At 48.8% G+C, this 71,876-nt stretch overlaps 2 protein-coding genes across 2 annotated transcripts in view; both read left to right on the top strand.

Annotated features, from left to right (window-relative positions):
* LOC149334391 (uncharacterized) overlaps positions 1-4,441 on the top strand; it is a 5,677-nt gene extending 1,236 nt beyond the window's left edge. Inside the window, exon 2 of the mRNA XM_089557912.1 lies at positions 4,151-4,441. Coding sequence (XP_089414038.1) covers positions 4,151-4,441 — 291 coding nt within the window. The remainder of the gene's footprint in view (positions 1-4,150) is intronic.
* Positions 4,442-26,110: 21,669 nt separating this feature from the next.
* Positions 26,111-49,569, top strand: LOC149334390 (endothelin-converting enzyme 1-like). The gene is made up of 4 exons (XM_089555121.1): positions 26,111-27,154; positions 29,688-30,119; positions 33,389-33,574; positions 49,381-49,569. The coding sequence occupies exons 1-4, from the start codon at positions 26,216-26,218 to the stop codon at positions 49,567-49,569; spliced, it is 1,746 nt and encodes a 581-aa protein (XP_089411247.1). The 5' UTR covers positions 26,111-26,215.
* Positions 49,570-71,876: the final 22,307 nt, after the last annotated feature.

Here is a 71,876-nt window from a genome sequence, read left to right as displayed (position 1 = left end):
GGACACAGCGCTTTCTGGTCGCTACAAGGCTCCGGCCGGACGCAACTCAAGGGCAGTCGCGGCCGCGTATCGATGGGCGCGAAACGTAAAAATATGCCGGATTTCTGTGCGATGTGAGTGTACGTAAAGTTCTCTGGATTGAGGTTAAAATTAATAGGAAAGTGCACGGACCTCTTTACTGCCTCGGCCCTAGTCGAAACGCAAAAAAAAATGTTTAAAAAATGTGGGCTCAAAATATTTGACCAGTATGACAATCATGCGAAGTGCACTCAGGCAGTCAAGTGGTTTGTCCTCCCCGTAGCGTCTCTCAGATCCCTTAAGCAGCAGCCAACTCCTCCGCCATCCCAAAACCCATGCTACGTTTGTTTGGTGAAGTTTGACATGGAGGGGAAGTGCACATGCCGCTTTTTCTTCGACATAGCGACAAACAATATCGAGCTAACGATACCGCACTGGCTCTAAAGAAAGTCTTGTTGTGCGACTGGGAACTGATGGTGAACTCACAAAAGGTCGATTCTCGGTTTGATGGTGGTGCGGACATCTGTGGCCTGGTGCCTTACAATATTTTGCGATTAGCAGGCCGGAATGGTCCTGGTATTGTAATAGGTACTGTCCACTCACATTGCCAGTCTGACGAATTCAGTTAGGAACACTACTAGACGACATGACCGAGTTATGCAAGGTCCTCTTACAAAGCTAAGCAACGAAATACTCTTAAACTGACGACGATCTTGAGCACGAGCAACTTAGGGGAGACTGGCAAGTGAATTTTCAGGGGCCATTTTTTTCCGCAAAAAAAAAAACGGTGAACGCCCAACCTGCTAGACTGAGGAACGTTTGCAAACACGTAGAACTCATTTGCGAAAAGGTATCCCGAATACTAGATGGGCTCCTTTTTATGAGTGTGGATCTTGTACGATGTAGGAACTAATGGCGTAAGCAAGTTTTTTTGGAAAGAAACGTGTGGAACTACAAACGCCTACGACTCCCCGCAGCTCTCCCTTAATTAAAGGTCGAGTAAAGGGTAGTGTACATTTGAGTTTTTCTTAAGCATTTCCGTTGCGGAAAACAAACGTACGTCTCAACGAAGAGGGCTTTAGTCAGGTGTAGTAAAACGCACGGAACACTCTGGCGTAATAGACCAACAACAGCAGCAGGAGCCGTACCTTTGGGCTGCGAAGGGAGCGCCTCATTTCACGATATATTGTTTTCTACATTGATACACACGCTGGAGGCACAGTAAATAAAGCTTAAATACTATGCAGTTTATCTAAACAAAGTAAATGCTTAGATTTTACTGCCTTTTAAATCACATCTTACCGTCATGTGTTCAAGTAGCGGAATTCATTGAAAATAATTGTTCATACAAAATTTATCGCATGGAATTTTCAATGCCAAATTAAAATGAGTTCTGTTATCGTTATGTTAACCCATACTCGAGAGCGCCACGGGCTACCCTAGCTGTGTATATAATGACGCAGCTAATCTATTAAAAACGTCTTCTTCGTTCGGCTACTGGCGTCGTGCTTGCTTGGCTGGCTGCTGCTCTGCGTGTGCCAGCCGGCGATACAACAGATGGCGACGAGGGTGGGACAGAAGTGGACGCGAATAAGCTACAAGATGAACCTGCTTCAGCCACCGGAATTCCTGCCAGTGCCGGGAAGGCCAGCCATTCCATGGAAGCCGTGGCGAAGGATGTTTGAAAATTATTTGCTGGCCTCAGGGAACAACGCCCACCCTGCTGATCGTAGGAAAGCGCTCTTGGAGCACTTCTTGGGCGTGGAAGGTCAGCGCATTTTCTACGCATTGCCAGAAGAACAGTCGTCAGCTTCAGCAGGAAAACAGCAAGACACAGATGCGGCTGATAAGACGACGAAACAGGATGAATTTGACATCGCCATGGTAAAGCTCGAAGAATATTTTGTTGCCACGACTAATGCCATCTTTCAGCGACAAAGGTTCCGCCGCGTGCTCGGCTACTCGATTTCAACTCCACAATAGAATTTCAGAAGGGCAGTGAAAACGTTGTGGCGGATGCGCTGTCATGAATGCCCCAATCTGCACTCGGGGGGCACATGGAACCGGAAGGGCCTGATGACGCAGTGTGGGTTGTTTCTTCGTGCATAAGCCATGAAGAGTTCGTGGCTGAAACTTCGCAGGATCGAATGCTGCAGGACGTCACGCAGGGGACTACCTCGTCATGGCCTCCAAGTAAGGATCCACCATCAGGGGCACAACCCTTTCAGCGTATCCGAGGCGAGCTGTCTGTCGCTGGAGGGATTCTTCTTCGTTGCGAGCAGTTTGTTGTGCCTGCATCGCTAACTGGGCGCCTCCTGTCAGCAGCTCATGAGTCGCACCCAGGTATTTCACGGACTACACAACGGCTACGTAAGAAGTACTGGTGGCCAGGAATGGACAGACAGGTGGAACATCTGATTCAGTCTCGCGCTTTCTGCCAATCCGTGGACAAATCGGCGCGACTAGTAGTGCCCCCGTTACAGCCGGTAGAGTTCCCTTCATGTCCATGGCAGAAATTGGGCATTGATATAGTTGGCCCATTTGCGTATGCACCCGCAGATAACCGGTTTGCCATCACACTAATTGACTACTTTAGCAAATGGCCCGAAGTGTGTTTCACGGCTAGCGTCACGTCTTCAAACGTTGCATCATTTCTACGCAGTGTATTCAGCAGGGAAGGCTACCCCGAAGAACTTGTGTCCGATCATGGGCCTCAGTTCACATCAACCGAGTTTGAAGAATTCCTGCAAGAGAGAGGTATAAAGCATACTTTTTCCGCTGTCTACCATCCACAAGCGAATGGACAGATCGAAGGGTTTAACCGCGTGCTTAAGGATTACGTCCAGGTGTGTTTGCAGGAAAAGCGGCCCTTAAAGGATGCCATCACGGAGTACCTTGGAGTATACCGGTGCACCCCACACGCGACGACAGGAGAAAAACCTGCCCTGCTTTTGCATGGGCGTCACCCAAGAACTAAGCTGGATGTAGTCGGAGCTCCAGGTGCCCAGTTCTTCAAGAGGCCAGACATTGAGTTGCAAGCGTTGCGTCACAGAGTGGCCGAACATCAGCAGGCAAGCAAACAATGCACGGATAGGCGACGAGCTGCCAAGCACGCGGCGCTTCAGCCAGGCAAACAAGTACAGGTCAAGTTGCCAGGGCACATTTCCAAAGGTGCTGTTAGGTATTCCTAGCCCTTGACGGTTGTTAAGCAGTGGCACCAAGACACCTACGAACTGGAAGATGGCCGCAGGTGGAACCGAGAGCGTTTAGTGCCGTACCCTAGGGAGCATCTGCCCGCTGCCGTCGCCAGTTTTCAGTTTGGCGCTACCCGGTACTTCCTTGGGCCTCATTCTACAACAACACCGTCAACAGAAAGCTGCGCAGCTCAAGCATCACCAGCGAGAACGGAACCACCCGTAACTTTGCGACGATCAACGCGAGAGCGAAGGCAACCCTCGTGGTTCGCGCACTATGAAATGTGATTGTTGACAATGTGAAGTAGTCAAGTGAGCCGCCACCTTGGCTCATTTTTTAGAAGGGGGGATGTTATAGTTATGTTAACCCATACTGGAGGGCGCCACGGGCTACCCTAGCTGTGTATATAATGACGCAACTAATCTATTAAGAAGGTCTTCTTCGTTCGGCTACTGGCGTCGTGCTTGCTTGGCTGGCTGCTGCTCTGCGTGTGCCAGCCGGCGATACAAGTTCTTCTTTAAATGGTAGTGGCATGCACAGAAACCTGAAAGGTACGTTCCCATTTGGATCCTAACCGCTTGAAATTTTTCGGCAACGCTCGATCCCTTTAAGATTCGCCTGAGTTGTGGTCGTAATTTGAGCGCACAGGTGGAGACAACGTGGAGTAGCACATCGCACGAACGAACTGGTCGAGTGGCAAGGTGCTGTGCTAGGAGAGGGCAATGATTACTATTAAAAAGCCGGTCACGGTAGCCGGAGGCAAGCGGTAATTCGAAGTGCATGCCAGTGGGCACTGTATGGTAATGGCAGAGTAGATCTGTTGAAGATGAGGACGCGCTCTCTTTCAGCTCGCAAGACATTGCTTAGGCAAACAGACTTTCAACGTCACAATGTGTGGATTATGGCCTCTAATATAGCATTACTTCTGCCCGAACAGGGCTCCTTCGAATTCTGTCCCTTGCAGGCAGAGGACGCAAAGGATGCCGAGCACCAGGCATGTCCACCGGAAGCACCGGATGCAGTTCCTGAGGTGATCGTGGAGTTTTCTGAAAAGAAAGCGGCCTCATCTGCACCGCATTCATGCCTAAGGGTTTCGGCTGCTGGAAGCCCCAAGAGCGCCCGGGACACCATAACGGCGGTTAACGATCCACTGCTGACTGCTCGCGCGGATGTCGTCTCTACCACGGTGAACTGCTGGTTGCTTTCTAACATGGTTATCGCGCAATAGCTCATGACATGAGTACGAAACGAAAATGTGTTTTAATAGTATTGTGTTGTGGGGCAGTTAGTTACTTTTTACGAAACCGGTTAACACAGCTCAATGGAACGAGGACAAGATAGAAGAAACACGAAACGACAGACGGGCGCTGACTACTACCAACTCTTTATTGCGTCATAAAAACCAGTACATTTTATACCATTTTCCTGGGCCACTTGATACACTGTCAGTCACTGGACATTGCGAAGGAGCGTCTCACACATTTGACTGTTGTTACACGAAAATCAATTCTTGTAAACCGCATGCACTATTATGCAAAGCATTACTTAACGATAAAAGGACCAAAGAAAAGAGGTGTGCATGAACCAGCTACATGCCTGGAGCTGTAGATCTTAAGGCATGTAGCTGTTTCATGCACTCCTTTTATCTGTTGTCCGTTTATTGTTTAATAAGGCTTTGCATGTTAACGCACGCACTTTTCAAGAGTTCATTTCCGCCATCTAACGACTGCCATGCGTGCGAGGCGTTCTTGGGCAATGACCACTGGCTGACAGTGTATCATGTGGTCCAGGAAAATGGCACAAATTCTGCTGGCTGTTTATGATGCAACATAGAGTTGGTAGTCAGTGCCCTTCCTCTGTTTCGTGTTACTTCTATCTTGTCCTCGTTCCATTGGGATGTGTTAATCTGTTTCGCAGAAAGTAAAATATGTTTTTGGGGAAATTAATGGATATTCTTACTTAAGGGAAATAAATAGCGCACAAGAGAAGACGGGTCAAGCGAGGAGACACAGATTCATATTCGGCTCGAAGAAGAGGCAAACCACGTAGAATGGACGTTTTGCAAAGATATAGATGACACGCTGCGGTGGCATACTTGCTGCCAAAAAGAAAAGGAAAGCGTACGCATTGATGGCAGCATATATAAACGTGAAACTGATTCTCGCACATGTCAACAGCGCATAGCAGACTGCAGGTGAAGTTCCAGTTCGTGCAAGTTGGTGCAAAGTGCTGCTACGTTAAGTATATTTAAGCTGTCTGAAAAAGGTTATATGAAGGGCTGCAGGACGCATGCTTCCCGTCTGCAGCTGCAAAATAGGTTAGAGTTTCGACTTCGTAATTATCGTTTTCACATGCATGCTTTTCACATACGTTGTGTTAGTTTCAAGAGAGAGAGAGAAAAACTTTATCATGGCAAGTGTGTTTAGACCCCCCTTGGGTCCCTGGACCACCGCACGGTCCCACTCTACGTCGTAACGTTCATGCGGTGTTTGTCCATGACGTCGGCACCCCGAAGCACCGCAGCAAGCTGCGATGGCGGGTCCGGAGACGAGAGCACGACCTCCCAGTCCTCCCAACTTGATAACGCGGGCTGTCCCTGCGGGGGAAGATCAGCAGGGCAGCCGAAAAGGATGTGGGAGAGTGTGGCGTGAGGGTCGCCGCACAGGGTGCATGCAGGGGAGGTGCCACAGTAGAGAGATAGGAGCTGAGGGGATGAGAGAGAGCGGGTCTGGAGGCGTCTCCAGAGGATCTGTTGGGAATGGGTAAGGGAGGGGTGTGGAGGAGGGTAAGTCCGACGGTCCAAGCGGGGCATTTGCGTGAGCTCTGCAAAGGTGTGCGCCCGCTCTCTCGAGAAACCTGGACCGAGGCCGTCCTGAGCCCGGCAAATCAAACCTCGGGCCAATTTATCGGCAGCCTCGTTTCCTGGATTCCCAGAGTGAGCCGGCACCCACTGGAGCTCTACCCTGCGTGGTAAGTTTTTGGAGGGGGTGTTCAACAACTTCCAAGCAGGGGCGTGAATCCTGCCTCTCGCGAAGTTGAACAGAGCCGTTTTGGAGTCGCTAAAGATGTAGTTTGCATTGGAATGTACAAGGGCTAGGGCGATGGCGGTTTCCTCTGCCTCCTCAGACGTACAGCCCGAGGGAAGGCGGTGTGTGAGGGGCTGTGCTAGGACTGGATTGTAACCAACTGCTACAGCTTCATGAGTTGTGCACGCGGCGTCTACCCAAATGGCGTCCTGGGCTTGTCCGTAATACTTGTGTAGGGCCTTAGCGCGAGCCATGCGGCGAGGGATGTGGTACTGGGGATGAATGTTCCGGGGAAGGGGTTTCACAACGAGGGGGGTATGAATGTGTCGAGGAATGGCTATAAGGGATGTCTGATTAGCGGGAATGTTGATGCGAAGGGAAGCGAGGATATGCCTGCCAGTTGCGCTCGCGGCAAGTCTTAGATACTGTGTCTGAAGGTGCGCGTCTACTAGTTCCTGAATGGTGTTATGCATGCCTAATTCAAGGAGCTTGGCTGTGCTAGTGCTGCGGGGTAGGTTTAAGGCTGCCTTGGTTGCTAGACGAATCATGGCGTTCACTCGCTCTGTTTCTATGCGGTTCAGCTTAAGATATGGGGTGGCGTATAAAATGCGGCTAAGTGTAAAAGCATGCACTACTTTCATGCTATCCGCTTCGTCTAAACCTTTGTGCAGGGAGGATACGCGGCGTAGAAGTTGCAACACGGATTGCGTGGAGGCCTTGAGTGTTTTAAGGGTATGATCATTGCGTCCGGAATCCTGCAAGTAAAGGCCAAGGATACGGAGGGTGGGGGTGACGGGGATAGGGGTTCCTTGTAAAGTGATTTGAATGGGCGAATTAGCTGCAGATTTCGGTCTTATGAGGAGAAGCGCGGATTTAGAGGGGGAGCATTCGAGCCCAATAGATGACGCATGAGCGGAGATGGTGTCAGCTGCTAATTGAAGAGTTTCCTCAATTTCTCCATCAGATCCGTGAGTGGTCCATGCCGTAATATCATCAGCGTACAAGGTATGCCTTAGGTGTGGGATGAGAGCGAGTTTATGAGCTAGGGGGATGAGAGCAATATTAAATAGAAGGGGGGAGAGGACCGCGCCTTGGGGTGTTCCAAGCTCGCCGAGTGTATAAGGTGGTGTGCTCAGCTCAGCTATGTGCAGGGAGGCAGTGCGGCCCGAGAGAAAGGCGCGAACGTAGTTGTAGGTATTTGAGCCTACCTGTAGTGCCTGTAGTTCTCGCAAAATGGCATCGTGTCGAATCCTGTCAAATGCCTTTGTGAGGTCAACCGCCAGAATAGCTTTAGTGAGGTGGGGGATTGTGTCATCAAGCACGTCATGTGTAATTTGTAGTAGGGCATCCTGTGCTGATAGATTCGCACGAAAGCCCACCATGCTGTGCGGAAAAAGGTGGTTGTCTTCCATGTACGTGGTTAGTCGGGCAAGAATTATGTGTTCGAATGCCTTGCCGAGACAAGATGTCAGAGAAATTGGTCGGATATTCTCTATGTTGATGGGTTTGTGGGGTTTAGGAATAAATATGATTTTTCCATGCTTCCAGGTGGCAGGGAGTGTACCTGACTTCCAGCACTCGTTAAAGTGGGTGACTAGATGAGATATGGAGGCATCGTCAAGGTTTCGGATGGCAGCATTGGTAATTTGATCTTCCCCGGGTGCAGTATTGCGTAATTTCAAAAGGGCTGCCCGAAATTCCGCCTCTGTAATAGGGGCGTCAAGCTGGGGTTGAGGTGGACCCGTGTACTCGGGGTGCTTGCAAGGGTCACCTGGGGTGGTATATGTTGATTTCACCTGCGCGAGGAATGCGTTCGTGTCCTGCCTGTGGTTATGAGTAAGGCGGCGAATGCTAAGGCGTGTCTGGGTTTTAGATTTCGTGGGGTCTAGCATGTGGCGTAAGAGGTGCCAGGCACGGGTTGTGGAGAGATTGCCGCGGAGATTGTCACAAATCTGATTCCAGTTAGCTTTGCAAAGAGTGGTACTGTGGTGTTCTATTTGGGTCTGAAGCTGTGCCAGTTTGAGTTTTAGTTTCCTATTGTGTTTTTGAGTTTTCCATCTGTGTGTTATGCGTTCTTGAGCTTGAAGGAGGTGCGCGAGCTTACTGTCAATTACGGGGGTGTCTGGGGTAGTGTCTAGCGTTTGGGTATGTTGGCGAATGTCCTCCTGTAACTGAGTAGTCCAGGTGTCTAGGTCGAAGGGTACCTGTGTTGACTGTACATGTTCCTGGCGAAATTTTCGTAGCTGGTCCCAATTAGTTTGTCTAACGGTAAATTTGCGCTGAGGGCGGCGATAGCTTAGTGTTATGCGAATCTTTGATTTCAGCCTGCCTACGCGGGTTGGTAACAGTGTTACTACAGATACCAGTCCAGATCTCACGCTTGGAAGAAATATGGCCCACCTGCAGTGGGAAAGAACCCAAACCACACTAGGCAGCGACCACCACCTAATTCGTGTTAGTTTCAAAGGCTCATAACGAGCTCACAAAGTGGTTGTTTTGGCGCGCTGGTTAGACATTCCATAAAACTTAAAGAGCACAAACTGACGAGGACGAAGAACGAAGCCGAGACATACAAGGCCTGTTCGTGTCCCTGGAGTCCCTGGTGACCAGGGGCTCAAATCAGGTTACGTGGTGTTGGATCTTCGCATCGGCAGCTATAATGCAGTATGCGCCAGGCAAGCGGGGGAGCCCAGCCCAGCTCATGGTTCCGACAGGCCCATCGCAAATCGGTTATGATGTGTTTCGACTTAGGATTAGTGAGAGCCAGAGCAATGGCAATGTCCTCTACGTGTGTTGCGCTGTAGGATTCGAAAGTCAGCCTGTTAATGGTGTTTGTGTTGTGCACGACTGGAGTTTGTACCTCCCCCTGTGGTATGGGCCGGCAACGTCCACGTAATGCACGTGTTGTTGGTTATCATAGTATCGCGCCAACGCTTACGCGCGCGGCTTGCGACGACCGCTGTGGTCTTCTCCGGACATGTTGCGGGGAAGGGGTCAGACCCGGTTGGCGCGTCTGGCACTCTCTCTTTTTCCTCAATGTGGTAGTCGTGTTTGATGTGTAGTTGGTCCAAGAGGCGACGACCGGACGGGGTCTGTGCAAGTCGCGTGTATTGGTTGACTAAGTGGACTTCTCGATGGTCCCGGAATGTGTTCACCACGCCCAAGGCCACAATCCTGTGGTTGAACTTGGCGACCGGGAGATCAAGAGCCAGCTTGATGATTTTCGGGTGGATGACTTCTAGTTGGTCATCATTGTGTTCGCGCAGTTACAAGTAGGGGGCTGAGTAGAGTATTCTACTTGTTACGCCGTCAAGCCGCAGTGGATCCTTGCTTCGTAATCCGCCCCGCTTGTTGGAGACCCGGCGGACCATGCGGTCCACCTGGTTTCCCACAGTGCGTAGTTTGGCTAGGGTGGTGTCAACCCTGCGTTGGTGGTGATTGAATAGGCCAAAGACGCGGATCTCCTTGGCCTCTCGGATAGGTCCCGAGGGGAGACTGATGCAAAACTGAGTTGTGTCCCGTGGGGAGGGACGTACAGCCTTTGTCAATACATGGGTGCATAAATTCTGATTGAGCTGAGTCCGCAGTAGGCCGCGTTGTCGTTGACTAGGGTCGTCGCTGCTTGCAGGCAAGATTACATGTGGCCCACGTTACCTTGCGTGGCCCAGGTTGCAATGTCATCCGCGTAAAGAGCGTGATGTATCCCGGGCAAAGAAGACTCTTTGGGGGGAAGATCAAGCATTGTCAAATTGAATAGCAGGGGAGACAGGACCGCACCTAGAGGTGTTCCCCTCCAGCCGATGGTGTATGGCCCGTTTTCGTCATCTTGTATGCGTATATAGGCTTGACGGTCTTTAAGAAATTGTCTTGTGTAATGGAATGTTCTGTGGCCCCAGTTGGTGTTACTGAGGTGGTCCAGAATTACTTCGCGCTTGACGTTGTCCAATGCGCCGTTAAGATCTAAGGCCAGGACCACCTTGCCGTTGTGGAGACATTCGACAAGATCTAAGATGTCGTGGTGGAGCTGCAGAAGTATATCACGTGATGACTTATATCACGTACTTATATCACGTAGAAGTATATCACGTGATCACGTGAGGGCGAAAACCAAACATGGCGTCAGCGAAAAAGTGCTGTATTTCGAGAAAATCGGAGAGTCTGTCGCGCACCATCGTCTCCATTAGCTTGCCGTCGTGAGGGAGATGAGGCGAAGGTTTTCCACATAAATATTTTTGTCGGCCTTCGGGATGAAGGTCTGACCGCAACACGTGCCGCCTGTTCCGCGCTCTCCTCGATCCAATACGAACACGCACAGAAACCCAACGCCACTTACATAGGGCCTTGCACAACTTTTCAGAAACAACAACACAGCTAGCGCACATGTTCAGGGATCGATACCTGTGCACCACTATCGATCCCCGGCCGGCGGCGTACTCTTATACAGGCGAAGAGAGCACGGAGCTGGAAACCCCGTTCCATCTCCAAGACCTCCAGGCGGCCTTAAGCAAGATGAAGCGGGGCACTGCAGCTGGACGCGACAAGGTTACGGTCAAGCTCTTGGTCAACCTTCCCGACGCAGCCTACGCCGCGCTTCTCAAACACATCAATAGCATTTGGGACGGAGAGACTCCTCTCCCTATCGATTGGAAATCGGCTGCTACGGCTGGGTTGCAGGTTAAAGACATGTAACTACTCTGGGGCGCTTGAACATGAAAACCTCCGCATTGCGGACTAGTTTGAATAAACGCACACCTAGTAATTCATGCTGTAACATGGGAAGTACACTCATTAGGACCCACGGATAAAACGAACGCATTCCGCACAACCATGAGGTTCGTTATAAGTGCGCTCGACTTTGCATCTAATTCATAAACCGCGTTTCACGTTATATCCGGGACACTCAGCACAACGGCAGCTATTGAGGACTATGCACACGTTCGTCTACTCTCAGTGTGAATACGCGAGACGCATGGGACACTGCATTGACGCGACCGCGCATCGAGGGGAGTTGTCTGACGATGCGCATCACATTGAGGTCCGTCCTTGTCAATTCCACTTTGCTGTGATAAATGCCTGTGTCATAGCACGTCAAAAGAGTTAGCTGCGGGGATAGTTGGTTGTCAGACATAAAAGGATCTATAATAGCAATATTAATTAAGCACCCAAGAAAATCGATACGGCCAAACAGGCCCATCTAAGCTAATGGTGGCTTGTGTGATGTGGCCCGACAACGAAACAAAAGCATAGAATAATCAGGGCTAAACAGCGAAAAGCAACATAAAAGTACATACGCATGTATTAAAACATGTGTAATAGACTCTTTAATTAAAATCAGACCGAGAGTTCACAGCAAAATATTAATCTGGCAAGTCACTAAATATCTTGGGGACATACACATAGTGGCTTGCTGCTCCGTATCGAGTGGATACGCGCGGTACAACAAAACGCATTTCTGTGCGCAGCGGCCGCGGAGAGGAGTGTGCATGCTTAAATTATCCGTCCAGAAATGATGCAGCCCAGCTGTAGAAATGAATAAACATGGAAAGAACGAAAAACCGAGATCATGAAAAATGTGTGTTTGATGGTATCACGCGATTATGTGTGTGATGATATCACACGATTATACCACACACTTTTTGATGCACTTGATAAGAGGCTATCTAATCTGGCCGGACAACGTTGAGAGCAGAGAGCGAAAACCATTAGCGAAATGTACTATCATTTTAGTGTAAAACGGCACCAAGCTTTTAATGTTAAAGAATGAACATGTAACAGATATTATTTTGGCGCAGACATGCGACCCGCCATTATGCCACGGCAAGTCAGTATCGAGATGAATGCCAAGATATTTAATTGACTTTGCATTTTCGAGAGGAGTGCACTTACAGGACATGCAATCTTGAGTACGAAAACGCACTGGAATGACCATGGTTCCAATCTTCAGGGGATTTTTAAATCATATAATTTTTGTCTTCTTTTTATTGACGATAAGATTATTTTAAAAACAAAACAGACCATGGCTTCATGCACAGATTGCGGGAGATACTCAACTGCCGCTTTGTAATTAACATGTGTTGTCAGGAGGACGATATCATCCGCATAATGATACATTTTATGTTCTCGGATTATAGAAAGGAAATCGTTCACAAATAGGTAAAAGAGAAGTCGGGATAAAATTTACCTTGAGGGACACCGGCCCCAAGGGCTAATTTGCTGCTACAGTATTTGGTACCTGTAACTACCATTTGTGAGCTGTCGGTGATCGTTTTTAAGTAAATATAGAAGGCGCCCCTAAATCCAGTAAGATATAATTTGCGAACTATGAATGGACACAAAAAATGGTTTGAAAGTGAACGTCGCAAAGACAACAGTCGTTGTCTTTAGTGCTAACAATAAGCCAGTAAACCTAACGAAGGAAATATGTTAGAACTCGATGCGCTCAGAAACCTTACCAAGGTTTAAATCATTCGGTGTTTTATTCAATACAAAAATGTCTTGGGACGACCTTATTAATTAAATTGTAAAGAATATTTCGGAATGTGGGTCTCGTTTATCGATGTCGCAAAGTGCTTCCTGGCAATCCGTTGCTTATGGTGTATGACTCAATTTTTCTCTCCCTCCTCGACTAGTGCGGTTTAGTCTCGGCACAACATTAAAAAAAAATTCCGCTCCTACAGAAGAACTTTCTCAGGATTACTGCAACCATACCAAGGACCTATCACACAGAGCACCTCTCTGTGAAATAAGAAATTCTGCCGCAAACAAAAATATGACTCTCTTACGTCGTCCGACTGAACGTGAACATACTAATACAACGTATTTGCTCCATGAATTACCTCGCATAAAAAGCTCACGTATGTATACAATGCGAGACGTATTGGCTAATAGGACATTAAAATATATATATCTAATTAGGATTATGAAACACTAGAAAGCAAATTACCACCATTGCTTAATAACCGCTGTGCAAATAATATTTGTTGTATCGCCAGCTCGCACACGCCGCCAGCCAAGCGAGCACGATGCCGGTAGCCGAACGAAGAAGATCCTTTAATAGATTAGTCGCGGCAATATGTACACAGCCAGGGCCACCCGTGGCGCCCTCCAAGATAGGTCAATATAACAACAACAATATTGCAAATCATCACGTATCGTGAACTAAAGCAGTATTTTCTTTCTCTTGACTAACTTTGGCTCTTACCTTATTTTTTTGTTTAATCTTCACTGAGAACTGTGCAAAACTAAGTAATGCGCTTCCTTCCCATTTTTCCTTCCCATGCGTTTCGTTCCCATGCGTTTCCACAATTTTTCCTAACACCGTATAATTGTCTATCGTACCCGTATGCACTGTATTATCTCTTGTTGTGAGCCACTCTATGCCACTTAACGTTGAGGCCGGGTGCCCGTGGCGTAGTAGAAAACATTGGGCAACAAAGCGTCCCGGTTTGTCTTCTTTCTTGCGTCTTATGCACTTCGGCGCTAGAATCCTTTTATTATAACACGCGTGTCTAAGTGTTGGCATTAAGAGTGAACGACTCAGTACACGCCTTCACACTCTGAACGTTCTTCACATTAAGGAAAAGACACGATGGAGAGACCAGCGTTGCAGCCGTCACCGTTTTTATTTCTACGTCATCACACCCACCAACTCTAATTGGTCATGGTGGAGCTGCCTCGATCATGTTCGGCGAGGCCAGGCTGCACAAAGGACAATACACAAATAACTGCCAAATGACTGGCCGAACAACAGCCCCATTTCCTTATCACTTCTACATTGTACATTTCTGCAAATATAAGGGCTATAAAGTGTATTTGAAGCAAGTAGCATGGACGTTGAAATAGTGACAAGACGTCAAAACAGCCACCGACGTCAAAATGACACCAAGAACGAACAAGCACAAGGGACAAAGAGTGTTAGGGAGGTGTCAGTGCTTTCGCATTCCTCCGGTGTGGGTGGCCTCAGTGATCTCCAAGTTTTTGACTATAGAAATGTGTAATCTATTGTTTTTCGGTTCCTAAATCAAATCTACACCCCGCATTTAATTGCCCCTATTGTGACTATATTTCAGGAATTGGTGTAGTAGTGGACAACGTTAATGGAACTAAACTAAGTTGCCAAACTCTCCGCCTTCTCCATGGGGCTGAAGCGGCCCGCAAATTTTGGCGCGAGGGGGCGCTGCCGTCGAAACAGGCTCCCGCTGGCCGCCGCTAGCAGACGCCGCAGGCCCGGCCGCCCAGCGTCGTAGCATATGCAGCCTTCGGGAATGCTCAGTAACTGGCGTCCCAAATATCGCACTTACCGATGTTTATCGTAAAGACACCAGTCAGTTCTGAACCCTGTGCGGCGAGTATGCCACAAATCTTTCCTGCAGCAACTCGAGTGATAGATCATCGCTGCCTGGTCAATGCCACCGTTGGCCGAAATTGCGGGCGGTCATGATTTTCGAAAGGAGCGCGGTTATAAGAGTTTCTTCACCAAAGTAGCATATTAGACATCTACTTTAAAGGTGGAGATCAGATCATCGCAAGGCTCATCGTAAGTTCACTTACCAGCTAGCTTATCTAAACGCGAATGTCTGCCTGCTACTGTGCGCGCATGTCGTAGAGTGCTTTCGCGACGCGATTGCTGCTGTGATCGTTGTCTTTGGGCTACGTGCGCTTGCATGCAGAATTTCAGGTGCTGTATCTGCCATGCCGACGTGCTGTGCGCCGGGCTGCACGAGCGGTTACAGAAACAACAAGACTGCGAGGCATTTTTTCGCGGCTCCTCGACGCGGTTCTCCGTGCGGCATGCGATCGAGCCATTCCCCGTATTGACAGAAAACTCTCCGACAAATCACGTTTGTGCGACCTTCATTTTCACGAAGAAGACATACTGAAGACGTACACCCATGTTATAAATGGGGAAGAAGCAAAAATCGAGAGGAGTAAGTGGAGCCTCGTCGAGGTATGCGTGCGCAAAATGTGTTGGGAATAAACTGTAAAAATATCTCTGTATTTGTGTACAGCTGTAGTGCACTGCGTGAAGGATCGAAAAATATTGTTGGAACGGTAGCGCACGCTAGGAACAATACACGGAGAGCGGTAAACTCAAAATACTGAAATTTCTTGTCTGGAGTTGGCGTCAGGCACCGTCGCTGTTGCAGGGAAAGAGAAACTGACGACTGAGGTACGTACCCGAGGAAGTTCACTACCTTCGCAGCTCGGGTTGTGAGCAGCGCGCGGAGTCATTCACGAAGTGGACGCTGTTCGTAAAATCTGCTTATTTCGGAAAACTGCACCACAGAAATCGTAGGCACTTGTGGTCTGCTTTCGAGTGCCATAAATGCGGTGCTTTGCGCTCTAAAGCTATTGCTAATTTATGTTTAAAACACACAGCACCAATGCCTGCCAGACATTCGCGTTTAGATACGCTGGTAAGTGAACTTATGATGAGCCTTGCGATGATCTGATCTCCACCTTTAGAGTAGATGTCTAATATGCTACTTTGGTGAATAAACTGTTATAACCACGCTGCTTTCAAAATGGAAATGAAGATCGCACACACGTGATTTGTCGGAGAGTTTTCTGTCAACACGGGCGGGGAATGGCTCGATCCCATGCCGCACGGAGATCCGCGTCACGAGGAGCCGCGAAAAAATGCCTCGCAGTCTGTTGTTTCTGTAACCGCTCGTGCAGCCCGGCGCACAGAACGTCGGCATAGCAGATACAGCACCAGAAAATCTGCATGTAAGCGCACGTAGCACAAAGACAACGACCACAGCAGCAATCGCGTCGCGAAAGCACTCTACGACATGCGCGCAGTACAGCAACTGATCGGACCGGCTGAAGCCTGGTACGACTGCAGCGCCACTCAGAGCAGCCAGTGGTGGCGGCGCCGCGAAACCGCTCTCGGTTTGGCAACTGAGTTTAGTTCCATGAACGTTGGCAGTGGATGCCTGCATTTTTGACCGACAATCTTGTTTTTTGCTTTCACGCGCTCCAATAAAAACTATATCAGTTTATGTGTGACAACTCTCAAATATGCCCGATTGGCCGCATAAGTAAATAGATCACCGCTGAGGGCAGCGGAGTGGATTCGGGACCGCACCGCGGCGCTGTTATCTCCTGCCGCTTGCTTGCAGCTAGAGTGCCCCGTGCTACGACAAACTTCGACCCCGATCTCGCGCGGACGCTTGTCCCGTCTGATAGATTTCTAAGTGGCCGATCGAGCACATCGCGCTGTGGAGAAGTAATCGGATGGCCGCGCCCATGAATCTGAAATCGTCTGAAGGAATGAGGTGCCGATTTGTTTTTAGTTGCCCTTTTATATTACCCACATGTCGCATTTCATTGCCTATCGCCTGCATCTAGCACTGCCGGATTTTAGGCAGCGTGGCCCAAGGCAACGGCCACCTTGACGCGCGCTTTCTCACGCCTAAGCGACAAGTAACAGACACGGCAAGCTTTGCTGCCGGTGCTGTTTCTCCAACGCTACTGCGTTTTAGGCACTATGTGAACATTGAGCTTATATTCTCTTCAGCCGGCCCTCTGAAACCTGCTTTTAATTGGATGCTCCGATAACTTGTCTCTGATACAGCAACGTCACGAAGAAATTGTTAGCAAGGCGAGTCAGAAAACTTCTTGTCGTTCAATAAATCTTACTGCCGCCGCCGTGGCTCAGTGGTTATGGTGCTCGGCTGCTGACCCGAAAGACGCGGGTTCGATCCCGGCCGCGGCGGCTGAATTTCTTTGGAGGAGAAATTCGAGGCCCGTGTACTGTGCGATGTCAGTGCACGTTAAAGAACCCCAGGTGGTCGAAATTTCCGGAGCCCTCTACTACAGCGTCTCTCATAGCCTTAGTCGCTTTGGGACGTTGAACCCCATAAACCAAACCAAACCAACCAATAAATCTTACTGACGAAAGCCGATAAAAAATAGGAAGTGACATTTAGGCTCCGCCTTAATTGTATGACGCAATAGTGGAATGGGTTCATTCTCATATGTGCAGAACGTCATTCTCTACTTTACATTCATCCATCCCCCTTCAGGCGCAGTGGTGCAGCGGTTAAGCCATGCGCCACTGCCCTGCGATGGCAGACGCGGCCTTGTGCGGCCCAGGTTGTCCTTTTCGAGCGACCAAAGATTAATTTAACAGCCACCTGCCAAGGTGGGCAGTTTGCTCCCTATCAGCTGGGCGTTGTGACGACGCTGCATGGTACATGATCTAGAAGGCCCACCTGCCTCATAGGTTGCTCTCTCGGGACCACCTCCCAGAGCCATGCCCATTATTTTTTTTCCCAACACCGATGCCGACAAACCGACGTCGACACCGCCGACACAAGGCCCGTCGGTAGAACGATAACAGCCGTATTATTAACCGTATTAACCGCATCAGCTATATTTTCTGAATGCCTGCAAGGTTGTCGACGCTCTTGGTTTCAGTTGCTAGTGCAGCAGCATCACGCGCAGGTTTCAAGAGACAGGTCTACCGAAATGCGTTGTGCTCAAGGTCGCACCTCACAACAAACTAGTGGGCAGCGCTACTCCACTTCTCCCGAACGCCCAGGCATATCTCTGAGTACACCCACAGCATTCTCAGCAGTGGGTGCTGCTCGGTAAACGTATAGGGATCCATCATTGGGGACGGCCTCGCCCCACTCGTGCGGATCGAGGGATCATTCACTGGTCCGAGGAGGTGAAAAATCATCAATTAGGCAGTTTATTCTCTACGCTCTGGACGGGCCGTTGGCAGAAGGCTGCTACATCATCCAGCACGACCGTAGCCTTGTGCACAAAGCACGCGCTGTGAGCAACCTCCTGGAACACTACGCCATGCGTCAGCTGCAGTGGCCAACGAACAAACCTGACCTGAACGCCGTCAAGAACATCTGAGGAATCTGGAAGAAGGAGCTCTTCTCACGGCACGTTTGCGGTGACATAGCGGACAAAGTGCGGCATGCCGCCAAGGTGGAGTGGGTAATCTCGTAAAGAAATTTTTTAAAGTTACAACGTATCGTAGCATCCAGTTAAAACAGTTTTCAAAGGACTGCCTGAAGAGAATATTAAACCTACTGCGGAGACAATGCCGAATGACGATCTCTTAAGAGCAGATGCACCTGCAGCAAAGCTGGCTGTATTTATTACGTGTCCCACCAGCGTCAAAATGCGCTCGTCAAAGCAGTCGCGGCCTTTGGCCACGCTGCCCAAAAATCCGGCAGTGGTGGACGGAATTGATAGGGAGTAAACTTTAGCGTGAGGGTAATATAATAGAAAAAGAAAAGGTTAGGTCACTGCGGCATCCAGCATTGGTAGGATGCGAAAGCATTGGCGCCTCCACTGCAATCATTCCCTCTGTTTGCCCCTCTTTAATACTATTTGCCCCTCAGTCCTCATAATTAGCATTGCGTTAGCTATTTCATTACCATTATTTGCTATCAATTAGTCATCTTCATTGAATACAGTTATCAACTGCCAACACTTTGTTAATTTTTCTTAATCACCGTAACTAATCGCTGCAATAAGTTTGTTTTTATTTTTTTCATAATTGATCTCCCTAATTAAACACATTCACTCTGATTACCCCCATTTTTACTTCAATCGCTCATTTTGAGCTTTAAAAATTTGGCGCTATTACTGCTTTCCGTTCCGCCTACTATTCCTCTTCCAGTCTAATCGACCATCCGACTTTTTCTTCTGTTTAATTAACTCATTAATCTATGCCAATCAGACAGTGTTCTTCGATTAATTAGCACTCATCAAACACTTTTCAATCAATTTTAACTTTTATTTTCTTTCTTTGACTATTTTTCTACTATTTTGCCATCCACAGTAGTTTTCCCGTCCTCTCACTATATCGGCGTCCATTCTGTTTCGAAGGTTTTCGTACATATTTAGCATTAATTCACTAATGCTCTTGACGTCAAGTTTTTGCACATAATTCTGACATCATCATCTATCGATGAGAACTATTTGTTTGATCTTACCTCTTCTGAGAACGCCAAAACTGCTGCCGACACGTTTTGAAGACAAGAGACCGCCCACATGGATAAGTAATGCTTTCCCAATAATAAAACAGCGTCTCGTTCCTGCACACAGCAGCGGTTTGATGGACTGCGGTTTTCCAATTGCTCTGCCACAGCGCGATGTCCACGACCCCTGCCGATGCGCGCTCTCATCTGTCGCGACCGCCAGCAGCAGAGCAGCCTAACGCCGCACTAGAAATTTATCAAGCGTGAAAAGCGCCCGCGCTACAGGTAGGGCCAAGCTTGTCATTCAGTGCACTCTGGCCAAAAGCGACGGCACGAGATAACAGCGTCGCGGTGCATCCCAGAAGCCACTCCGGTGCCCTGAGCGGTGGTCAGTTTCACTTTTGCAACCGACATTCACTTGGGCCTTCGTGTCTTGCATTCAACTTGATTTCCTTGTTCGGAGACGCTGTCCGTGCCAAGCCTAATCCCCGGGTCCAAACTGGACAGCTCACTCTGAAATCGAACAAAAATGGAAGTGTCCAGGAAATGGTGGGTTATATGGTCTGCCACTCATCTGGGCTCCGATTCCGCTGACCTGGCTGACATCATGTATTCTTATGGCTGCCACAGGTCACCGCCCAGACTTCAGCCACCCGTTCCCAGCGCGGGCGGTCACTGGAGATGAAGTGTTGTGGCATTGTGGTGTTTGGCTGCGCTCTGGCCTGCTTCTACCTCCTCCTGCAGTCGAAGCCGGGTCGAATGACGAATCTACTGTGTATGACGGACAGCTGCGCCCGGCACAGGTGAATAACAGGCCCGTTGCACTTTAATAATGAGTCCTCAAAAATGTTCTTGGCAGCGCGGTGCCATAGTTACAGCGCTAGAAGAGGCATCTCCGTTCAGTGTTCTCAATCCCCTTTTTTACTTGGGGGAGCGGAAGAGGGAGTGACGCCTAAAGTTTCAGCGAGACGTGTACCTTCTCAGAGACCCCAAAGCCTGCCGGTGTCGTTTTCATGGCTGATCAAAATACTGAGAACAAAGCAAGAAAGGAAACGGCGAGGAGTCTGGATTGTGCGCTCAAAGAAAGAGCCCTAAGGTTGGCTTGGGATTAAGACAAAACAAAAAGATCAGCGAAATAAAACACAGTAAGGAGTGGCGACAGTCTCCCAGTGACCCAAAGAAAGTTGCTGTTGTCCCGTATGTCCATAAGTTGTCCAATGTTTAAAGAAGTTGGGGGGGCAAATACGGCGTGAAGGTTGTTTTTTCGGCGCCAAATAAGTTAAGTGGCATCCGCACACCACAAAAAAAAAATTGTTTGGTTTGGTTTATTGTGGTTTAACGTCCCAAAGCAACTGAGGCTATGATGGACGCCGTAGTGCAGGGCTCGGGAAATTTCGACAACAAAAAAGATCTGACATTAGCCTGCACGGTAAAACGGGTGGATTTCAGGTCAGGTCAAGAATCTACTAGAGTTCATTTCATGCAGTGTTGCAAGTGTTTATAAGCTTCCGCTTTATTGCGGTGCCGCTCGGACGATGCCAGATCGCCAGATGCCATCGGCCAGACCAGACGATGCGTTAATAGAAGGCTTCAGGAACACTCGAATTCCTGCAATAACAACTCGCCAAAGTCATCTATTAACCTCGTAGTAGAACGTTGCTCTTGCGATTGCACCCTGGTTTTTTCTGCCGGAGCCATTCTTTTTAGACATAAATACCAACTGGCTAGAGTCATAATGGAACCCTATCACTTGCATAATTCTGGAAACACTTCAGTCAATCGGCCTTCTGTAGTGTTGTCACAGAATGAACTTGATTTCCTGAAGGGTGCCCATCTTGATTGTTAGCGTGATTAAGGACGCGTCCAGTGTTATCTTCCTCCGGCCAAAGTGTTTCTAGTTTTTCTTTTTGTTGTTGGACACCCGCGCATTTGTTCACGCCTTGTATGCCGGTCCAGGTTGTTTGTTTTTCCGAAAATGTATATTTACTTCCCTTCCAGTAATAAATTTTCAGTTGAAGCCAGCGCTTATTTTGTCTATTATCCCCTTGCTACCGCATATCCGGTCTTAAGCAGGGTTAAGTGCAATCCTGTAATTTTCCCGCTCCCACTTCGCAATTGCAGCTGGGGCTTCTCGTGAAATTACTTTTGTGCAATCGCCACAATAAGCAATGCGTTAAAACAAAGCGTTGTTGAGTACACTGATGCAAGCTTTTTTCAATCGAAACGCGCTTCTTAAATTTGACATCCAGGCAAATGACTAGGATGAACTTAAGTTCCAACTTCTGGACTACAGTCTGGGTCAGCTCAACGCGCACTCCCGCATATACTCCCACATTGTTCAACCTGTCGCATTGGTGGGCGCACTAAATTTGCAAACAGAAATAAAAAACGGAAATAAAATTCTGGTAGCAATGTGATGTATGTCACGCAGAAAACCTCCGTGAAATTAAGGTGTTCTGCGCAGCGTGTAACATATCGCTGGTGCCCAACTCCATGTGAAACGCGCAGCTGCACATACTAGAATATGTCCCACACCGCCCAAATGAGCTTAAACGCAACATATACTGACGCGGTATGGAATGGTCTCTTTGTATTTTTCAATGTTTAACAACAACCCGAACATCAGCAGCATCACTGAAGTCATACCTTAAATACAGTGCTTTATCGAACCACATTTTTTGGCTGGAAGTAGCATCTCGCTTTTCTGTGCTAATTCATGGAACTTCCTGACTATTACTAAAGGCTCTCTGTTTTCTTCAGGCCCAATTTAAAAGCAAAAACTTCCTTAGCCGCAATTATGTCTGGCGTCTCGACCGAGTCTACGATGAGCAGGTTAAATACTGTATTAAATTTTTTGAGACAGAGGGAGGGAGGTGGAGAGAAATCGTTTAATGAAAAAAAGAGAATTTAGCCTGTAAATTGGTAACCACGTTTTTGAGGAAAGGAAATGGCACAGTATCCCTCTCTCATATCTCGGCGGACACATGAACCGCGCCGTAAGGGAAGGGAGGAAGGTAGGAGAGGAAGAAGAAAGAAAGAGGCGCCGTAGTGGAGGTCTCTGGAATAATTTCGACCACCTGGGGATCTTTAATATGCCCTCACATGTCACAGAACACGGGTGCCTCTTGCGTTTCGCCTCCATCGAAACGGGGCCGTCGCTGTCGGGTTGGAACCCGGGTACTCCAACTCGGCAGAAGGGCGCCTTACCACTGAGCCACCGCGGCAGGTTAGAATTTAGCCGGCGTTTAAAAATCTCTAGCATAGTAATATGCGTAGAATAGGGAGTTTGGCAGATAAAGAGTGAAGGAGAGTGGTGCGAAACGGGCGAAATAAAAACAATAAAAGGCTAATGGTGCCAAAAGGTTGCAGCTTGGAGCCGCGTTAGCGGCAGGAGTTATATTGGTTCATGTTTCCAAGGAAGTTGGTCTAAGGCATTCCTGAACACGAAGTTACATGCTTGGCTTGATCGTGATCCCTCAAAGTGAAGAGCGCGAAAGGCAAGTTGTGAGCCGAGGAGGGCGCTGGTGTTCCCTTTAGTTCTGACACATTTGAGTGTTTGCTTGTATACAGTAAAAGAAACTAGAAAAGGTGCAATTGTGCTGGGGTGAGGGTTCAAAAATGATGATGATACGACAACTACAGTTTGGGCTGCTCATCGGCGCAAAGATCATTGGATGCCGACCGTCGCATTTATCGTCAAGTCTGCAGGTGGTGCTTTTCGGCGATCGGCAAAAGTACGCGTGCGGCGATGAATGAGGCGCGTGCCACTAATAGGCGCTCGCATCGGAAAATACCTGAAACTTCGTCTATCGCCTAGTTCATCGCGGCGCGCCTAGTTTTGCTGCTGGCCGTGAAGATGCGGCTGCATCGCGAACCAGCAGCACGCACTCGTTGGTGCAAAGTGAAACTTTGGGCTGACCTCCTCGCACTTCGCGCTGCAAGACAAGAAATTGGGCTGTTCGAAACCCGCCGCGGTGGCTCAGTATGTAAGGCGCTCGTCTACCGGTGGGGGTGGTGGAAAACATTTATTTACACATGCACTACTGGAGGTATTGCATGAGCTGACCCAGAGGGGGCCAGCCCTTACAAGTACTAGGTGGAGGTCCCTAGTTCGGGACCCCAGTGGCGTCTGCCGCCGCCCGGGCTCACGCGACCAAGGCCCGTTGGGCCTGCAGGTCAGAGCAGCCGAGCAGGGTCGCCTCCCAGTCCTCCCGGGTTGGGTTGGGGTGAGGGGGGATAGCAGGGTTGGAGGGGCAGGCCCACACTATGTGGTAAATGTCCGAAGACTTCTCCGCACAGTGCGGACAGCTGCCCGAGAAAGAAGGGTCGAAGTGTTTGAGAGCTGCCGGGCACAGCAAAGTATTGGTGTACAGGCGAAGCAAAAGCCGCTCCTCCGCCTTTGAGAGACCTTTATACGGGCGGGGATAAAGACCATGGCCACATTGATAATGTAAAACAATGTCTTTAAAGGAGTAAGCGGAAGTGAATTCGAGTTCCTGATCGTCGGGGTCGGAGGGGAATGTCCGGTGAGGGAGCGCGCGGGCGGCGGCGTCAGGTGCCTCATTTCCCTCAAGGCCCATGTGAGCAGGAGCCCAAACGATACGCCGGTGCGCGGGGTCCCCGGTGTAGACGCTGTTTTGGAGAATGTGGTAGGCTAGATATGGTACCCTGCCCTGCTCGACGTTCCGACATGCCCCTCGCGAGTCGGAAATAATTGTTTTTGTATTGGAATCAGATGCAGCCAACGCAATGGCGACCTCCTCCGCGTGTGTTATGTCACGGGCTCGGAAAGTAAGGCCGTTCACTGTTTTGGATTGGTGGACGACTGCGGCCGTGTACCATCCCCCATGGTGGGGGCCGGAGGCATCCACGTAGAATACGCCGGGTTTCGATCCATAGTGGCGGGCCAGGGCTTCCGCCCGCGCCAGGCGCCGGCCATTATGGTCTTCACGGTTCATGTTCGCGGGAAGAGGGCGCAGGTGGAGGGCGCATCTCCACTGGGATGGAATACTTACGCGCTCTTCCATAAGAGTGGTGTGTTGGATGTGCAGTCGGGCAAGCAGGCGGCGACCCGACGATGTCTTTGAGAGACGTGTGTATTGGTTGGTCAAGTGGGCTTCCCGGAGCTCCCGAAATGTGTTCACCATGCCCAGCCCCAGGAGCCGCTTGTTGGAGGTGTTCACGGGGAGGCCCAGAGCCCGCTTAATAATTTTGCGGAGGATGACTTCGAGTGAATCCTCGTCTTGCTTCCGCAGGTGGAGGTATGGAGTCGAATATAGAATTCGACTGGTTACAAATGCATGCGCCAGCCGCAAGGCGTTCTTACATCGTAACCCCCCACGCTTGTTAGAAACCCGGCGGACCAAGCGGCCCACCTGGTCCCCCACCTGACGTAGTTTGGCCAATGTTGTTTCTGACCGTCTGTTTTGATGTATGAAGAGCCCCAGTACCCGGACTTCGATATTTTCAGGAATTGGACCTGTCTCAAGAGACAATGAAATTTTGGCTGTGCACTTTGGTGAGGGGCGTATGTGCACAAATTCAGACTTTTGGGTGGAGCATTGGAGGCCGCAGCGGCGAGCATAACGGTCCACTATGGTCGCCGCCTCCTGCAGGTTGGCCTCAATGTCTGCAAGGGAACCCTGTGTAGCCCACAGGGTGATGTCATCGGCGTACAGCGCATGCTGCACACCGGCGACAGCGCCCAGCTGGGCCGGTAGACGCATCATAGCCAAATTGAACAACAGGGGAGACAGCACCGCGCCTGGGGGTATACCCCTGGTTAATAAATGAAATGGGCCATGTTCTTTATCCTGGATTCGAATGTAAGATTGTCTGTCGGTTAAAAATTGCCGAATGTATTGAAAGGCGTTTTTGCCGCAGTTAGTTTGAGAGAGGTGGGTGAGAATGATCTCGTGGGTAACGTTGTCGAATGCACCCTTCAAATCCAAGCCGAGTACGACCTTGTCATTGTGAGGGCATTCGACGGGGTCGAGGACATCCCGATTTAGTTGTAGCAGGACATCCTGTGCAGATCTTTGTGGCCGAAACCCGAACATGGTGTCTACGAAACGGTGTTTGGATTCCATGAACTCGGACAACCTGTCACGTACCATCGTCTCCATGAGTTTGCCCACACAGGAAGTCAGAGAGATGGGGCGGAGGTTGTCCGTGCTGATGACCTTGCCGGCTTTAGGAATGAAGGTGACCAGGGCGGTCTTCCAGTCGATGGGGAGTGGCACTTCCCCAAGCCAGATTGAGTTAATGTAATTCAATAAAGACAGGTATGCCAGGTCGGGGAGGTTGGCTAACAATTTGACTGTAATTTTGTCCCGACCCGGAGCGGTGCCAGGTTTCATTTTTGCCAGGGCCGCTACCGAGCCGTAGTACCCGGGTTCTAACCCGACTGCGGCGGCCGCGTTTCGATGTAGACAAAATGCAAAAGGCGTCGATGTGCTGTGCAACGTCCCAAGTGGTCTAAATTATTCCGGAGGCTTCCACTACGCACTGTCTTTTTTCTTTCGCTCACATATTTCTCGCTTCCCTTACGCCGCGGTTCAAGTGTCCACCATGAAATTGGAGACAGATACTGCGCTATTTCCTTTCCTCAAAAACCAATTCACTAATTTTATCTGTCCAGCAACATCGCTGAAAGCAAAGAAAAACAAAAACATGGTTTTGCTACTCCCTTGCATCTCTTGCACACCTGAATTGCAAAGCCCAAAATTATCGAAGGTGTATACAAGCTGTATTCAATTTTCCATCGTGCATATTAGCCTGCCTTTTCTCGTACTTCTATTATAATTTCAAATAGGGGAAGTAATACTTACGATCAGAAAGTACATAGCTAGATATACCGCGACATGATGAACGTATGGCTGTGGTTGGATGTACTGGTTTCTTGGCAGGATTGCCATCGACAGCCAGCTAAACAGAAGCGTGCACCCGTGCGACGACTTCGCTGCCCACGTCTGCAGCCGCTGGGAGCCGCGTAAGGAGTTCTCCAATCTGTCCCGCTCCGCGTTGATGGACATGGTCATGGCGTGGCAGGCCTACGTGTCCGACACCCTACGCGGCGAAATTTTACACCTTACCGTGGGAAGAAAAGCGGCCTCTATGTTCAACAGCTGCATGAAGCAGACGGGCTCGCAAGTCGACGTCATCAAGGAGTTCATGAAGGAGCATGGCCTCGCTTGGCCGGAGGACCCCGTAGGAGGCCCAGGCCCACTGGAAGTGCTCTTCGACCTCGCTTTCAACTGGAACGTCAACCTGTGGTTCTCGCTAAAACTTCTCTCCAGAACTGGGGACGAGCACCAAAAAAGACGCCTTTTCCTTGCTCCCAATGACCACCTAGAGTTCTGGAGGGCTGTCTTCTGGCAGATAAACAAGACACAATACGAAACTATCTACAGTAACTTCATCAAGGTTTTCTCTAAAAACAAGAACGAATTGCCCCCTCTGAAAATCGCTGAGGACTATGATACGTTTAAAAACGTTTTTGGAGTCCTCATCGCGTCACGCACCGGCAAAGGCCGCGTTCCTGTAATGTTCCCGTTGAGCGATCTAGATAACCACACTGAAGCTCCAATGGCAAAAAACCTGAAATCTGCCATCGAAAAAACGCTAGGAATAGAGCCCCCCTTCACGATGAACGACCTCCTTCTGGTTAGTGACCTGGATCTGCTGAAGAGGATCCTCAGGATCTGTGGCAACGTTAAAGATCACGTTGTGCGCCGTCAGCTGTCGTGGCTGTTCCTCCAGGCCTATGCTTCGGTGGCCAACCCGGCGGACGTCCTCCGTATCCTCCACGGCAGCGAACACCGAGCACAAGAAGAGAGGCTGCGTTTCTGCTCTGGTCAAGTGGAAGCTAGCTACAAGCTCCTGGTTTCAGCCATGGCCGCGGTCGCTCAATTCTCAGAAGAGGAACGCGAACTCGTCGACAGCCATCTGGCCACAGTCCAACAGGTAGGCCTTAATTTCTCCTTATCGTCTCTTCTTGTCCCCGAAAAACATGCCCTGTTCACGAGCTAACTGTAGGTTTACCTCCTCTGGAATTGTGCAAAGAGATGCTCGCGCTGGGAAGGGCTAAATAAGGGCGCCAGAAATAGGCCATTTTGGTGCAGACTACTGAAGTTGAAACCTCAGCATTAATCAGATGCGTTTTGTAAGTTTACGCGCACAGGTGTTTTTGCGTCTGCGTTATAGTCAACATATATTTTGCGCTGTCGGGCGCGAAAATAGGACACTTCTCGAAGTGAACATCATAGCTACTCGGAGTACATTTATTCTGCGTATTTCTCATAGAAATGAGGGAGGGGGAGCAATCACAGCACCAAACGAAAAGCTACGATTAGGACTACGAACTGTCCTTAATCATGAGTACCTCTGGTGGCTAATCATTCGCGAGAGGGTAAAGTGAGGGAATCCTGAGGAGAAGCGACATGCATGGGTGAATCATTGCCTGTGGGTGCTACCCCATCATTATTCGATTAATGTCCAACTCCCAGTCTCTGTCCTCGTATGATAAACGCTGATTGTCGGACTGAAAACTTCATTGAAAGAAAGGCAATTATCGGAGTCTTGGGTGGCCTGCCTATTGCGGCAACCGACTAGCCTGCGCCGCAGCGGGGGCCCTGCGAACTAGTCCTCGCTGTGGCTGGGGTGCTCACTGTGGTGGACGTGGAAATTGGTGGACGTGTGCCCCACGTCCCCTTTGCTTATCTAAAGCAAAAGGTAGGTAACGCTGATCACAGGGTTGCAGGGTCGGAAGCGATAACTCGGCAGCGGGTCGGAAGAATTGCGGAAAGGCGCAGGCGTGCGTAGCGCATCGTTTATCTGTAGGTCACGATGTACGGCGGCGGCTGTGGTGCGGGTGGTAGCTGCTTCGCTCCCTAAATAACGGGATGGAAGACATCAGTTAGAGCAGCAGCGCTTGCTGGCGGAGCTTCTAAGCGGAATTTTTGCGAGTCTTAGCCTAGAATGAACTGCACAAGCCCTAGAAGCCCCTCGTCGTCCCATCTGGCTGGCGCTGAAGCTGAGTAATGAGTGGCTACTGCATTTCCTTGAATGGCCGTACTGTCCACCCCGTTCCAGCAAAGAACGTATCGTAGTCGGGGTTTCTTCGCCTTAGTTGGCGGTGCTTACTGGAGGGTCGTGTGCGAGTCTTTTAATGAACCATTCCTTCACATCATGCATGATGTGGCGCACCCTCTTTGTCTCGTTCATGGCAGGTTCTGCCCTACTGAATAGTCTTGTCATGTCCATGTTGGCGCTCGTTTTCGTCTGTTATCACCAGGAGTGAAAGTGAATTCATTGTTTCCTTCTCCCTTTTTCCCTTGGCCGTGTTGAATATGGGTAACCACTCAGTGCAGAAAGCATACCAGTTGGTACGAGAAGCATCATGATTTTTGGTCCATGTCTTGGTCTTGTGCGGCGAGGCAAAATAAACTTTCCGCGGTTCGTGGTCCCCAGCGTTCAAACCGATAACAGGGTCAAAATTGTCCAACCAATATTCGACATCCGCAAACCTAACGCAGTGTAAAGATGACGGTGACCGATGTGTGAAGAGTCTAAACAGCGGGACACTTCTGAAGTGCTGACACGCTCGACTGGCACTGGTGGGCGTCATGGCCCGTACCGGCCTTGTCAAATGTTCAAAGCAAGGTTTAAGGCCTCGCAGGCCTCGCGGGGCGGCGGCTCGCTTTGCGGACAGGTATTTTGTGCGTGCTTAAGGAATCAATGTCAATGTAGTCTTCAGTACATGAGATGATACGGGGCGCTTCTGTCAAATATGTCACCGAAAAATTTAACACTTAGAATGAGAGATGTTTACTATGACGAGGATCGTAGCTCAGCAGCTCACACCAATGAAGAAGACGGCACTAGATAACGTGCCAAGCGTTACGAAGCAGCCCAAAACTGGCTGCGAAAAAAACTCAGCAGTAAAGAAATATGCCTCTTTTTTTTAATAGGCTAAAGCCTGCCGTTGGGAGACATTTATCAGGCGGTGGAAAGCCCGGATAACTCGGCAAGGTGTTTTTTACCGAACCAGTGCAAAAATACTGCTCGCTGAACCCTTAAAAACAACTAGAGGCACAATATTCATTACTGCAAGACACAGACTCAAAACAACCGATAGCTGCAGAACATTAAAATTACACTTTTGGCAGCTGTCAATTCACATGGCCTGGTGAGCGGTCATGTGGAAATCGAGTGGTCAAAGACCACTCTGGCGTCGGATATTCCCACACCTTACCCGTCGCTCAACAGCAGCAAAATATTCATCACTGGTGATGACGGCGAATGGATAATGTGCTCAGGACATTGTCAACTTGACCTCAACCCTCTGTTCTGTACCAACAGGTTGTTTTCGACGCGCGCTAGGAATTCAAAATGGATCCGACGCCCACGGCAGTGTTGCTGCCGTGAATAATTTCCTGTTCCCTGATTCCATTTTGATCTGTACCAAAGAGGGCATGCGCGCCCGCCCTTTACGCAGACGGCCGTCGAGAAGGCATCCGCTGTGCTGTGGCTGGACAAAATAACCCGGCAAATCGCGGCCGAGAAGCTCAGGGGCGTTCGCACCGTGCTGTGGCCAGCGAAGAAGTTCCTCACGGCGCAGGGTCTCGAAGAGGCGTACGTGAACTTCACCGAGAACGCCTCTTCTTTCGCCGACTTGTGGATCGAGACACGACGAAGCCTGCGCTCCCTCGTCGGTACTGACGCCGGACTGCAAGAGCTGCAAATCGGGGACGGCATCACTCAGCCGTACGCCCAGTACGTGCACGTGCTGAACCGGCTCAGCCTGTCCGTAGGAGCTCTGGTCCCGCCGGTCTACTACAAGTCCGGCACAAAGGCCATGCTGTACGGAGGGTTGGGCTATTTCTACGCCAAGGAGCTGGTTGGAGCAGTGGACACCGAAGGCGTAAAGGTACGCTACGCCCGATGCTGCGACAAAAATACCGTTATCATATCGCGGCCATGAAGAGCTGGAACAAGGCAGGTCAGAGAAAAATTAAATATTTTCAGGGCACCACAAAAAAATGTTAGGTGGAGTCCGCCAAAAGAAGCCTGTAAGATGCCATCAGAAGACAAAACCGTTTCCTTAATTGTGTACATAGCTATTGAAAGAACCTCCAAGAAAACCAAGTTCAAAACATATGCTTTGGCAGCTTCTCGATTAAGAGTTTTAACCCGGAACGTGTCACAGTTTCCAGCTTGCGTTTATGATGCATCATATTTCTTTAAATTTCTACTTCCCCTTTCTGTCACTGCAGCGTTCCCGGTTATCTTAAATGCTTCGAATGGCGCGTGCCGATTTGCCTGAAACATACTATAAATTATGTGGTTTTAATGCCCCGATCCGACACATGGGCTATGAGGGACGCAGTACTGAGGGACGCAGTAGCAAATTAGAATGGATATGGTTCTTTAATGCACGCTGACACCACAGAGCAGATGGCCGGTTTTATATTTCGCCTGGATCCAAACATAGTAGTCGCCGTTGGGATTCGATTACGTGACTATGCGATCAGGAGCTTGGGATCATCAGCTTGGGATGAGAGATTGTATGAAAGCGAGAAAGGCCCAAATATAGAAAACAAATAATCGGCTACCGTTTCCAACTTCTAGGCGGGTACATCATACCCGACTTGCGAGGAGTGCAAGGAGGAGGATGTAGACATGGACGACGCGAAGCAGTTTTATCGCACCAAAAACCTTGATATGCTGCCGGTCTCCTTGGAGCCAGTTCACTCCGGAGAACATGGAAAATTATTGTACACTTATAACATACAGTTTCTTTAAATAGGACAAATGCGATCTTTGTTTTTTGGAACTTTTTCGAGTGCGCAGTGAATTCAACTCGTTTTTTTTTTGACGTCATGAAACAAACATCTGTGACAGCAGTCGAGTTCATACTCTACCGGTAATAATATCCGCAAGATTGCTTTCTTTTTGCTATCTTGTCATTGGGAGAGCTACTCTAACGCATATGTAGACGTCTTCCTCAGGCTTCAACTGCTAATTACATTCACTGCGCTAAATAATTGTAACTATTCTTTTAATGAATTCAACTTCTTATTTTAACCGAATTGCGCGCCTCCTGCTTGATCAGAGTGGTCTTTGTTGTATTTGCTGTGAAAGAGCAGTAAGAAAAATTCACACAATGTAGAAGAGGATACTCACTCAGTCTTCAAGATTGTAGCGATCATGAACAGCTTTCTAGAACGCTTGTTGGAACGAGACACTTTATAAAGATGCCGAAAGTGCAACAAGGAAAAACTGCACGTCGTGATACTGACCGCGATCGGTGCTGGTTCAGACGTCGATCTTGACCGCTTGCAGTTAACGCTGAGGGCGACTTCGAACAGTTGTTCTGTGTTTTGTGCTCGAAGGGATCCTCGGAACGTTGTTTAAATCGCTAACAAGCCCCCCCACCCCACCCGTATTCAGCGCTTAGGACCACAGACAAAAGGAACTTTGGCTTTAAGCTTCTTACTGTCGAGAGAACATTAGAACGCGAACGAATTGCAGGCGTTGACTGTTGCACTTTTTGCTGCTCGGTCCAAGAGCAGCCGTGCGGATAAAGAGACAAAGGCGAACTAATCAGGATTCTGCACAGAAATGCATTCTTAGCCACGAAGTGGATTCGTCGCCAAAACTTTTCCTTTTTCAGTGCCAACTACGTTGAATATTATTCCGCCTGCGTTCTTGTGACTTCTGTTTGAACGGACGCCACTATAAATTGTTTGCATATAAACAAGTCTGCTCAAATATACGCAAGCGCGACACGCGAAATGCGTACGGTCCCACCTTTTGCCTGGACAAAGAAAGTGATCGCTGTCGCCAGTGGCCCCGCATCTCCGTGACATCACTGCCTTATGCTTCTCTGTACGGCTGGGAAGGAAATCTTGTTGCTTGTCAATTTCGTGGGAAAGGGTTTTCAGGGATTTTTAACAATAGTGTTTCTAAGTTAGAAGGCCGTTTTTTCTTAGTACATCAAAATATTGCTGATACCCGCTAACTATACGGCTGGTTACCTTCAATAGTTTAACGTTTTAGCTGTAATTGCCCGGCCCCTGAGTTATTGAAAAGCTTCTAGAGCACCGTGAGTAATATCCATCTATAGCAGTATTTATAGTTTCGAAAAGACTGTTACCTTGTGCGTTATGACTCAATAAATTTAGCCTATTTTGATGATGTACTACGCGCACTGGAAAGGTTCTGCAATATGTCAAAATTGCAGAAAGCCTAAAGCTGAACGCTCTCTATGTTCTTCCTGTGCTCGCGTTGTCCCTGGGTTCAGGCCGCGGCCCATGCGCCCATATAAGGGGAACAAAATTAAAGAATTAGCCATCCTAAACATAAAATAGCTCTTCTTCCCTGTTTCTCATATCATCCTCCATCCGCCAACACTTAGATTTTGAAACGTTAATCTCATGACCATGAATTTTATTTTTATCCACTTTCATTTTCCACTACGCCGCTGCGAATTCTCCTCGTCGCGTCATTTACTTGAGCCTATAGCGTCTCGGAGAAGAATAAACTGCCAAAACTCCTTATTAATATTTGGAAATTATGTTTTCACTTATTAGCTCGTACCGCGCTCCAGGGAGCAAAGAGACGTACATATCAGGGTTGAGCTTTTAGCTGCCTATGAAAAGTGATTTGAGGGATATCGGAGATAGACATGCCAGGCGGCGTTCTAAAACTGCCAACTTTAAGCCATCCTGTCACACGTCTCTTTCCTACTGGTACCATAAGTGAAGCGCCTGTTATTCTAGCAGGACCGCTCTTCCGTTGCATTTCACGCTAAATTAAAATTCTCCAGTAGAACAACCGGCACGGACTCACCACAAACGAAAGGGGCACCTTCTAAAATGAAGATGTAAAGGTAAACAGACATCAACACATCACTCCACTCTGGCGCAGAGGAATTGTGAGAAAAACAGCCAGAAAACAAACCTGACGCGACGCTGCATCAACAACTGGGAAGGCACTAACTGTAAATCGTAGATGCCGAAATCCAACATGCACGGTAGATTACATAGACCCCCTCACGGCTCCAGCGCCCGCCTTTTCGAGTGTGTTGTTAACGCATGGGCTACTCAAACGTGATGTGCATCTTCGCATTGTTGTTGCTCGCAGCCGTAAATACAAAATAGGTGCAAGAGTATGTGATTCGATTTTACCCCGCAGGTCGACCCGCGCGGCAATATTGTGTCCTCTTGGCTGAGCGACGGCGTGAAAACTGTCTTCGAGCAGCGTGTGCTCGGCTGCCTGAGGAGCACCAACTCCAGCGTGTTCCCCGAAGTGCCCGCGATCGAGGTGGCGTACGCTGCCTTTAAGCAAGACCTCGTGGATAATGATCTGCAGCTATCAACTGTAGGTAGCGTAAAAAACAAGGCGGGTATAACGAGGAGCCTTACTCTCGTTCTGGCCACATCAACAACCGCAGTATGGCGCATTACTTCAGACGCTGAAATAGTGAATTTTTTTCAGCGATAAGAGGCTTGTGGAAACCATTTTTCGGTAACAATGCAGGCGTTACAGGATTTCACCGCATTTTATAGTGAGGTTAAGGTGTTTTTGTATTCACATATAAAATGATAAATTGAATCTAACGCCGCTTAGTAACCCCTATTGTACTGATGACACTGCGTTGCTAATTAAATGAAGGAGGGGGCGACAACTGTACAACATTGCTTTGGAACTGAACTAAATATTGAGAAGAAACTTGGAAGTAGTAGTCCTGGAACGGAAATCCAAAGAATATCTCGTTGCCGAGAGTTGATGTAAATATCAAACGCACTCCAGGAAAGGCGTATCATAATCTAGGATGGCTCACAGACACCGATCGACGCACCAAACCTACTCTTTCGGAAAATCCCTCATCAGCCATCCATTATCATACTGTGCACCTGGCTTTGCCGCTTATTATTTTTGGCGACACACGCAACCAGTGCATGCCACATGTGACTTTAAAATCTCATTTCTCTTCAAGACGGTAGTTTTTTTGTAACAATGCTTAAAGGAATTTATTTTCTTGGAGTGCCACGAGGTGTCAGTGCGGTCGAATCTGAAAAATTACGTCCAAAGAACAATGGCGGATCTTTCTGTACGCGCACAAAGCCTAAAACCAAAGACACGGAACCTATTTTTTGCACAGGAATAAGTGTGAACCTCTTCAACCTAAGGTAGTGGGCACAAGCTTTTATGCAAAAGCTTCTGACCGCTTTACGCCTTACGCCGCTTACAAAAATGTGGTATCCTGCAAGTAGGACGCTATTGAGAAAAAAATTGCTGAGGCTCAGCTTGGCTAAGCCTGGGGAATGCGAAGCATATTAGTGGCTAGGCTTTGTAATACATGGCTTTCCTTGGTTGAATACTTGGTCATTTTAATACAACCACTAGAAGCCTTCGTCGTGGGGGAAGACAACGGCATGGCTACAGCGGAACGCCGACTAACCCCGAGACGCGCGTTGGGTGAGCGCCTGGATTGCCACGGAAGCCTGCGTTCAAAGGGCAAGGCATCGCGCCGAACAGGTGGTGGCGTTCCTCCCTTCCTTTACGGTGCGGTTCGGGTGTCCACCGAGATGGCAGAGAATTACTGCGCCATTTCCTTTCCTCAAGAAACCTTGGGTTAAAATGGCAAGGCATCGCGCTGAACGGGTGGTGGCGTTCCTCCCTTCCTGTAGGGTGCGGTTCGGGTCTCCTCCGAGATGACATTAGGCCCGTAAGCATTTCATGCTTACTGTACTCTCGGTTACGGGAGAGGCAGAGATTTTTGTCCTGATCGTTTGGAAGTCAATAAACTTCTCTTTATAGTATGAGACACAAGGACATTCAAGTGGTTTTATTAGAAACAACGCTCTTCCAGCCGGTGCTCTCGTTCTTCGGAGGATTCCATGGCGCGCCTTTGTCGTCTATAGGCATTCCGACGCTCCAAACGAGTCGACGTACTACTACATTCACTACAATCCACACTGATTGAAGCACAGTTTAACTCTTGCATCAGAGTCGATACACCACTGTCCGCACTGGTTGAAACACAGTTCGACGGCGCGAGGTGCAGGCCGGCTCTCTCATCCGATGTCACGTGGTGTGACGTCACGGTGTCACGTGGTGTGACGGCTAGGGGTCCCGCGGCGACGGCGCGAGGTGGAGGCCGGCTCTCTCATCCGATGTCACGTGGTGTGACGTCACGGTGTCACGTCGTGTGACGTCACGGTGTCACGTGATGCGACGTCACGGTGTCACGTGGTGCGGCGTCACGGCGTCACGTGGTGTGACGTCACGGTGTCACGTGGGGTGACGTCACGGTGTCACGGGGGTGTCCCACGGCGACGGCGTGAGTGGTAGCTCTAGCAATATGCTTCGCATAAAAAAAGGAATGTATTGAGGGGTTTATTATAATATGGCCAGGTATCATTGTAGAGTCCGTTCGTTCGAGCTCAAGGCAGCAGGAAAGGGGTGCTATCATTTTGGTTCGTGACGCGAGAAGCGACCGGACTAATCTCGACTGATCGCAGCCAGGAAGAGCTGCGCCTACGTTTTTCCAGATTTTTGTAGGTGGTCTTGTCCTGTTAACTCGAAGTTTCCTTGCCGGCTTTAAATTGTGCGATGCCGCCAGCGGCGGGCATTCGTAGTTCGCCGACTAATGAGCACGTTTGCTGCTTAGGCCACCGCCGAGTGATTCAGTTCTTTTGCGGGCGCAAGTCCGCCCAAATAAAGAGCTTCAATTCCAAGTCTTGTTGGTGCCTTCCTCACCACTAGACTGCCGTCACTACACCGTGACATCTGGTGTAGGTGCGGGGTAGCCTTTCATGTACCGGAAACCTCCTGTAAGTCGTGACACGAGCCCTCTGAGTCATTCACCGCAGGACCTGACTCCAGTCAACCGCGCCACCCGACGTCTGGTAGCGGACGCTCCTGAGTACCATGAGCTTGCACCACACGACGACTCCAGTCATTCTGCAGCAGCCCCGGATGCCACCAACCTTCGACGCTTCGCCTGGCGCCCACCCCGAAGTATGGCTGGAACAGTGCGACCGTGTGGCTGTCTAACAACTGGGACGATGACATGAAATTTAGGTATGTCTTCATCGCCCTGGAGGGACCAGCAAGAATCTAGTTTGAGAATGAGGAAGCCAGCCTTGCGAAGTGGGAAACCTTCAAGGAGCGGCTTCTCATGACTTTCACAAACGTCGTGAGACAGGAGAGCCCAGCAGCTGCTACAGCCTCGCATACAACACCCAAACGAGACCGTTGCAGTGTATACTGAGGAGATGAAGCGTCTCTTCCGGCGTGCCGACAAGAACATGAAGGAAGAAGAGAAGGTGATGTTGCTTATGCAAGGAGTTAAACAGCAACTCTTTGCAGGCCTCGTCCGCAACCCACCGAAAACTGTTGCGGAATTCATAGAAGAGGCATCCACGATGGAAAAAACTCTTGATGCCCGAGCCCGCCAGTATGACCGCCAGCAGCGCGTTTTCTCTGCGAGCTACCTGGACGCCGCTAACAACAATGACCTGCGGGAGCTTATACGTAAAGGTGTGCAAGAAGAGCTCCGACGATTGCTGCCAACGGGAACGCAGCCGCAGCTTACACAGCTTACTGACGTCATGCGGGGCGAATTTCAACCGGCCTTGGGTATGACGCCGACCACCACGCAACCTATGGAGTCCCCAGCCATGATTTACGCCGCAGCAGTGCGCCGTCCTGCACCTCGACGACGGGACCCAAACCCCTATCGACCTCAGCCAGCTGCGCTGGACCGCCGCCCTCTCGCCCCAACCCGCCCGCCCTACGAGCGTCGCACAGGGCCGAGGAAATGCGACGAGTGGATAACACCCGACCAGCGCCGACCACTATGCTTCCACTGCTGCGAAGCCGGTCACATTCTCCGGCACTGCCCATACAAGAGAATGGGCATCCGAGGGTTTTCTTACGACGCCCCACGACACTGACCCGGCCAGCGACCAGCCGAAATCGAGGAGTTTTTGAGTCGGGAAGAATACTCATCGCCCAGCCGCCTATAACGTTCCCCGTCGCGATCGTCACCGCGCTATGTATCCCCTAGCCGAGGCTACGCAGTGCGTGGACGCTCCCCCAGCCCCCGAAGGTTAAACTGAATAAAGTAGCCTCTGGAGGTGAGGTTGCGTCTGAGCGCAAGGACAAATATCCTCCATCGACGAAAACGCAAGGCCACGCCTCAACTACGACGACAACACCGACGTAGACTACGACGACGGGGCCAGAGTTCAAGCTTTTACCACCGGCCAGAGAAGGAACGTTGGGGTACGCCCACCGCAGCCTCACTACCCGACGAAGCCGAGATAAGACACCGATGACAACGTGTAATAAGAAAACGCGAACAAGTGACCTTGAAGTAACGGTCGACGGCCACGCGGTTACTGCCTTGGTCGACACAGGAGCCGACTACTCCGTCTTGAGCGGGCCACTCGCTGTCCGACTCAGGAAAGTGACAACAACTAGCGAAGGCCCGCTAATCCGCACCGCACGTGGTAGCCTTACTACGCCGTCAGGACGCTGCACCGCGAGACTTACAGTAAATGGGCGAACCTATGCTACAACCTTGCTAGTTTTACAGAAATGCTCGCGAGACGTGATTCTGGCAATGTACAGCCACCCTGGGTTTTAATAATTTAGCGCGAGCGTCGACCGAACTGCTGGTAAGCGCCTTAAAACGGCGATAAGCGTGCAACAAGGCGAGAGTTTGCGCACGCGCACGAAGGCAGAGCGTCGTCTGCTGCGCTGTTCCGTGCACGAGGACACACGCCCTGCCACAATATCAGTTAGCAAGATCCCGGTGAAGCCATAGAGCGCATGCGCATGATTAATATGCGAGAGTGCATGCGACGTGATTTCTTTCTCCCTCTTTTTTTTTGCCTATTACGGGAGGCCAGCCTGGCGATGCAAAGTTGTGGTAAGAAAAAATAAAAGGAAAGAAATATAGCAGCACGTTGAAACGATTGCCTGGATCGCGATAAACGGGGTTCCAACCGATGCCTTTTTATGCCGTCGAGACACTGCAAGGCTGATTAAAGAGCTGGTTGGAACCCAGTTTATAGCGATCCAGGCAATGGTTTCAATGTGCTGCTATATTTCTTTCCTTTTATTTTTCTTATCATAACTTCGTATCGCCAGGCTGGCCTCCCGTAATAGGCAAAAAAAAAGACGGAGAAAGAAATTACGTTTCATGCAGTCTCGCATAAAATAATGCGCATGCGCTCTACGACTTGGCGGGATCTTGAGAACTGATATTGTGGCAGGGCGTGTGTCCTCGTGCTCGGAACAGCGTAGCAGACGACGCTCTGCCTTTGTGCGCATGCGCGAACTCTGACCTTGTAGCACGCTTATCGCCGTTATAAGGCGCTGACCAGCAGTTCGGTCGACGCTCGCGTTATATTATTAAAAATCAGGGCGGCTGTACTTCCTGAGTGAACATCGGGTGATCATCGACTTTCGATACAAGTCGATCAAGCTTTCCACGGACAAAGCCATATCTGCAGCGACGACAGCGACTTATCACGTTGCCTTAAACGTCCTCGACGAAGCATTGAGCGTGCCGCCCCGATCAAGTGTCGTCGCCGGCATAGGTATTAGAGACATCGAAACTGCCGAAGGCGTCCTAGAGGGGAACACCCAGTTATTCCTGGATCGAGGACTGTGTGTCTCAAGGGGAGTCGCCCTAAACCGGAATGGCCAAGCACAAGTGCTGCTAATTTCACCGAAGAATACCGGTATCTAAAAAGGTACCACGATTGCTTTTCTCAACGAGCTAGAAAACATTAGAGACATATTTACACTCCCTGACCAACCCGTAGAACCATCCGACCATGGCCAGCAACCCACGTTTGATATCAACTCAGCATTACCCCGGATCAGACAAGAATAAATACGCAGTCTTCTTGAAGGTACAGCGATTGCTTCTCATCGGCATCGAATGTGCAAAGAACACCGCTTGCAAAGCACCGCATCGTCACAGACGAACACGCCCGACCACTGCGGCAGAGCCGCTACCGCGTATAGCCGCTGCAACGCCAAGCTATCCGCAAGAAAGTAGAGGAAATGCTACGTGACGACGTCATCCAGCCATCGAGGAGCCCCTGGGCAGCACCAGTCGTCCTAGTGAAAAAGAAAGACGGCACCCTTCGCTTTTGCGTCGATTACCGCTGCCTGAACGGCAATACGAAGAAGTATGTCTACCCCTCCCCCGCATCGATGACACATTGGATCGGCTGTGCAACTCTAAGTACTTCTCATCGATGGCCCTTAAGAGCGGCTACTGGCAAATTGAAGTCGACGAAAGAGATCGCGAAAAGACTGCGTCCATCAAACCAGACAGACTCTTCGAATTCAAGGTGATGTTATTCGGTCTCTGCTCTGCCCCAGCGACGTTCCAGCGAGTAACGGATACGGTGCTCGCAGGCTTGAAGTGGCAAATTTGTCTAGTCTTCATAGATGACGTTGTATTCTCCTCAATATTTGAAGACCACCTCAGAAGGCTTCGGATACTGCTGGAAACAATCAAGTCTTCAGGCCTAGAACTCAAACCAGAAAAGTGTCCCTTCGCCTACGAGGAGCTGCTGTTCCTTGGTCACGTCGTAACCAAGTATGGAGTTCGCCCAGACCCCCAGAAGAAGGCTGCGATCGCAGTTTCCACAGCCTAATGACAAGAAAGCTATACGCACATTCCTTGGATTGTGCGCCTATTACCGGCGATTGGTCAAAAACTTTTCGCGCATCGCAAAACCTTTGACCCAACTTACCATGGCTGACATGCCTTTTAAATGAAAAACGCCGCAAGTGAAAGCTTTCAAAGAGATGAAGCGCCGCTTACAGTCCCCTCCTGTGGTCGGGCACATTGATGAAAACGCCGAGACCGAAACTCATACCGGTGCAAGCAGTGCGGGCTTAGGAGCGGTCCTCGTTCAGACAAATGGTAGACAGGAGAATGTTATCGCGTACGCTAGCCGTTCACTGTCGAAAGCCGAGGCCAAGTATTTTACCACGGAGAAATAATGTCTCGCCATTATTTGGGCCACGTCGGAATTTCCCCCTACCTGTACGGACGACCATTCAAGGTTGTGAGATATCACCATGCTCTGTGCTGGCTGCCCAATTTGAAAGATCCCTCCGGCGGCCTTTCTCGTTGTAGCCTGCGCCTTCAAGAATTCGACATAAATGTAGTGTACAAATCTGGCCACAAGCATTCCGACGCAGACTGCTTGTCGCGAGCCCCCGTCGACGCAGCACGGGAAGAGGAAGACGGCGACGCTTTATTAGGACCGGTAAGCGCCAGCAGTTCCGCTCAGCAGCAGGGCTCGGATCCTGAGTTTCAAAACCTAGTTGATTATCTGAAAGGCAACACCGCATCGCCTCCGCGAGGGTTCAAGCGGCAACTGTCGTCCTTCGTCCGTCACAATAATGTCCTCCTGAAGAAGAACTTTGCGCCCATCAGGACAGTGCATCTTCTTTTCATGCCCAAAAATCTCACGAAAGAAATTAGGCAGGCATGCCATGATGAGCCGGCTGCAGGACATCTCGGGATTGCTCGCACGTTGCACCGCATCCAGGAGAAATACTACTGGCCGCGGCTAGCTGCCGATGTTTCCCATTACGTGAAAACATGTCGTGAGTGTCAGTGACGCAAGCGCCTCCGACTAGACCAGCCGGACTCCTGAACCCCATACCACCGCCAACTAAGCCCTCTCAGCAAATAGAGAAGGACCTCCTCGGGCTCTTTCTGACTTCATCATCAGGTAACAAGTGGATCATCGTGGCCACCGACTACATGACCCGCTACGCCGAAGCAAGAGCGTTGCCTAGTGATACCGCAAGAGAAGTCGCAAAATTTTCTGTCGAACAAATTCTCCTCCTACACGGCGCCGCCGAAGTGCTCATCACAGACAGAGGAACTGCATTTACAGCGGAGCTGACGGAAGCCATTTTAAACTACAGCCAGACAAGCCATCGGAGGACAACTGCCTATCATCCGCAGACCAACGGATTCACAGAGCGTCTGAACAAAGCCATCGCAGACATGCTCTCCATGTACATCGACGCCGAGCACGAGATGTGGGACACCATTTTCCCCTTCGTGATCTTCGTCTATAACACTGCCGTCCAGGAGACAACCAAGTTTACCCCATTCCAGCTGGTATACGGCAGGAAGCCCACGACAACACTTGACGCAATGCTCGAGCACATTTCCGACGATGACTGCCTCGACGTCGCCGCCTACCATCATCGCACCGAGGAAGCCCGAAGACTTGCGCGGCTTCGCATTAAAGACCAGCAGCACACCGACGCCCGACTCTAGAATCTGCGCCGTCGAGACACGCATTACAAGCCGGGTGATCGTGTTTGGATATGGACGCCAATTCGCCGCCGTGGATTGAGTGGAAAGTTGCTGCGACTCTATTTTGGCCCGTACAGGGTACTCCGTCGCATCGGTGACCTCGACTATGAAGTCATCCCCGATGGCACGACAGCACCTCAGCAACGACGCACACGCCCGGAAGTCGTACATGTCGTACGCCTTAAACCATATTATGAACGATATTATGAACGAAGGATTCACAGTTCGCATTCTCTGTGTTTTTCATTTTTGTAGCATCGAGGCGATGCTTCTTTGGGAGGGTTGTAATGCCACGTATCATTGTAGTGTCCGTTGGTTCGAGCTCAAGGCCGCATGAAAGGGGTGTTATCATTTTTGTTCGTGCCGCGAGAAGCGAGCGGACTAATCTCGATTGACCGCAGCCATGAAGAGCGGCATCGACGTTTTTCCAGATTTCTGTGGGTGATCTTGTCCTGTTGTGTCGAAGTTTCCTTGCCGGCTTTCAATTGTGCGATGCCGCCAGCGGCGGGCATTCGTAGTTTGACGACTAACAAGCACGTTTGCTTTTTAGTACACCGCGGAGCTGGTTCTGGATTGGAAAACTTTTATTGTCAGCACTGAGCCCTAGTGGGCATTATACTAGGTGGTTCGAGCCCGTGGCTCTTGGCGACCTTGTGAGCCCACTCAGTGGCCCGACTTGCGTCAACGGGTCTGAGCTGGCCAGTATAGCCTCCCACCGCTCTAGAGAAGGGAGTGGTTGCAGGTCCGCCGGTGGCGGCGCCTTTTTGCAGCTCCATAAAATGTGGTCATATCCGGCTATCTCGCCGCATTGTTTGCAAGTAGCGTTGTATTGTGTTGGATACATGTGTGCTAGTCTCGACGGGCTAAAGAAGGCTTGCGTCTGGAGCCGACACCACGTTACCTCCTGGCTTTTGTCGAGCTTTTTGTCTGGTAGCGGATAGATCCTCCTTTCCAGTTTAAACTGATTGGCGTATTCGTGCAATGATATGAATGCGTCTCCCGTGAAATTTGGGGACTCAACCCCGCGTCACTGCTCGGCTGACATAACCTCGATCTATACTGTGAGCCAACTCCCCTGTTACCCGAGTGTGCCGGCACCCATATCAGTTCCACCTCTCTTTGGTCCCAGTCTTTATGTCTTAATATTCGTTCTGCCTCCTGGGAGATCATACCCCGCGCAAAATTGTTGATAGCCACCTTGGAGCTGCTAATTATGGTGACTGCTTTGGTGCTGGCCATTGCCATGGCGACAGCCGCCTCCTCCACTGTCCCTGAGTTTTTTTGTTTTGACCGAACCAGCCGTTAATGTTTCACCCGAGTTGTTCACGGCCACGACCACAAAGGAGTCGCCTCCTTCGTATTTCGCCGCGTCTACATTGGTTGTGTATTCCGAGCCTTCGTGCTTGGCTTCAAGGGCCTTTGCTCCGGCTCTCCTCCTGCCTTCGTGAAAAGCAGGGTGCATATTTCTTGGAAGTCGTTTAATAGTGAGTAATTTGCTAACTTCGGTCTGTAATTTTGCCTCCGCGTTTCTTTCCGGAATTCTATCATGTAATCCTAGGTTGCTCAGGATCTTTCTCTCCGAGGGTGAGGTCGCAAGCCTCCTTAATTGCGCAAAGTTCCGTGCTGGTGTTGTAGATCCCCAGTTTAAGAAGTCTTTCCGTAGGAGTGCAGTGGGGCAGCCCCAATGCTGCTTTATATGCTTGCCTTATGATCCCGTGTATTTTGTTCTGTTCCGCCCGCCCTAGCTTGAGGTAGGGAACGGCGTAAACTATTCTGCTCATCACGAAAGCCTGAACCATTCGGCAGAGGTCTTTCTCTTTGACTCCCCCGTCTTTTGTTAGCTATTCACCTTGTGAGCCTGGTTGTCATGTTAATTGTGGACTTAAGTCATTTTATTGTCTGTGTTCTTTCTATTGTCCCTTATTATAAGTCCTAGGACCCTGATTTTGTCAAATACGTCTACCGCAGTCTCATTTACCAGTACGTGAATGTCTCCTGCGTTGGTATCGCGTTTGCTAGCCCCCCGGATCACCAGAAGTTAGGATTTGCTTGGCGAGCATTTTAGTCCTGCCCATTCCGCGTATTCCTGGACAATATCGATCGCGTGTTGGAGATTTTGTTCTATTTCCGCATCGTTTCCTCTGTGCGTCCATATTGTTATGTCATCCGCATATAGCGTATGGTTTATGGCTTCGACAGTTTTCAATAGCTGTGGTAGGTTCTTCAACGCCAGGCTGAATAAGAAAGGAGAGAGCACTGAGCCCTGCAGACTTCTCTTGTCTCCCAGCTTAATAGTTTCTGACTTGATGTCTCCTACATTTATTTCTGCCGTTCTGCCGGTTACAAAGTCCCTTACGTAATCGTAGGTCCGCTTTCCAGGGGCAATCTCCGCCAGATTAGTTAGTATGACCTCGTGTTTGACGTTATTGAAGGCTTTATGTAGGTCGAGGCCCAGCATAGTTTTGGCGCCCCCTTTGTTGGGCGGGTCTAAGATGTCTGCTTTGAGCTGGACCATGACGTCCTGCGTGGACAACTTGCTCCTGAAGCCTAGCATCGTTTCAGGAAATACCATGCTTTCCTCCGCGTATTCCTGGAGTCTGTTTAATATAACATGTTCCATCAGCTTGCCCAGGCAGGACGTTAGCGATATCGGCCTGAGGTTGCCCACTTCAAGTTTCTTCGCGGGTTTAGGAATAAAGATTACTTTGGCATGTTTCCATTGTCAAGGTAGTGGCTGCGTTTGGGTAGTGGCTACCTTAACATGTCAAGGTAGACTACCTCGTTTCCATATCTCATTTAGGTAGTCTTTGACTGCCGTGACCGAGACTAGATCTAGGGTCCTTAGCATTTTGTTGGTTACCCCATCTGCCCCCGCTGCCGACGTGCTTCTTAGTTGACTCATTGCTCTCCATAACTCCGCTATCGAGATGTTCTCATCTAGCAGTGTGTTCTCTGCTCTTAGGAGAGCAGTAAGTTGGGCAAATTGGTTGATATGCATACTGAAAAAATTGCGCAGAAAAAATGAGGACGAAGCAAAGAGAGGACCAGGACGAGCGCTAACTCACAACTGAAGATTTATTCCGAAACATATGCACATACAAACAGGAAAAAAACAAAAACAAAACTAATCATACCAATCTGACATCAAGAACATCACATGTCACCCCCCTGCGTACCCGAGTGATTTGTTTTGTTTTTGTTTTTTCCTGTTTATATCTGCAAATGTTTCGGAATAAATCTTCAGTTGTGAGTTAGCGCTCGTCCTGGTCTTGTCTTTGCTTCGTCCTTGTTTTTTCTGCGCAATTTTTTCAGTATCAGCGATATAATAGCGCAGATTAAGACAGGACACATGAAGAAGACACGAACAACACGAGCGCTAACTTCCAACAAAATTTTTATTACACACATGCAACATATTTAACACCAAAACCACGTCATCACCTGTGCTATCAGTACCGTTGTCTGAGAAATGATAGCTCCTTATCCGATAAAAAGATAGAAGGAGTGCTTATACATGTCTCTCTCGAAGAATTTATCTTCTCTGCTTCAATTATTAACCGCGTAAGCATGTCCTTACTTTTTGCAAGGACAGCAGTTTTCTCAAAAAATGGTTTGCATGCTTTTGATTCGCATAAATGAATATGATCAACAAGTGATTTCTCTTTGCCGTTCTTGATGTCGCGTGCGTGTTCCATTAATCGTTGATTGAGGCATCTCCCCGTCTGGCCGATGTAATGGCCCCCGCATGATAACGGTATTTTATACACGACACCTTCAATGCATGGCACGTACGGCTTCTGATGACGAGTTGTGCATCCACGTGTTCTGTTGCTGTTGCTTTTCCCAATCTTGCACAACGAGGCAAGTTTTTTTGGCGCCGAAAATACGACAGTTGCGTTTGCCCGCTGTCCAATCCTTTTAAGATTATGAGAAATCTTGTGCAGATATGGCAATACAATAAAGCGCTTCCTTTCACCGTGCATCGGGGCCTGTTGACATTTATCTTCATTCAGTTTTCTTAAAAGCTTCTCGGCAACAGACACCTGGACATCGGTGGGGTACCCAGCATCAGTCAGCCTTTTAGTCTGCTCCTTAAAACTTTCATCCATCCTGTGCGTACAAGATTTTCTCAGGGAGTTCTGAAAACACATGTTGACGATGGCTCTTTTTACGAGTTTGGAGTGTGCAGAATGATAAGGTAATACATGCTTGTTACTACGAGGCTGGTAGGTCCAGCAAATGTGATTAGGATGAAAGGTGAAGTTTAGATCTAAAAACCTGATAGAATCATTTACTGGAAATTCAGTGGTCAAAACAAGTGGGTCAAAACAATCCTTCATGATAGTCAAAATGTCTACGGCTTTTGATTTTAGTGAGCCAGAGTCACTGCTAACAAGGATTAGGAAATCGTCAACAAATCTGAAGATTTTCAAAACATTCATGCCATCAAGGCGACTAATAACAGTCTTGTCAAGTTTGGATAAAAACAGGTTACTTAAAACCGGGGCTAAGCATGACCCGATACATATTCCGTCCTTTTGAAGGTACGGTTTTCCTTTCCAGTTTATAAACGTTGATTGCAAATAAAATGCTAAAAGCTCTAGGAAGTTGCCCACTGAGATACCCGCCGTGTTTTGGAAGGCAATGTACCCGAAATCTTCAATATATTCCTCAACACAGCAAAGTACCTTGTCATTTGGCAGCGAATAATATAGGTCCTTAATATCCACTGAAAACGCGTTAATATTGTCACCACGCCAGTTCCGGACAAACTCTATGATTTCACCAGAATTCTTAACAGCAAAAGGATCGTCATTCCGTAAAAGGTTCAACTTTTCTTGCAAATACATGGAAACAGTTTTTTGCCATGTGCCAGTTTCCGAAATTATAACCCTGAATGGTTGTTCTGGCTTATGGGTTTTAACGCTGAAAAACACATCTAGAAAATCTTTCTTTGAGTCACCTATTAATTTTGCAAGCTTGGTAAGGTTGAACCGATTACACAGCTTCTCTGCTTCGGCCTTTACTTTTGATATAACTATATCGTCACGAGAGACAAACACGGAGGACACGGCTACGTCGGCCTTAGAAGAGTAAAGTTCGAAAGATGAAACCGCAAATCCACCATCTTTGTCTGCAGGAAGCACAGACAGTCCATGTTCCCGTATGTATGTCTCGACGCGCTTGAGAGGTATCTTAGAGCAACCTGCCTTGGAACGGTGCACGACGTCGACTCCTTCAGATATGCACCGGTGCTGCTCCAGTTGCGTTGCATGCTGCGACACTTGTCGTACCATCGAAAGCAGTTGGGCTGCTGACGGCTTCGGCTCTACGGCGAACTTAGGCCCCAACGATAGAACTTTGGGTCTGGGTCAGAAGCCGTACGTGCCATGCATTGAAGGTGTCGTGTATAAAATACCGTTATCATGCGGGGGCCATTACATCGGCCAGACGGGGAGATGCCTCAATCAACGATTAATGGAACACGCACGCGACATCAAGAACGGCAAAGAGAAATCACTTGTTGATCATATTCATTTATGCGAATCAAAAGCATGCAAACCATTTTTTGAGAAAACTGCTGTCCTTGAAAAAAGTAAGGACATGCTTACGCGGTTAATAATTGAAGCAGAGAAGATAAATTCTTCGAGAGAGACATGTATAAGCACTCCTTCTATCTTTTTATCGGATAAGGAGCTATCATTTCTCAGACAACGGTACTGATAGCACAGGTGATGACGTGGTTTTGGTGTTAAATATGTTGCATGTGTGTAATAAAAATTTTGTTGGAAGTTAGCGCTCGTGTTGTTTGTGTCTTCTTCATGTGTCCTGTCTTAATCTGCGCTATTATATCGCTATGATCATGCACCAACAAGCCCAAAAAGCTACGCTTTTTTCAGTATGTTTTCTGCTCCTTGGTAAGCTGGAGATGAACTCCCCTTTGTCTGTGTTAAGGTACCTGCTCTTCAGTTCCTCTATTAAGTCCGCGGCTGTTCCTTGGTATTTCTGAACCAATCGTTTAAGCTGCCCTTGTGCCGCCGACTTTGTTTGTCCTGGGTCTAGTAAGTGGCGAAGAAGATGCCACGTGTTCTTGCACCCTAGCTTTCCATTCATTTCATCTCAAATTTGTCCCCAGTGTTGACGCTGAAGCTCGTTTGAGAGTCTTCTATCTGTTTTTCGAGTGTCGATATTCTCTTCTTTAGCCTTCTATTGTGTTTCTGTTTTTTCCACCTCTTCAAGAGGCTGTCGTGGGCTTCCCACATGTGGGCCAGCCTTGAGTCTGTGATGTCGTGTCCGGTGGTTGGGGTCTCTCTAGTGTGTCTGTTTACGTCTCTTTTCAGTGTCTCAATCCATTGATTTAGATCCGATATCTCCCTCGGAGCGGTTCTCTCCCGGACTTTTCGGAGGGTGTCCCAGTCTGTCAGCTTCTTTTCGCGCAGCTTCCCCTTCATCGGCCTGGTTTGTGTTTCAATCTCTATGATGTAGTGATCGCTACCCAAGGTGTGTCCTGTGTTTGACCATCTTTCAACCTCGAGGTCTTTGCGTAGCGTGAAGTCTGGCGACGTGTCTACACTGACGCTATTGCCTATCCTCGTGGGGTCTTACAGGTTGTTTAGCAGCGCGAACCTTAAATTTTGGATTTCTGTCCAGAGTTTGTTTCCCTTAGGGGAGGCCGTCCGATATCACCATGTCTGATTCGGGGCGTTGAAGTCCCCCGTGATTACTAATCCCTTCTTATAAGATAGTCTAATGGCTTTACGTAATAGGTCCGCCAGCCCTGTGCCCCGGTTTCTCCGCGAGTTGTATATATTCTGAATAAAGAGAGTGTGGTCCCCTTTTCTGTTTGGGATTATTTCTAACATCACGTAGTCCTCGCTTGTGTTTTCGAGTGCGTGTTGTGTTGCCGTTAGATTTCTTTGCACTAGCGTGGCCGTGAACGACTTGGGTTTGTCCTCTTTTTGCATTTCTAGCGGGGTGTACGCGGCGTAGCCATTTAATTTGGCCATGCCGCTCGCCTCCTGCAGCGTGATTTGACCATGCCGCTTGCCTCCTGCAGACACCGCCGAGTGATTCAGTTGTTTTGCGGGCGCAAGTCAGTCCAAATAAACAGCTTCGTTTCCAAGTCTAGTTGGTGTCTTCCTCACCGCAGAACTGTCGTCACTACAACGTGACAATATACATCAGGCTTCCCTCGATATGCGTTTAGAATGATAAGCATATATTCTTTAAGCCAGCCTGTTTCAAGCCCTATGGTAAAGGTAAAGAACTTACCAGTGGTTATACGTCAGTTTTTTTTCTATCCTCCCGCGACCCAAACACTTTTTACACGTCCTAGCCATGGTGAGACCGAAACACCCTGGGAGAACAAATTTAATTATAGGTTATTTAGCTGTCGTAGGCGAACTGCACATGGTGAGTCATGCATTACACGGAGTAAACATGATGCTGCAATAAGACCTATATGGTATTTTTAAATCGTGATATAATGTCACAGAGAAAAAAATCATTTCATGGCATGGTAGTCTTCAAGCGACTAGCGCAGGATTGGACAAAGATTAGGGTATAGAGACGTTCTACGAAGACGTATACGCTGCCGGGCTATCTATGGCTGCCGCGGGGACTGTGGCCGACAGGTGTTTTTGCATTATTGATGATTTGTAGGCGGTGTTAAACGGCGCGCTAAACCAATAATAGCACTACAAAGCGCTACACACTTCTCGTGGTCAAAAAAAGTAAATACTGTGTTACTAGAGCTTTTAAGAAGTGCGCATTTTTGAAACAGCGTTTCCGCCGTTTGTTTCAGGAGTTGACAGAAGAGAAGGTCTTCTTCATTACCGCATGCCTGATCAGCTGCTCCAAGACAGCCGCCGACAACCTGTACGGCGGCGACTGTAACAAAGCAATGGCCAACTTTGCGCCATTCGCGAAAGCCTTCGAGTGTCCCCTGTTCTCGAATATGAACCCGGCGACAAAGTGTACCTTCTTCGACTGACCACCTCCCGTCTTTCCTCGAGGCTCCCCTACTTGTCTGTTTCCTATTCGTGCGTTGTTCATGTTACGCTCCCAAGTTCAACGCTACTGTTGGTGATGTGCTTAGTTTAACTTTGTGCAGAGAGTTTTCCAAACACGGAAGCTTCCAATGAGAATTATTTTGCGACGCAAATGTATGCATGCATTGAGCGTAGTTTTATCAAGGAAAGCGATTCTATACCCATGGCCTTTGATGCTGAAGAAAGGGGCTTTTTAGGAACTTTACGTGCATTGAATGAACACTTTTGTATATTTATTTTCTTTTACCTCCATTGCTACTTGCCACATATCATATGCGGAATTGTACCCTTGAATGATTTGTTGTTGTTCCATGGACAGTGATTTTTCCTGCTGTACGAACATTTTTGCACTTTCAACTGCTCCGACAGTGCAGGTAATATGTATTTCAACTAAATATTATTTGTCGAGGATGTCCTGGAAAACGGTCGCAGAAGCGAACACGTCTTTGCACTGGTCTCAGGATTGCCAAGATCGCTAGGTTGGGAGAGAAAAATGGAAATTATAGCGACTGAGTGGCATCAGGGTAGGAGAAAAGGGGGGCAGAAAAAAGGGGTCTGTGCTAAAATAGCCAACGGTGAGGACTGACTGGGGCATGCAGGGCGTGATACTCTCATGGTAGGCTGTTATGAGTTATATGTTTACTGGTGGGGCGATGTGGGAGCGCGCAAAATGCAAGCGCTACCTTCTGTTTACATTCGCCGGTTATCCATTTACAGTCGTACAGCCGTTCGTGCTACGGGTGGCGTGTTTGTTTATTTTGCAGTTCAAAAAAGTTAAATTCAGCAGTAAACAGTAGAAGGGAGTTTGGGTGTTTAATTACGTTCTGTCGCACTACTGTTCTGTAGCAGTGCTGTACACTGTGTGTGCTCTCCTGTGAATGAGTCGGCTCTTCTTTTTCTTTTCACTTTTTTTATTCCATGTGCACGACTTTTTTTGTGTGCTGTTTTCGCGCTGCTCTGTTTTGCCCCTGCTTTATTTTGTGTTCTGCTATATGATGTTTGCTGTATCGCCTGCGCTGTTCCCTTTGCCGCGCTTGTAGTCCTGGCGTAAATAGAATTAAAATGTTTGTCAATTGCCTTGTCGCCCTTTCATATTTGGAACTTCAGAACTGTTAATTTAGAGGTATATGGTCAGTATGCGGTGCCTACAGGCAACTTTCAGTTCTCGGGTGGCTCTCCCAATGTTCGTGTGCTCGCCTGAAAGTCGTTGCCGTCAGCCGCTCGGGCTAAGATAAACGCGAGACCACATTCTGAACGGTCAGAGCATTACAGGCGCATGTTCAACCGACAAAATTCCTAGACGAGTGGCTCCCGACGTAACCCAGTTAGGTCACGCACTCCACAGGTGGATTCGACGGAGCGAAAAGACAGCGACACTTCGTCTAAAGTTTCATGAGCGAACGAGGAAAACAAACAGCTTCAGAGATTTATTTAGCTCAACACTTCCTCTCAGCACTCCCTCCGGATTTGATTATATCGCAGTTCAGCTTAACTCTAGTACGGACTTTGAGATAGAGAAAAGAACTACAGCAAATCTTTAGCTCTTAGATGTGCCCACAGTCGGATACCGTGATTGTTTTTTCGGAGTTGTTTCAAAGTTTTTTTTTGGGAGTCTGCATCTTCATTTACGGGACACATTCGTCTAAAATTTCCTTTGGAGTTCTCTTCCTGCTGAATGGTATTTTGCCCGTTTCTACTTTATGTGACTAGAATATGGTAACTGGTATGAAAATACCGTTTCATTCTGTAATAAGCAGTGGCTGTAAAACTCTGCAACACCTTAAGCGAAAACATCATGAGACATCTCAGTGCACATTCCATATTAAATATAAATCAAGACTTCCACGAGACGCGCCTTGCACCATGGAAGGAACAGAATTTGTTCGCGAGGTTTGTGAGAGTCTCAGTCGTTGCAACATTTGTATTTCTCTGTTCCTATATTTTTAAAAAATTGTGTTGCGTTATGGTTTAGTTCAGAAGAAGCTTGTGTAAATGTAATTAAGGAGACTCTTATTAGGTTTCAGTCCTCCGTTTTCAAGTATCAAATCACTTCAAGATCGGACATCTCATCCGACAGTTTTGCGAAAGCAGTTTGATTTACACTCGACTATTTTGTGTTCTTTACTCCAATGATTGATTTTGCTCTAATCCTTGGCTTCACAGAGGCGAAATAATTCCTCTCTAGGCTGTAATAAAGGAGTAATTACTCATTGGCATCCACCCGAGCGCAGCCATACGGCTACAAAGGAAAGCTATACAGCTTTCTCAGAAACTCAGTAGTTAAAGAAAAATTCGTCCTGGTCCGGGGTTCGAACCCAGGACCCCCGCTTCACCGGAGCAGTCGCTCTACCAATTGAGCTAACCAGGAAGGCAAGCTTATGGTAGGACGAGAGCGAATTGATCAGTAACTCAAAGTGGCTGATGGGCTGGTGGCAGAGGGCAGGTGTCTCGATGGTGGTGGGAGGGTGAGGGTAGCTCTTGTTTTTGTGGTGACTGGGGATGTGGCTAGTGGGTGGCACAGCTGGAGAGCAGCTGGCGTCCCCGATTGTCTTCGAATCTGCCTTTTGTGCGACAGCACTGAAATGTGTCACCTGTATTTCGCCCGTGCTTGTCCGACGCCTGCGACAGGCAGCCACCTGCCAACATGGGCAGGTGAAAACCGGCCAGCACGTTTTATGGCCAACTATACAAAACTCTTTATAGCAAAACAATATGTCCGCGAGTAGGTTTCTTATCCGAAGCGGCATAAACAGGTCACCTTCGCTTGCCGTTGCATTACGCCACTACGTCATCGACGCAGCCGAACATCCCACGTATTTATCTGTCTCTCGCACTATGCTTTCTATATTGTCGTCATCAACCTGATCCAGAAGCGGGTCCAGAATACATCGCTGTTGCATTGCCCTCTTAAACCTTGCCTTGTACCGAAACCAAAGCGAAAACCAAAGTGGTAACGCACCTAATTCGCATTTCGCGTAGCGACGCTCAATCGACCGTCATTTCTCGTTTCGCTACTGTGTGGACTTTTACAGGGTGGAGGCCTCGCAAGGATATCGATACGTCTGACGGGGTTGGGCCATGCTTCTCAGGAATAACTGCGAATAGGGTTCTGGTGGGCCGGTAAATACAGCTTGGGAGAGGAGAGGGCGCAGCTCCCAAGGTATATGTGTGATGAGGAAGTAGCTTCTGGGTGGTGGCTCTGGAAGATAGAGGCTTCATTCTGCGAGGATGCAGAGAGAAGGCGCTGGCATTTTAGCTTTGCGACACTGGTACTGATATTTCACAGTAAGATGCAGTCGCTTCTATTCTAACTACCGCCAAGAGTGAGTCCTAGATGATTGTGGTTTGGTACCTCTGATTTTCCGGTGGAATGGTTTTGAAGGAAATGTTATTTCGTATATGCGACTGTTGGCTCCGAATCTAGGGTGTATAAAAAATAAAAATTGCTCATGCTTCGCGCTTTACAGAACAACGTGGATAGGCCGACTAGCGCGCTCGAGGTCGCACATAAAATAAAATTTGCAGCTCACAGCACAGATATTACCATAAAAAAAAGAATGCACGTGATTATATCTAGAATATCAGTGGCCACTTATGTGCGTATTTTACTCGCTGTATTTTACTCACTTATCGGGTGTTTAGGTATGTTTCTGACTTCAACACTGTTCAGCAATTGGCATGTTGGTTATTGGTTTTATTGCTTTTAACTTGCGAAAGCGACCGATGCAAACAACCTGATTTAGAAGTAAAACTGAATTCATGAAGCTGTCAGGTAATCCAGGCGCTTCTCAAGAGCGGAATCCTCTTTCTTCATTTCATGCCAATATTACTGAAAAAAAAACGTTTCTTTATGCCATGTAAATTTCTTCAAAGTTGAGTTTTGTTTTTTTTAGATCACCTCCTCTTGCTGTAGTGCAACGTGTCCAGTGGTGAAGACAAATAAACAAACGTAATTTTTCTTCCAGGCAACAAACAGTGAGCTGATCATAATTTATGTTTTCAACGTCGGAATATCACAGTTATCTTTGAACATTTTATTACAATTTTTACGCACTCCCATTAGGCTTAAAGTCACTAGGCTTTGTGAAGGTGGAAGTAAGCCTTCATGACGCAATATGTCCCCTCCCCGATGCTACGTAACAGTGGTAAGGTTTGACTTACACTAATTTTTGTCGGCATTGCTTACTCTTTCCACCCTTGCGTTTTCGTAAAAATTTTCGTTATTTTTTTAAAGCGTAATAAGAAAAAGAAAGGTAAGCAGCTTGTTGTCTACTTCACGTGAATTCACTTGCTTCAAAGGCGTGAATTATTACTTTTTTCTCTTCACATTTTAGACACCGTTTGCTTTTTTCCACCTGTTTTTCGGAATTATTTGCAAAATTCTGGGCACCAATGCTTCCGTTTGGCGTTTTCTATAATGCTATCTTTTACAACTACCTCCCTCCTCCTTTATCCTATGCCCAGCGGCGTAATTACGGAATTGTGAAATAAAATAAAGATATTATTCTGATGCACGCTATCTTCACCCCGTGTATTAAGATTAATTCAAACATTACGCTGCGATGTTTACCCCATGCATTAATGATAACGGAAACATTTCGTTTTCCTCCTGGGGTCCTTTTTTTATACAGAATGCAAGCGTCTCCACTTCTTGTTCCAATCTTCTCATGCTGCAGGATCGCCGAAACACCCTTATTAACAACGCAGTCGACAGTACCGGTGGCTTGAGGAATTGGTGCGACATCCAGAAATTAGCACTAGTGGACAACGCGGATTAACAGCCTGTTGCTTGCAGCGCATCAAAAACGGGACGAAAGTCTTCGTGGTGTCTTACATTTGTCTTCTGTCGCGTCTTTAATGCGCTGTGAGCAAAAATAAACTCGTACAAAGAGCGAAAAACGTTTAATGCATTGAATGTTTGGGTGGGCCTTCCCCCAGTAGCACAAACGGGGCTCGGAATTGAGGGCCCTCGTGGGCCCCACACGGGCAGCCCATGGGGGCCCGATGTGGGATATGTGCGGGATTTGCAACTCTGCATCGCGCGGGACCCACAGGGGCAGCCCAGTGGGCTTGCTACATAGGACCACTAGGGGACCCCTATGGTCTGCACGCATAAAAACGATACAGGGGCTTTCCTCGGTCCTTTGTGGGACCCATAGGGGCAGTAATAGGCTTCTTAGAGGGGACCTCCAGGGGGGCTTAGGCGGCAGTGCAGCGGGGACCCGCACGGGCTATCCCAAGTCCGGCCCACATGGGCAAGCCCAAGTCCGGCCCACATGGGCAAGCCCAAGTCCGGCCCACAGGCAAACACACATAGACCAAGAAGAGACAGGACACACACCAGCGCTGAATTCAGCGCTGGTGTGTGTGTCCTCTCTCTTTCTTGGACTTGGTGTGTTCGCGCTGTTGGACCATCATTATGAATATACACTAATTAGCCCAATCTGGACCTCATCCGCAGGCAAAACAGTCCACTTTTGCTTCTCAACCGGTTTTCCTTGGGTGATGGCTACCCCTCCCAATTTCTTCTCCTTGTTAGAGACACCTCGGTGCGCGCTTTTTCCCATTGAACATGAAACGCGAGCTGTGATGCATTCCGGGAAAGGTCTATTATTGGACAGTCGCAGGTATTAAGCGACAGCGTAAGGAGCTCGTTCAGGTGAAATCCCGGCTCCGCCCGTCGGAAAAAAACCCAAATTCCTGTAAATAGAAAAAGAAAATAGCCCCACTGCGCCAGGTGGGCAAGTAACGCGTATGCCACGCAGGTTTTTGTTTGTTCTTTATTCCCGTAGGCCACGAAGGGTAAATGCTTCAGGCGTGTTTGAGCGACACCCATTGAACGCGTGGTCGGGTGTATGGCTTAGTAACCTCTGTTTGGGATGTGTTCTGGTCTGACAGTAGTGAAAAAAATATTGATGTCGTGTATGGGGGCTTAACGTCCCAAAGCGACTCAGACTATGAGGGACGATGTAGTGAAGGGCTTCGGAAATTTTGACCACCTGGGGTTCTTTAACGTGCAAAGACATCGCACAGTACACGGGCCTCTAGAATTTCGCCTTCATCGAAATTCGGCCGCCGCGGCTGGGATCGAACCCGCGTCTTTCGGGTCAGCAGCCGAGAGCCGTAGCCATTGAGCCACCGCGGACCCAGAGAAATATTAATATGCAAATTACGCGTCAGAAATTGGACGGAATGAAAAGGGGTGTTATGGTGCTTCAGTGTACTGGAACAAATGGTTTGTATGTGTAAAAGTGGCGTAGTATGCCGTGCTCTGTAAGCTAGATAAGGATTGATCATAGGTAATCAATAATTGGGGGTCTAATCGACGATCGTTATCCATAAAGTGATTGTGGATTGGTAATCGCTAAGAAATAAGAAAAGGAAAAAAAGACGAAAAGAAGCTACCGAGAATCTCACGCAGCGGAAGGTGTACGTCACATTACTTAAAGAGAGATAATGCGTGCAAAAGAAGACAGGACGAAAGAGAAGGCACGGACAAGCCAGGCGTCCCATGACGCCTGGCCCTGACGATTGGCAATGCTCACTATCGTGAATGGACCTCACGCCTTTCGTATTTGAATCAATATTGTGTTTCAAATGTGTGTCGTAACATTTTTGGTGTGTAAACAGGTTTCTCGGACGATTCCAATGCTTGCTTGGCCATCCTTGTTTATTTACGGCACATTCCGCAGCATCGATGCGATGCGTGATGTTTGTTCAGGGCCTTGAGCCGCTCCCTCTCAGGACGCTCGTCGCTGATTGCGCTCGCACGTATGCACCATATGCCTGTGTAAAGAAAGAATACGCAGCACAAGACTAATTTTAGTCTTGTTACCATGAAGGACAAGAAATTTCTGTATGTAACAGAGAAACTTTTTCGGTATTTTGTCTCTCTACGCTGTGCAATCTGGAACTGGCTGGTTCAAAAAAGACACTGAACAACTAGAAAGTTTCTCTAGACGCCGAGCATATAACTGAGACGGCGGCAGTACTCAGACAACAGAGTGATTTCAAATGCGTACTTACGTCCTAGCAGCACGACGTCGCCGTGATAAAATCCGCCTTCTCCGCCGTGGCCTCCACCGCTCAAATGTCAGTAAATGTCACTGTTCACCACTCACGTCTTTCGGAGCGAAGTTATTCAACACTGAGACAAGGACGTCAGGGTTCCACCATACTTGCACTAGATGTACGCATGGAAGCCGATGTCATCTTCGATCGTGGATTGATAAAGCAACACGAGGAAAGGCACAAAAAACTGTATAACACAAATTCAACGAGGACTAGCGAGTGCCAGCGTGTTTTCGCAGCTACCTTCCTCCTTTGACACTCAACCCAACCGCAGGAAAGAAAAACCTGTTCCAAACAAACGCAGGAAACGCGGGGGTGCAGCGACCGGACACAGTGAACAAGTAGAATTGCAGTCCCCTCTCCACTTCATGGAGCGTTGCGGGGAGTGTGGTCGGGAGGGCGGCTTAAAATGTTCCGTAGTGGGCTGTAGAGTGAGTGCTTCCGCGCCATTTCGGGGAAGGGGGCTGGGAGGGACACGACCGACTCAGAGGAGCCCTCGGGGAAGGAACAAAGGCAGACAAAAAAACCAGGGTTGAGCAGGTTTTTTTTTTGAGAGTGGACCCAGGAAAAGTAGGGAAGGCGGTGGTGAGAGGAGAAAAAAACTTGAAAAAAAAAGTGCGCAAAGACAGGTTACTCGTGTGACGTTTCTAGAGGAGTTTGTTTTTAATTTGTTCTCTCTAGCACTGCACCTTTTCGCTAGCTAAGCTTTTCTTGTTCGTCGATAGAAATGTTCTGGGGCATTTGTGATTAGTATCTCTTCCTGATAGGGTGAAGGGTGGGGCAGCTCGCGATGGCGCTTGGCCAAGTTGCGTTATTAATGTGCGATCACTAGACGAAGAAGACGCGCAAAGAATGCCTGCAAAAAAAAACAAGAATTTTGTGTCTTGATCGATGCGTCGCTACAGACTGCTGCTAGCGGACATTAAGAAAGCTGCTGCAATTAACGCGACAGTAACAAACCGTTTGCAGCCTCTGGCGCAGTCGCCGGAGGCTCGCTATGTTCATCAACTAGTCACGAATTCCATGCGCCACATGTTGCATGGAGACGACGAAAGCGCTTGAAGTGCTGGCGTAATTGAAGTGCGTTGAACCAAGCAAGAAACCTTATCCTGGCAGCTTTCTCCGCGGCGACCGCAGCACACCAGAAAAAAATACAATGCGATAAACGCAAAAGAAGCACCAACAAATCTTAGAAGCGGGTTTTTTTGTTATTACGACGTTCAAAGAGCAGCTCTTCGTCAGAGTGAAACGTGCAAGGTCTTGCTATTTGGTCTCGCTTAAGCCTTTTACCTCTGATGTAGGATATGCAGGCAGACTAAATGCAAGAATGTCAACTCTTCCCGTGTACAACTAGTGTACGTGTGACTGTCGATAGGTTCTGCCCGGCAACTCGCTAATGGCGCATGATGTTTCTGCGCTGTGAAGCCCAGAGTAGTCTGCGCAGGATTTACGAAGGCTGCTGGCGGATATAATACTAGCCGTTTGCCCGCACACACTGTATGTCTTGCTACTGCGCAGCTCACGCTTAGGCCTTTTTTACCAGATATGTACGATACAGGCGGGGAAGATGTTGGAATCGCAACTGTGCCCATGCCTAGCCCATATATTTTCCATGCAGGACCAATTTAGGCTACAGGCGGGAATACTGGTGTTAGCCCACCTACAGCCCAATTGGTTCCGTTAGGGCGCTGCACGGACAGCCCCTGTTGGGTGTGCCCGCACTTCACCGTCATGTAGCCCCATCTTTTATGCACACGAACTGCACGCAGCCCATGCTTACCCCTTTCATACCCGATTTAGAATACAGGCGGTGAAGACGTCGGAATGGCAAATGTGCCCATGCCCAGCCCACGCGGGACCTTCGCCGGTGTTGCTAAGACAGCCCAAACTGCATGCCTGAAACGCTTCGTCACTGTGAAGCCCATAGTTTAGCCCCTGTATTTCCTACGCGGGACCCATGACGGCTGAAGGCGGGAATACTGGCTCTTTGCCCACACAAAGGCACTGCGGCTCCCTCATGGTGGTGTACGGGCAGCCCCTTTTGGGGTTGCCCGCGCTTCACCATAATAGAGCCCGCATCCTAGCCCGCATGTATCTGCGGTGGGACCTAGGTGGGCTGCCCAGTCTGTTTAAGCCTATGCCTAGCCGAGGAGGGTCCCATTCGGGCACGAAGTGGGCAGCCCCAGCGTTTTGTGCCAGCACTGCACCCACGGGGGACCCCTGTGGGTTTACTGCGGGCAGCCGCCAGCCCTCATTGCCCATGTCGGACCCGCATGGGCCCGCCACCTTGTGCTACTGGGGTCATTCCCGGGGCCAATTTTCTTTTGGAGCTGTTCTCGCCCGGTTCACCAGCGAGAGCTGGTCTTCCGAATGTGAACTGGGCAGCGCCGCCTCCTAGTCTTCAGCTGTTGGTTGATTAAAGCGAAAGCCTACCTTGGCTCATGGGTGGAGCGGAAGGAAGTTCCATGCAGAGGCTGCTCGCAAAAGTTTGTTTGTTTGTTTGTTTGTTTGTTTGTTTGTTTGTTTGTTTGTTTGTTTGTTTGTTTATAGGGTTTAACGTCCCATGAGAGACGCCGTAGTGAAGGGCTCTGGAAATTTCGACCACCTGGGGTTCTTTAACGTGCACAGACATCGCACAGTACACAGGCCTATAGAAATTCCAGCCGCCGCGGCCGAGATCAAACCCGCGTCTTTCGGGTCAGCAGCCGAGCACCATAACCACCGAGACACCGCGGCGGCGCACGCAGAAGTGGCTGCTAAAACTATCACTCATAACAAAAACAAAGAAAACTGAGGTTGAGTTGGGAATCGAACTCAAGCCGCAGGCGTCTGGGACGTGGACGCAGCCACTCCGCTACGGCGCTTTCTTTTCTTTTTAAACATGGTATTTATTACAGTGAAGCAATGCTCTATCTACAAGAACTACGTACAAACCACGAAGGAAACAATCGCAAATCAAGATAATGCATCTTACCACAAACCTAAACAAGCAAGAGAAGAACGTCAATTTGGTCTAGATGGTGCATTATTTGAGACAGATATGGTAATAGCACTGCAATAAGACGTACTACACAAGAAAGACTGACACAGGACTTGCGCTAACTTCATCTGATTTTATTTACTGCAAAGCCAGCAAATATATAGAAAATTCAAGGCATACGCAAAAAAACACCGGTACAACAGGCATCAACAAAACCGTTCAAGATATGCTATCTCAGTCTTGAAAATGCGGACCGAGGTATAACTCACGCAATCTAATCCCCTCTTCCTAATGTGGAATGCTTCCCAAAGCTCCCGCGCCTTCTTATCTCCACTCCTGCCAAGAATCTTTATCTCCCGAAGCCATGGCTCACACTTCTTGCATTGCTGTCATCTTTCTTGCCCCGGCCCATGTTCTGACGCACGATTACACACGAAGCACTCAGCGCAGTGCTGCAAAAGATGTGCACCTCCTAGATATGTTAGCGATCGTGGGTGTTCAGCCACGCGATCATTAACGCACCGCCCCGTTTAGCCCACATAGGCTTTTCCGCATGTCAGTGGTATTTCATACACCACGCCTGTGCAGCACTTCACGTACTGCTTGCCATGCTTTTTATTGCAGGAGCTCTTTTTATCGCTCCCAGTGGGCGCGCATAGCTGGCCAAGCTTTCGTGGGGCAGAAAACACGACCGGCACGCCATGTCGCTTTGCCACCTTCTTCCCATTGTGCGCGACCCTGTCCACATAAGGCACCACTTCAGGTCTCATGGACTGTTTGTTCGGCTCAGTCGACTTCTGAAACGTCGCACACTTGATTTTTCTTAGGAGGGCTTCAGCAACTGCTATGATAACCGTGTATGGGAACCCCGCCGAACCCAACCGATCAACTTGCCTATCAAAACTCGCCTGCATAGCATGGTGACAGGACGGGCGAGGATCATGTTTGTTGGCGTTACTCCCCTCGAGCCCAGAAGGAACTATTGCCTTACTTATCAGCACATTCAAAAACTGTAAAACGCGCCATTGCTCGCCTCTGCTTTGAGTCGGCTCTCGTGAAGTCGTGTCGCCATGCTATGCAGGCGAGTTTTGATAGGCAAGTTGATCGGTTGGGTTCGGCGGGGTTCCCATACACGGTTATCACGGAAGTTGCTGAAGCCCTCCTAAGAAAAATCAAGTGTGCGACGTTTCAGAAGTCGACTGAGCCGAACAAACAGTCCATGAGACCTGAAGTGGTGCCTTATGTGGACAGGGTCGCGCACAATGGGAAGAAGGTGGCAAAGCGACATGGCGTGCTGGTCGTGTTTTCTGCCCCACGAAAGCTTGGCCAGCTATGCGCGCGCACTGGGAGCGATAAAAAGAGCTCCTGCAATAAAAAGCATGGCAAGCAGTACGTGAAGTGCTGCACAGGCGTGGTGTATGAAATACCACTGACCTGCGGAAAAGCCTATGAGGGCCAAACGGGGCGGTGCGTTAATGATCGCGCAGCTGAACACCCACGATCGCTAACATATCTAGAAGGTGCACATCTTTCGCAGCACTGCGCTGAGTGCTTCGTGTGTAATCGTGCGGCAGAACATGGGCCGGGGTAGAAAAGATGCCAGCAATGCAAGAAGTGTGAGCCACGGCTTCGGGAAATAAAGATTCTGGGCAGGAGTGGAGATACGAAGGCGCGGGAGGTTTTGGAAGCATTCCACATTAGGAAAAGGAGATTAGATTGCGTGAGTGATACCTCGGTCCGCCTTTTCAAGACCGAGATGGCATATCTTGAATGGTTTTGTTGATGCCTGTTGTACCGGTGTTTTTATGCGAAGCATATTACAATAGGTAACCCAAGCCCTTCCCACCGGCCGACCTCTCCACCTTTCCCTCATTAAAATTCCTTTCTCTCTCTCTCCAAGCCCTTCGTGACGGTTACACGCCGTGCACACCAAGTGACACAATGACGTCACGACAGATGAGAGACGGGGCTCCAACTTGTGCCTTCGCTGCGGTTGCACGCCGTGCAGACCACGTGGTATGAGACGTCACAACACGTGACACAATGACGTCACGACAGATGAGAGACGGGGCTCCAACTTTTGCCGTCGCTGCGGTTGCACGCCGAGCAGACCACGTGGTATGGTGACGTCACACCACGTGACACAATGACGTCACGACAGATGAGAGACGGGGCTGCAACTTGTGCCGTCGCTGCGGTTGCACGCCGTGCAGACCACGTGGTATGGTGACATCACACCACGTGACACAATGACGTCACGACAGATCGCCGTCACGCGCTGGGAGAGGGGGAACGATGCCATCGCACAGACGCCGGAATGTCCTCGAGCGGCATTCCCGCGCATTTCGAACGCGCGTTCACACTCGGTGTAGGTGAAACGCTCGCTCCACTGGGCAGGCGGACGCGGCTTCTGTGGCAATCCAGGCGCTCACTCAACGTGCGTCTCGGGGTTAGTCGGCGTTCCGCTGTAGCCATGCCGTTGTCTTCCCCCACGACGAAGGCTTCTAGTGGTTGTATTAAAATGACCAAGTATTCAACCAAGGAAAGCCATGTATTACCAAGCCTAGCCATCAATATGCTTCGCATCTGACCAGGGTTAACCAAGTTAAGCCTCAGCCATTTTTTTTTGCGCATGCCTTGAAATTTATATATATTTGCTGGCTTTGCAGTAAATAAAACCACATCGAAGTTAGCGCAAGTCTTGTGTCAGTCTTTCTTGTGTACGTCTTATTGCAGCGCTATTACCATTTCTGTCTCAAAACAAGAGAAAAGACGCTACACAAGGCACACCACTACATAATAATACGGCACTCTTAAGCAACGACACACTAGAAAGAGCGAAATGCAGAGCACAGCACTAGGAGTGGTTGCCTTTCATGTTCAAATTCAGTCCGGGCACACAATTTCTTTAGGTGGAGAATCATTTTGGTATAGTGGTGTTTTGTAGAAACTACAGATTTATAATGTCAGTCCATCATGCAGATTTTCTAGAGACAGCGCAGTGCCACCAGAAATAATATTCCTAAAAGTTTACCAACAAATGGCAGTGCCATCAGATAGCGCGGAGTATACGGTGTCAAATTAAATCTTTTTCAATGTCCGCTGCGTGATTTCCGAAAATTGTATTTCATCTTCGCAATCGATGAAATAATGCTCAATGATTTCTGGACCGTCACAAAGGCAGCAATTTACCGTGCACAAAAAGTTACCTACTTTTTCTAACCATGTTTTAAAACGTGCAATATCTCGCTATATAGTGTTGGTACTTTGGCATCCCACCGCTACCACCACTGTTGGGTTTTGGGAGTCCGAGCCAGGAAACGGTCGAGGCGACGGTGAGTCAAATGACTTTTATGTACAGTATGTACAAGGGCTTTTAAATGATACAAGGGCCAAGAGCACCACGGACTAGCACAAAGAAGAAGGGCGGCCCCGGCGGCGAGCGTAGCTCCGGCGTGATGGCTCTTCTGCTGCCCGTCTGCTGTCGGGCTCAGCGCGGCTCCGTTTTTAAAGCCGCCGGTGTCGGTTGCGGCAGCCAGAAGTTCAAATCCTCCAATCAGGTCACGGCAGTGGCCACCGTTCAAATTAGACCAATGGTCAAGAGGCGATGGCCGGCGAAGCGTCGTAGGAGTTCGCACCGACAGAGAGGAGGGGAGGAGGAAGGGTCCGTGCCCGGCGCCGGCGTAGCGGATGATTTACGCTGCAAGCCACGACATGTCCGAGAGAGGCTGGGCCTGCTTTGAGCGACGGCGGGCGCGCAGCGCTGGTTTAGATTGGCCAGCCAGCGAAATATGGGCGCCAGCACAGCAGCAAGACGAGCTACTTCCGCGTGGCTCGGATGCGGGGTGCGCTCGTACGCCAGGCTCCTCCAAGTTCTCGTCCGGTGTTCAGCCACAGGTAGCTCCAGGCTCCTTTCCGTGAACAGGTCCCGCTCGTCAGGACAGGATCACTGGTCCGCAGCTTTGTCGCCCATGTGACTGAGTCAGCTTCGCTCGGTCCTTTCGAAGAGCTTGCTTTTCAGCATCTGTCGTTGATCGTTCTGCTTGTTGCCAAGAACCGACCGACAACAGGCAACACCCAACACGAGCAAGTGCCCTCCGTCACCCGTCAAAACACCAGACTCAAAGTCACACAGCTCTGCTGGCTATATTTCTGTCCCCTTTTTGTTCCCTCTTCAACAAGAGACACATGTAGGATTCAAGAACTCTAAAGTAATTAACTCAAACAAAGTGTCAAACAGGAAACACATGCAATGAAATGAATGCAAAATAAATTCGCTCTCTTGAGATCACTCGGCCAGGAAAACACTCAGCATGAGGCCACAAATGAGGACATAATTTTTTCCCCGATCTACGAGCGAACTTAACAGCTGTTCGCGAAAAGGAAAATGTAGGTCACGAGGAGGCGAAGGCAGCCTTGCTTAGAACACACGGCTTAGTGCGTCTACGCCAGCGTTTAACTCAGTTAAACGACACCCGCTACCGCAGAAGCTAATGACTCTGCCTCTTTCGCTGTAGCTGCGCTTCTCTCTCTCTCTCTCTACTACCCTGGAAGCTAATGTCCCTACCTCTTTCGCGGTAGACGCGCTTTTCTTTCTCTCTGTACTTGTCTTTCCAGTTTCTACGGGCGGTACAGTACGAGAATGATTGGTTTTCTCTTACTGACGACTTATCCCGTTCTTTGCGCTTCGCGCGCCAGTTGCGGCGTTCAGTTGCGAGTGCGCAACGCTTCCGGTGGGACCGTTCTTTCTTTCTCTTTGTTCGTGGTGGCAAGTGAGACCTTCCACGAGTCTTGACTTTCTCGCGCACCCTTTTGCCACTCCGCTCGATGTCAGGTTCGCATCTACACGGCCTTTTGATTTCACGCCTACCGAATAGCGTTATCTTGACACGCGGCTTTCCATCGCGATACCCATGCTTGGTAGAGCGCTTAGGCGGTTTCTTCTTGCGTCTGCCACTACGGCCCTGTAAAATCTTGCACTTTTTGAGCCGTACACGCTTTTTCCTTGCGCGCGCGTGCCGCTTTCTGTGGGGGCGCGGTTTCTCCCGTGACTGCAGCGGAAAGCGAGAGCCCGCATGAGAGCACGTGGTTCCTCGGACTCCTGGCTCGGACTCCCAAAACCCAACAGTGGTGGCAGCGGTGGGATGCCCCAAAATCCCACCGCTGGCACCACTGTTGGGACTTTGGGGCATCCGACCGCTGCCACCACTTTTGGGCTTTGGGAGTCCGAGCCAGGAAACGGTCGAGCCGACGGTGAGTCAAATGACTTTTATGTACAGTATGTACAAGGGCTTTTACATGATACAAAGGCCAAGAGCACCATGGGCTAGCATAAAGAAGGGCGGCCCCGGCGGCGAGCGTAGCTCCGGCGTAATGGCTCTTCTGCTGCCCGTCTGCTGCTCGGGCTCAGCGCGGATCCGTTTTTAAAGCCGCCGGTGTCGGTTGCGGCAGCCAGCAGTTCAAATCCTTCAATCAGGTCACGGCACTGGCCACTGTTCAAATTAGACCAATGGTCGAGAGGCGACGGCCGGCGAAGCGTCGTAGGAGTTCGCACCGACGGAGAGGAGGGGAGGTGGAAGGGTCCGTGCCCGGCGCCGGCGTTGCGGATGGTTTTACGCTGCAAGCCGCGACATGTCCTAGAGAGGCTGGACCTGCTTTGAGCGACGGCGGGCGCGCCGCGCTGGTTTAGACAGGCCAGCCAGCGAAATGTGGGGGCCAGCACAAGAGTACCTTATAGGAAAATGTCTTGGTACAAGGCGAGAGGGGCATTTTACGTCCTTTTTAAGTACGTCATGTGCCGATAAACCGAAATTCAGAGAATAGTACATGGGTGGAGGGAAGTGCGTCAAGATAAAATTCCTGTAAAACCGTTTCTTCGAACAGAAAAAAAAACTCATAAGAGAAACGAACAAGCAGAAAACGAATAGCCTAATACACCTCAAGTATGATGCCGTTGCCAAAAACTCTGTGGGATCAGAAACATTAGATGACAGAATGAGGTTCGGTGAAACATGAACTAAATCGACATGGAAGAATGCACGCATTATAAGGTGCGTAACGTCACAGAACAAGAAATGCGAAGCTATCTACTTGACAGACCAGTCCACCAGCGGCCGCAGTCGCTCAGTGGTTATGGCGCTCGGCTGCAGACCCGAAAGGCATAGGTTCGATACCGGCCGCGGCGGTCGAATATCGATGGAGGCCAAATTCTAGAGGCTCATGTCTAGAGGCTCATGTAATTTCCGGAGCGATGTCAGTGCACGTTACCGAACCGTAGGTGGTCGATTTTTCCTGAGCCCTTCACTACGGCGTCCCTCACAGCCTGAGTCGTATTGGGACGTTAAACACCAATAAACCAAGCAAATAATCCAAGAACACCAGCACTTACAGGCCGAAAAATGTAATCACGACTCATAGATTCATAAGACAAATCCCGCGCAAACTGGGGTAAACTGTGTGAATACGCTGGATACAGCCTTGTGCACTGAATAAGTTGGAGTTAGTAATAAATTTAGTGGGGAGTAACAGATTACATGTGGGCGTCCTACCAAAAAGTGAGAGAGCATGGGGGACAAAAGCCTGAATAGCTGAATAGCTGGCACGCGGTCTTTACAGTAATGCGCAATATGCTTATAGCATAGAGCTAACATACCAACTCTAGAGAGAAAGCGGCGGCAGCATTCCCATGTAAACCCTCTCCCTTTTTTTCTAACCGTGGATGGCAGCCATCTTGTTACTTCGCTCATGGTTCCCTGCATGATACAGACGACCGAGACCATGTTTGACGGTTTAACGTCAATTACAGCGTACTAACCTGGCAACTTCGCCCAGCATGGCCGCGCGCGTCGTAGTGCGCGCTGTGCGAGGAACGGTGCTGCGGCTTGCTTACGTACTGTGTTGATTTCTTTTTAGTTCACGTGCGAAATGTTCGCGACTGTGAGCGTACAAAGACAGTTACAGGTGGTGGTGAATCCTGTGCCGCTCATTATGTGTGATTTGTGTTTGTGTGAGCCGAGATCAGCGAGGATTGGGGGTGAGGTTCAGCAAGGTTTGTTTTGATGTACGGGGCGTTATAAAACATGCATGCCCTAAGCATTTCGGCGTTACCTGGAGCCCCTTTATTAAAGTGTGAACCATCGTCACCTCCTGTTTTCTCCCGCGGATGCGAGGCAGAAGGGAGACGACACACGCGTATAGTGCAGCGCCTGCCTTCTGTACTGTTTTCATTTTCTACCACTGCCTGTCAAGATGCGAATTCTGTTTTAATACAACGCGAAATCTGTAACGGACTCCGCTCTGAATGGTTTCATCTGTGTGCTCTGAAGCACCAGCGAAGCGTACATACATGAAAGAACTTTATGCAAGAGACATGTGGGATAAGTCGCGTTCAGGGAGCACCAGCAGAGCATTGTGCACGGTAAATAGAAAAGTTGGAATACAGTTTTCTCGCGTACAGCTTTCGAAATATTAAAAAATTATGCCATGTTCTGTATAAAAAAATTGACAACCAGTGTATCTTTACAATTACAACAATGTGAGATTACTTGCTATGTTTGTTTATGTTTGTGAATGCGTTTTGTTTATTTTTTCTATAAATTCACTGATATTACTGTTGTACACATGAGACAAATAAATATAGCATGTAAATGATGCCTCAGTCATGCACAATGTAGCATTCAATACCTTGCACCTCTGTTCTCATGCTCGAAGAATGCACATGAAAAAAAAATCGAAAGAGTGCCAAGACCTGTGCTCTTAACTGTTCAACACCTAATAGGGCTGCCTTGATGCGATATTGTTGGTGCTTAAAAACAAAGCGTCTTCAACTTAGTATCTTAATACAATGATTTCGCATGAACATGTTGGAATAAATGTTCCATGTCACTCTTCATCATGCCTGTTATTTATAGCACAACTGTGTGTCTTGTGCAGATCCCTTCAGAAATAGTGTCCCTCGTGGCCTATGCTACTCTTGGATGCTAAACCCCACAAAACCAAAAAATCAGACCTTCAGAATGCACATGAGTGCCTGTGTAAAAGCTTAAATGTGCAACTGCTTTGTATTTAGATTGTTTTAACACTAATAAATGAGTGAGTACTTGCTGAACACTTCAGTGACCTTTGCAGTGTTTTTGCATCATTAGTATAAGGTGTGTTTTAGAAACTGCAACAAAGAATCTTATTTCCTCTACTACAGTCAAGAGACACATTTACCTTGCGTTTGGCGTATCACTGCCATTTATCTGACATAAGAGACAACACGAGATATTTGCAATCTAAAGGAATGCAGGCCTGAATTTGACACTGGTATTCTACTTCATAAACAAGCACATTGGCCAGGTTCATTCCTTCAGTCCACTGGCGAAGCTACCCCACTACTGTTACTGTATCAACAGTTATTGAATGCCAAGTTTTGATTGTGTGATGGAGAAGCATTTAAGAGAGTATACAGTACGGCTAGCTGGAACAGCTGGTACTCTGTATTTTGTAATAAATTTGTGGCATGTACAATAACCCCAGGGATTGAAATTAATCAAAAATCCTCTTCTGCAGCGTGCTTCATATCCCAAGTGCAAATTTGGCTTGTCAGAGGAGGCAGTGCACCTTCTACCTTTTTTATATTACCTGCAAGCACATGCGTGGAGATTTCCCTGATGATGCTGCTATTGAGCTGGGGTTTGCGGTGTAGACTTGTCCTGAAGCAAAATCAGTTTTGACCTGAGGTTCTAGCTATTTATCTGAAGCATCTCGCCTACTTTCGCTTGCGTGGGGACTTTTTTGTGGGTGTGTGCAAGTGCTTGCAGGGGGATTTGCATATACGTGAAAGACATGAGAGCGCAAAACAGCAACACGGACGAGTAAGGGAACAGGACGAGCGCTGCACTTTCAACTGGATTTATTCAAGGAAGAACGTTTATATAGCCTTTGCCCTTATCCATGCTCTTGATCGCATGGATTGGTTTTGCGCTGTCATGTCTTTCACGAATATGCACCAACAAGCCCAGCTTCAAGTACTTCTCAGCCATATTTGCATATAGGTGAGGTGACCGGTTGGCTGAGATACTTTGTCACACTAATGGCCTGAAGTAAAAATATTTACATTACCGGAGACACCAGCATTCGGATTCATTGTGTTTTACCTGCAAGTGTGGGTGCTTTCTCATGGGTGACTGAGCTCGTGAGGGGATTGAGGACATTGTCTGTGAACTGTCTGCTTCTGAGTTTGCGTGCTCCTACATAGATATACCCTGAGATAAAAATTTTGTTGCCTGAAGCATTGGTCTTTCTGCTCATCTCACCTTACCTGCTTGCGTTTTTGCTGTGACATAAGTGGCGAACACTGCACTCCTGAAATAGCACCGTGAGGTGTGCTTGCAACCTGAAGTAAAAGTATTGCATGAACTGAGACACTCACTGTATTATAACTTATCACCCTACGCAGACAGACTTGGCGAGACACCACGACCTCTGTCAGAATTCTGTGTAATAATTTAGACATGCCTAACACACAGTCTCTCCTCCGTAAACATTCCCATCTAGTGCACCACTTTGAACTGCGGATACATGATGCATTTTATTTATCATGAACCTGATTCTTTTTATGCTGCATTCCTGCCTTTACTTTTGTACTGACATACCAGTTAGTAAATTTTTAATATCAACTTAAATATTTAGTGTTTTGTTGAAAAGTTAAGTTTACCTCTTTTTACTTACGATTTGGCTGTAAAGGCTGCAGCTAGGTTCAGCATAATTTTGAAAACTCACTCGTAACAAGCATTAAAATTTCACACTGAATACAGCTTCTACTAGACTTAAACAGAGAGCAGCCACACTTTGCACCTACCTGCTCACTATGTACCCTTTGGAATATTGTTGGCACTGCATCTGGTTTCAAAATGTGCCTGGTGTGGCTGCTGTAAAAGCATGACAGCTCAAAATGTCTTGATCAGATCCTCTGCCCTATGACTTTTCGCTGAGCCTACAAATGTGCTGTTGATTTCTGAAAGCTCGCAATCGAGGACGATGATTTCACAAACTGCTCTGCGGCGAGAAATTAAAAAATGTCTTTCTACAGCGGTTTCGACGATAGTTCAAATTTCCTGTCCTGAGCAGTGACCCAATAGTGAGCAGAAGTTTAGCGCTTTTTCGCAGAGCAAACTGCTTGTGCTAGCTGAGAGCTGAAGCATCCCAAGGAAGCGATGTTGTATAAGTTATTCGACGAACGCGGTACGTGAAAATCTGTGCTGTGTCCGGCGTAATAACGCCTCATTAAGTATTGTACATCATCGAATCGCGGACGTTCGCTCCTGCAGCTAAATTTCAGTGAAACGAGTGTTTTAACTGCTGATACATTGTTCAGCGTTTCTGGGGTTGAATTTCGGAACATTTTTGTTTGCAGCAAATGTGAGGAAGCTGAGCATACTCATTCTACAAATTTTATATTTAAGCATCTACTTCCTTTTCAACGAAAAACTATCTGCAGTATATTTCTATTCACATCACGTTGCAGGCAGCTGCCATAAAAAAGACAGTATAGTTTGTCATATTCTGAATAGCAGACAGCAACAAAGTGAGTAAACTCAGCAGTGAGTAAACTTTTTTTCTCAGTCCGCTCCGTGGCGCTGCCTCATCCGAGTCGTTGTTAGAACGGCACAAGTCTATTACCCTCCAATAATAGTTGAAAAGCGAAGTCGAAGTAGCGAAGTTGCGAAGCACTGAAACGAAAATGATAAAGCTGAATACCGGGCTCGTCATCGGAAGAGCACTATACGGGCTTAACCCGAGCCTGTGTAGTGTCCTACTGCTGCTGACAAACCCTGGTGCCCGCGGCATCACTCACGTTTTGAGCATTTCAGAGCTTGAATACAAAGCTATACCTAATATCAACTACGTTCCAACTCACATTGGTGGTGTACCATTCTCTAACTAGTGACGCGTGCCCAGAATGTTAGGACGTTTCTAGATGGTCTCACAAGAGACTGTTTGCAGTATCCTGCAAATGGCCGTCGGGACTGAACATTTAACATAGATATTCTCTAACTTCCCCGCAGCCAGAGCTGCACTCTCCGTAATAAGACTAAATTTCATCTCAGCGTGGCCATTCTCAAAAACTAGAGCTAAATCTGACAAATACGGCATTTCTAGCCTACTAAGTTGGAGAGACAGTGGAAGACAGTGTTAGAGCTTTGGCTTTCCCGTTTGTCTCTCTCTAGCGCTGCGAAATACAGCTCATCCGACCTCTCCTTCCTGCACTTATTACCAGGCCATACAGGAATAAATGTCCACATTAGATTAATGCATTACGAAGAAAGTTGCCGTTCGGTGAAAAAGCCTCCCTAGCAGACTACTGGTCTGAGTGTAAAAGCAGAATTATGCAGAGAATAGGCAAATAAAAAACTGCCAGGATACGCGCACGCGACGACAGGCCGCAGGAGTTGAGTTCTAGCTTCATTAGGCACCTTTAGCATACCGCGTGGAGCTTTACCGTTGCGTTTTTCGCACTACCGGCAACGCGCACTCTGTCGGTGCTTATGCGCATTGCCATGAGGGTGCCAGATGGCTCCATGTATCCGGTAGCAGCGTTCGCGGCGGCCGAATCGAGTCCAATCAACGCGTTCGGACAGGCAGTGGGCGACTCCCTGCAGTCCGGTAACGGCAACGGCAAAACAGTTCATAATATAGTAAAGGTGGCCGTTACGTCCGAGCCTTGCGCCCATACGTGGTGACTAGGACTGGAGCCATGGAGGATACTGGCCAACCATGCACAGAACCGAACCAGCCAAAGCAGGACATTTGGCAGCTGAGGTTTCTTCTTCTACCTTTCAGGCTGAAGAACCTGCGAGTACGGAACCTCCAGATATTTTCGTAGTTCAGCCTTCACCGCATCAGATCGGAGACAAAGCGCTACTGTCAAGTCGTCTCGAAGCTTTGTCCTGAGGTAGACAGTAACCTGGCGAACGTTCTTTTCGAAGCCACAGGAGATACCCTGGACAGGAAGGTGCTGGAGGGAACCGTAGCGTTGGAGCGCTCCTGCCTCCAGCAGCTCGCCACCTGCGAGAATTTTGGTGGCCAGTACGCTTCCGGAATGGTCTGGCGATGGGATGGGGCAGATCATTCCTGAGCGCAAAGCCTCCATCCACGCCTGCTGCTTTGAGACCTATTTCTGCAGAGCGTACAAAGGTCGGTTCGGCTTGCCCT

The sequence above is a fragment of the Amblyomma mixtum genome, chromosome 8, assembly GCF_055824585.1.
Source record: "Amblyomma mixtum isolate Tamu chromosome 8, ASM5582458v1, whole genome shotgun sequence".
NCBI lineage: Eukaryota > Metazoa > Arthropoda > Arachnida > Ixodida > Ixodidae > Amblyomma > Amblyomma mixtum.
Note: the sequence above shows the minus strand (reverse complement) of the source record. Positions and strands in the feature narration are given on the sequence as shown.

What these genes read in the sequence shown, in the direction of transcription:
- LOC149334390 (XM_089555121.1), top strand. Translation starts at nt 26,216, where the DNA reads ATGGACATGGTCATGGCGTGGCAGGCCTACGTGTCCGACACCCTACGC. An exon ending in ATCTGGCCACAGTCCAACAG is followed by an intron (nt 27,155 to 29,687) that starts GTAGGCCTTAAT and finishes CCCTTTACGCAG; the next exon opens with ACGGCCGTCGAGAAGGCATC. An exon ending in ATGATCTGCAGCTATCAACT is followed by an intron (nt 33,575 to 49,380) that starts GTAGGTAGCGTA and finishes CGTTTGTTTCAG; the next exon opens with GAGTTGACAGAAGAGAAGGT.